Below are 72089 nucleotides of genomic sequence, written 5' to 3'. Positions count from 1 at the left end.
CAAGAACTATCAGAGGGAAGACACTAATCAAATCACAAGCTGACTCATCTCCCTTGCAGACATCTATATATGGATCCCTCATCCCAGAGATCCACAGGCTGAAATTTTGCATCTTGTAAGGAATTGATGTTGGCTTCTTGAGGCAACATCATAGTGTTGGGTGATCTAAGTTTTTCATGAGGTGAAGAAGGGCTTACTTGCTGAGAGGATGATGCTGGGTCAGAACAACTGGTTGTAACTCTCTTGGCTCTTTCTTGATTATCAATAAAGCTATTCAAGTTTTCCTCCATACTCTTGTGTGATTTATGTTTTATGCATTTGTATGGTCAATTTACATCTGATCCTAGATTGTTTATGATAATAGATCCATGTTCTCGTATAGTGTTATGCTGCTTTGATTCTACAGATACTTTGTGAAGCTGGGTATACAAGAAAGCAAGTAGCAAAGGACTATCAGAAGAGAGGGGAATCGAGCAAGGAACCAAGCGCAAGACAGAGGTTGGTCTCCTTTATTCTTCTCTCATCTATTTTTCATAAAGGAAAACAAAAGTAGTTTTACTTTGTTTGTTTCTAAGGTAGCTACCAACCTTAGTGGGATTAGTAGTTCTGCATAGACACTTTTCCCTGTAACAAAATGGCGACTCCACTGGGGAGCGAATAGATTGATTGTTTATCTACATTTATTTACTTTATAAACTTACAGACGGAGCCTGAAGTCAAGCCAGCTAGCCCTCAAAATGCATTTGCTATGCAAGTGCAAAGTAGATCAACACTGCTTCAGTCAATCTCCAGGTTTTGTTTATGAATTAAACAATTTATTTACAAGCTTTCTAATTGCCCTCGTGGTGGCTCTAGTAACCTCCTTGGATCTACCCCTGTGATTGATTTACTGATTACCACTTGCTCGGCCAAAATCCCTGAACTGAACTGCAAACTGTGACCCAGAACCCAAGCAAAGTATCGTCCCTGGTGCAGCGCACTGTTTGTTCTGTGAATCTCAAATTCAGTGCACTTCTCGAGTGTAGAAGGTGCGTTGCATTTCAGATTCACTGTGTTACAGGTGCGCTGATCAGACTAGGCATTGTTCCTAAATTTTGGTTTCTGTGTTCACTCTTTTCAGATCTATTCAAGAATTTTGCTGCCTGTAGTCAGTACACCTCTGTTTGAAACCCCTTTCCTTGTTGTTATTCCACCTCCATTGTGCAAATAACTGTAAATGTTTTTGTGTATTTGTTGAGTCATTTTCAGTTCTCCTTTGCAAAGAAGTAACGTAATTGTACTGTCGTTTCTTGATTTGAAAGTGTCGCAAGTGTCGTTTTTAGTCATAGAAGAGGACATGATTGTTCTTGATAGTCGATTACCCTGTTACTATTGTATTTGATCTGAATTAGTAGTTTTTCTAGTGTCGAAAGCAAGTTTTCATTTCCAAATCGCAAAGTGTTGTCGTTGTCTTCATTTTGATTTTGAAAAGAAACTTGTTAGTAATTTTCGCTTTGAAAAGTAATTCAGATTTGCGCATTAGCTTTCTTTTTATCATTCACATATTAAGAAGGCTGAAAACAAATACATGCACGTGCATTTGCATTTAGACTGTTTGATTGGTTTGATTTAGGACAATGCATATAGTGTGTGCTCTTTGCTCTTTGTTGAAAGAATACTATCTCTCTTTCCTTAGTAGCTAGGATTTTCATTGCACAAAGAAGATAAAACGACTGTTTATCATCTTAGATTGCATTTTAGGAATTGTACATATACATCACGCGGTGAACCTGAAAGGAAAATTTCTTAAGCAAGATCAACTATAAAATAAATTTAATGAATCTAACAACGCTTTGGAACCTAACGCACAACATCTAGAAGTCTAGGCTAGAGACGTATTCCGGCGTCGTAAAGCTTGGTAACTGTTGTTCTCACTGTTGGTTGGGTGATTCCTCCACTTTGAGATGATAAGTGCCAGTACGGACTTGTGCTCCCACGTACCGTCGAGTATATTTTGGGAGACCACAATAGGCTTAATCCTTTATCCATAGGAAGCCGTGTCTGCCGCCCTATCGATCGCAATGCACTGAACACAGCATTCGGGAAGATTGACTGCCGTACCGTAAAAAGTATTCTGCAATTTTGTGATTGGTTTGGTAATCCCTCTGCCTAGATTTCCAGAGCAGTCCCTTTCGTTCCTTTTCAGACTCCTTAATGGAAAAGGTCCATCTGAGCACTTGTCACTTCAGGCTCATTAAAAATCGAAGGCAACTAGAGTCATATTTTGTTTGTTCTCGACTCTTTAAAATTGAAAAAACAAGTTGTGTCAAAGTGTCTAAAATTTATTTTAAATGGAATAATCATCACCTTTCCTACGTTGGTCTTAGGTTGAGAGAATGGAGTCCACCAACCAAGGAGTTCCCCTTGGAGGAAATCCTAGTCCCTTCTCATCTTGGGGAGATGTTGGTGCACCCCATATGGCCACATTGTCGCTTCCAGGATTGACAATTGGCTTGCCCGTATGGCTTTTCTCAACCTCCGTCGTTCAGAACACCGCAATTCCTGAATAATCGAGTCAACAACTAGACAATTCTAGAGCTACCCCCCAACCCTCTACTTCGTCCAATTCTTCCTCTCCTCCTTCCTCTTCGCTTGATGAGGTTGGTAAATCCAAAAATCAAGTACCTGAGAAGAAGAAGGAAAAGAAGAAGAAAGAGAAGAAGAAGAAGGAACCAAAGGCGAAAAGGGGCAACCAAGTGTCGTCTAGCGAAAATCCACACACTGCACCGACCAGGCCTAAATCGCCATGTGTCATTTGCAAAGGAGACCACTATCATAGAGATTGTCCCTGCATCCCTCAGATCTTAAGGGACTGGTCTCCTCATTTGCACAACCCGGTGTCGACAACCTCTGATGATCATGTTGAAAGCACACCGTTGACTAGTGAAAGTGAAGCCCCTGGACAAAAAGGAAAGTGAAAATTTCCTTGTAAACTGTGTGAAGGTGATCACGCCATCCACCGTTGTCCCTTCTTAGATGAGGCTAAAAGAGTTTTGGACGATCGTCCGGTTTCACCGTTATGACTTCCTCCTGGATATAAGAAACTCTTGCCGAGTCCGTCGCTAGTTGCAAATCCGACTGACCCGCCTAGGTGGTCAGCCGAAGCATCTATCATTGAAGATAAACCATCTGAACCCATACCAGATGAAAGTCAAAAGGTCGAGGCAGCAGTTGACCCAGTCTTGCCTTCAGAGGTTCCATCTTCAGATGATACAGTCACCGGAGAGAACAAGGATGACACCGTCCAAATTCTTTTCATAAACACAGACTCCGATGAACATGGGGGCAATTTACCCATTCCTTTACCGAAGGAAGGAAGTTTGTTAGAGTCATACCCGGCCGTCTATTCGGTCCCATCTCCAAGCAGCCTAGTTGTTTCCTTCGACTGGAATCAGCTAGGCAGACCCCGTTTACCGGCTAGTGTACAATTCTAAATCATTTCTCAAGTATATAGAATGGTTATGGTCGGTGCCATCATAGATGAAGGGGCTTCTGTGAGTATCCTTTTCTCGACTGCTTGGAAAGCGCTTGGTTCGCCATCACTTTTTCCTGAGATGAGAAATCTAACAGGCTTCGACAAAGGAACCAGTCGACTGTTAGGGATCCTTCCCAATGTGCCCATAACATTGAGAAGGAAAACCATTCAAATGAATGTAATGGTAGTCCAAGGACCCCTGGATTATAATCTACTCCTTGGACGAGACTATATTTATTGCATGGGAGCCATTGTCTCATCACTCTTTAGAGTAATGTGTTTTCCGCACGAAGGAAGAGTGGTCAAGCTCGTAGACCAGCTTTCATTTCCCGGTTCACACATGGCAAATAGTCATATACCATCCCTAAATGGTCTTTTTACGCAAGGAATGTCTCATCAATCTCCAGTCCGTCCACCTGATGAGCGCGAGTAATTCGGGGACATGCCTGAAACCCAGGGGGCATGCACCCTGGTCTGCTTCGGCAGGAAAGCTTTAGGTATAGGATAGGTTTCCGCGAGAGATATATGACTAGTCTGACACTCCTGTCTGTGATTGGAAAAGGGGGTTAGACTGGAATAAGATTCCCTTGTCAAAGTTATGTGGGTGGAGGCGTCTGCACCACTCACCTTTGTCTATTTCGGTAGGCATCACTGAAGAAGTGTTTTGTTTGCGGTGCAGATAGAACAATCTTTGGTAACCTGAAAGAGGTAGGCCTTTCCCGATGAAACAAATGTTTTGTCGGTAGATTGAGAGGTGACCTTGAAATTCTATTTTATACCTAGGGGCATGCAAACCTTTTGGCGTGCAAGCGAAGAGCGACCATTTATTTTTTAAATTTATAGGTCCTCTAACCCTTTAAACTCGTAGGATTGGTCGTTTCCTAACTTGCATAAAGAAAGGATGTGGGGCAAAGATTTGAAAAATTGCCATTTTTATATATGAGACATCCTTATTATGCGACTGGATATATCGAGCAGTTTTAACGCGGACTTCATGCTCGTTAAAAAATAAACATAAGTAATGAGCAAATGTTTCCCCCAGCGTTTAAGCTCAATAAAAAATGAACCAATTTCTGGTAAATAACTGTCGTGAATGTAGTACTTCAGCCTTTAAAGCCTTGGTCGTGTTCTCATCATCACCTCCACTCCGTATTGGCCGATCATTCACCTCCATTTGATTGTTTACCCCTTTTGAGGAACAGATGCGAAGAGGGATCATGTTGGCCATCCTTGTAACACTGCCATGATTAGGAAATTCCAAACCTTACCTGGAATCAACTGCTACCCAAATTTATCACTCGTTCCTCAAAAACGAGTCTCCTTTAAGCTCTTTTCAACTGACTCATAAAATATGAAAAGATTGCCGAGCCATTGGCCTCTCCAGCTCGTTAAAGGGACCGGAAGTGCTATCCCTCCTTTAGATTTTAATCTTTTTGGACCTGAGGGATTATTAAACAAAAATATCGAGCGCTTGTTTTGTTCGGCTCGTTAAAAGTATCGAAAATTCATCCCTTCTGTATTGTTTTATACTTTTTCGGAATTAAGGGATTAGATGACGAAAAAGGATTTTTGGAGTTTCCTTTACATCCCTTTTTAGACTCTCTAAAATTGAAAAGGACTGAGTTATCTTTGTCGTTAAACTCGTTAAAACCTAATAGCGACAAACTTGTCCATAGCAGACAAGAACAAGTTTCACAATCGCTAGGCTCGTTAAAACATAGCGATGGGTTTGCCCGAAGGGCAAATTATAGAACAAGCATATGTTATCCTCCTCAAGCTTGACAAAAATAAAGAGGTACTGGTCAGCAATGACTGGGGAAAAATTGGGAAGAAAACTTGAAGAAACTTTGTTGGTAGCAAGTCGCTCTTGAACATGACACTTTCACTCCGCATCCAAGTCGGGTTGGGTTGTTTCATTCACCGGTCACATCACCATGGTCACATCACACCATCCACATTTGGGGTTAATGCTACCAATCCATCATGTCAGTGTCGCCGATATGTTCAAGAGAAGTCACTCAGAGAATTCACCTATGTCTCACCCACTGCAATACATTTACGCTCCATTCTTTCATGATCGCCACCCTGAACCTTATATCACCAGATCATTTTTACCTCCATTAAAATCATTTGCTCCATTCCGTGTCATTGATGTGGGATTCATTAAGGCCCTCCTATGACGGATCGGTTCTTGTCGACATCACCTCATTATCCAAGAAGTTGATCTAGGAACACCCCTTTCAGTACTTTGAAGCTTGCATGCCTCAATGGCAAGTTTCTCACTTCCAGCGACAGGTTTACATCAATGACCTTCGACTGAAAGATTTTGCGTGGTGTTCGACGCCAAGTCCCTTATTCACACCACGTGAATTGTACTGCAGTACCTTGAGGATCATTATCATTATCGATGATTCCTCTCACGCCTGTTAACAGCTTACATCATTGGCTGGTAATCAGGTGATGTCTTTCCATGTTTGACTCCAGAACATCTCTCACGTGGATCGACTTGTACTTTGAGTGAAGATCGAACGAGATTGAAGACCTCGGATCCAGTTTCATCCATCCAGGCTGCGATATATATTCAGGAAAATAAAGACATCAAATGTACATCGTTGCTGCACAAATAATCATCCAATCTAAGGGATGATGGCTCTACCAGAATCATCAGTCTACACTCAGACGATTGTCTGTCCTATGTACATGAAAATGAATTTATAAAGCTGAGCATGGGAATGCCCGACTCAGCTAGATCATGAAAATATTATGAAGATAATGTATTGTATTGTATCTTATTACAGGTCTCCTTCCAGCTTGAAAGAACTTCGGATCCTCATGATAAAGCATTTCACCCAACATCAAAAAAGATTAACGACCTCATGCTTTAGGGGGCAACTATTATAGACATTTTTGGGCACTACAACCCCAAGCATAAATGTCCATAAACCAAGGGCTCCTAAGTCCCTAAAAGTGTTGTTCCAACCCCTAAATGAACAAGGTCAATAGATTACAACTTCTCCCAGAAGTTCTCCATGAAAAACTACTCAGAACTGGTCAAAACTGGATCATTTCACCTGCTCCATAGGCAAAGTGCGTTTCATCTCACCTAAGTACACACAGTGGGTGCGTTGCATTTCAAAAATCCCTTCTATGGGGTGCGATGGGTGAGAAGAGACAAATGGCAGTGTCAATCCGCGAGGTGGAGAAGCATGGAATCTTCCAAAAACTTCTCCTGTGACACTTGCCTCTCTGAATTCGACCAAGGATGAGTAAGAGATCAGAAATATCCAAGTGGAAGCAAGAACTATCAGAGGGAATACACTAATCAAATCACAAGCTGACTCATCTCCCTTGCAGACATCTATATATGGATCCCTCATCCCAGAGATCCACAGGCTGGAATTTTGCATCTTGTAAGGAATTGCTGTTGGTTTCATGAGGCAACATCATAGTGTTGGGTGATCTAAGCTTTTCATGAGGTGAAGAAGGGCTTACTTGCTGAGAGGATGATGCTGGGTCAGAACAACTGGTTGTAACTATCTTGGCTCTTTCTTGATTATCAATAAAGCTACTCAAGTTTTCCTCCATACTCTTGTGTGATTTATGTTTTATGCATTTGTATGGTCAATTTACATCTGATCCTAGATTGTTTATGATAATAGATCCATGTTCTCGTATAGTGTTATGTTGCTTTGATTCTACAGATACTCTGTGAAGCTGGGTATACAAGAAAGCAAGTAGCAAAGGACTATCAGAAGAGAGGGGAATCGAGCAAGGAACCAAGCGCAAGACAGAGGTTGGTCTCCTTTATTCTTCTCTCATCTATTTTTCATAAAGGAAAATGAAAGTAGTTTTACTTTGTTTGTTTCTAAGGTAGCTACCAGCCTTAGTGGGATTAGCAGTTCTACATAGACACTTTTCCCTGTAACATCGAGCAATTTATTGTTCCTCCATTTGCAACCATCACTTGACACTCTGGTGCTGGATATAAGAAGCAATTCAATTCTCTTGCTACCTTACAATGAATAAAATTGTGGGTACTTCCTGAATCAATCAACACTATTACCTTTTTCTTCTTGATTTGTCCTTCTATCTTGATGGTTTGAGGAGTGGTAATTCCTGCCAATGCATTACAAGATATGGTCAGATTCATTTCTTCTTTATCTAGGCTTTGTTCCTGGAGTATATCCTCTTCTTTTGACCTTTCTTGCTCCTTTTCGTCTTCCTCTTCACAATCTATGTAGAATAATTTCTTCTCAGCACACTTATTACCTTTAGTGTATTTGCTATCACAACTGTAACAAAACCCTTTTACTCTTTTTTCTTCCAATTTTTGTGGTGTCAACCTTATAGGTTGTGGAAGACTAGCGGCAACAACACTTCCGTCTTTATAGTTGTGAGTGGTATGCTTCCTGGTTGCCATAATTTTGCTTTCCATTTTTCTTGCTAACCTGAATGCCTTCTCTAATGAATCAAGTTCCCAAAGGCGAACATCATGTTGGATATTATCCTTTAAAGACCCTATGAACACATCAATCCTATGCTCCTCTGGAATATATTTTACCCTTATGTTCAATTTTTGGAACTCCTCAATGTGCTCCATTATTGAACCCTTTTGTTTGAGACTTATCAATTGGCTAAAAAAAGTGTTGCTTTTTGTATCCTCATAATGTGCTATCAATTCTTCCGTAAAAATTGCCCCAGTGATAAATTGTTTACGAGAGAAAAACCATTGATACCATACAAACTGATTTGGTTCCAAATATAAAGTTGCAATACGTACCTTTTGTGTGTTTTTCACATTATTGAGATCGAAAAATTGCTCCATCTGTAATATCCATGTTGCGGGATCCTTGCCATCAAACTTCCTCATATCGATTTTTGGAATATGTTGGGTCTTTGATCCAACATTAAAGTCTATGGAATTATGATTAACATTTCTTTTGTTCTCATCATGAGTTTCCTTTACTACCCTTTCACCATTAGTGACCCTTTCTTGTAGCAACTTATTCATATTTATCTTCAATTCTTCCATGTCTGTCTTCAAATCTATCTTCAAATCATCCATCTTAGCTTCTACACCTTTCTTTAAACCATCCATCTTAGATTCTGTTCCTTTTTGTGCAAGGGACAGTTGTTGCACTTGGTCTTGTAATTTTGATATATCATGTTGCATTTCTTCCTCTTCTTCATGAGTCATAATAGAGCTTTCAGGTTCCTTACTAGGTGTTTGCATTTTATTTCCTCGGGGCATCAGTTACCGATAATAATGCTCTACTATGCCCTTTGAATTCCTTCAAAATAAATTTTCAAACCAAGCTTAAGCAAAAATTTAAGAAAATCTACACACCTTTTTTCACTTTGTAGGAGCTCGATATTGCCTCTGATGTATCTCTGTACTTTCCAATCATCTAGATCCAAATTTGTGACCTGCAGTAGCCCTCTGTGTTTTCTTTCCAATGCCACAAGTCTGACCCAAATTGGATTCTCCAAGGAAGAGTTATACGAAATCTCCCACAGTGACTTGATTATAGACTAGTTCAGTAGAGCGAACTTGTACAATGTGCCACGAGTCACTTTTTCGACCTTTGGATCTGAGAGATGCATACAAGAAACTACGGTCCATTCTCTTTCTGTACCTTCTACGCAATTTCAATCTGATCCCCAGAGATAAAGTTATGATGCTTTTCCCCAGGTCACCTGTTTGGAGTTTAATTCAAGAGTCTGCAAAAAGACCAACTTCCTCAGATCATATCTCCGCAAATATAGCGCGAAAAGCTCTGAAATTCGGACCCGAGGTTTAGAACGATTTCTTCTCAAATGGGTTTCTTTTGCAACTTTTGAAACGTTGCAGAAAAAAGGTTATAGCGAAAATTCCACGATGACCTGTTTGGAGCAGCGAAACCCTAGAATCCAAAGCTCTGATACCAAATGTTATGAAATCAGCTCAAGAAAAAGATAGAAAAGATATATCAACGCCTTAGAATTCAGCCTCTTCGAGGGGGCAACCTCCTTTACATTACCTAAATGAACAATTCTTCGATGATTCAAATGACAAAACCTCCTTTCTATATATAGGAGTCTAAGGAATCACAATATAACCCAGCTGACCTAACAATAATAATGTAAAGCCACAAAAATAACAATAGAGGGATTCTATGGGGCACAGTAATAACAATATGGGGATAATAGGGGCACAAAAATATTAATAAGGGGTAGAACTACAATAGTAATGGGGTAATCACTAGTATTATAGGGACCCAACATATAATTTATAGGATCTCAAGGTGATTGATTATTTCACAGTCTGCAGATTTCAAATTGTTCATAGATTCCAATATTCAATTGATTTCATAATAAAAAAGAGAAATGAAAAGAAATGAAAAGAGGGTATATAAAAAGAAGAAAAAGAACAAAAGAGAAAAAATAAGAAGAAAAAGAAAACCCCAAATGTTGTTCAAATCATATAGTCTAAGCATGATTGAACAAATTTCAATTTTTGTTGACAGGGTAGAAAATAAAAATCTACCAAACAGTTTAATCTTGGCAAATCAGTAGCTAGTTAGAAATAAAATTGGTTCAATTGTTTAATCTGGACCAACTGAAGAAATAAGTGATAGAGTAGGTTAGAAATAAAAGGAAAAAATGAAAATGTATGACAGTCCAAGTGCACCCTGCAAATGAAAAAGAAAAAAATGCTAGATTAGAAAAATAAGGGTAGGTAGATTGAGGAAAATACAAAGAAATAAATACATTAATTTTCTTTTAAGGTTGGAAGACATATCTTATTGTTTCTAAGGTCGGGAGAAGAAATTAAAAGGAGAAGGGGTCTTATATTGTTTATTAATATTATTTCCCCTAACCTTACTCCATACCCCTATTTTCCTATAGTGCACCCCCTATTTATTTCCCTACCCCACCACTCGCTTACCCATCACATCCCATCTTACATATCCCCCATCTCTCATCAAATCCCCACTCATCCCATATGATCCAATGACCCGTGTTCTTTTCCAGCCCCCCCTCACCCTCCTGAAAGTTAATCCTAGGGGGGTTCGAAATCAGTGGTTTCAAACCACTGAAGTGTTGCGCTCTCATGATTTCGCACCCCTGCCTCTCATATGGCTTACCACTCCCCTGGCCCCCTGAAAAATGGTTTATGTCGTTATTTAAACTTCTTTTCTATTGTGACCATTTGTTGCTCCCGCCACCTCATAACACCAACCCGTCCCATCCACCTCTGTTCTCGCCATTGTGCATTCAATTGGCTAGACCATTAGCCAACAGACCCACGCCAAGTCAGACCAACCCAACGGGAACACTCCAAAGCCATAAAAACACCATTTCACACCATTTTCAAATTTTAACTTGCTATCTCTACTATCAGGCGCAATTCAATTCCATTCAGTCATATGCAGAAAGTGCAGTAAGCTCACTCCAACAGCAGTACAGTTGCAGGAGAATTTATTTTTCTGCAGTGATCACATATTCCCTTTCTCGAATCCCACTTCTGGTTTATCCCTTTTCTTTCTCCCTCTCTGAATTCCCATTTCTTCTTATCCCCTTCTATTATAATTTCAACACAGGTCAGTTTTCAGAGGTTTCTGCAAAAGACAACCATGGCACCAAAGAAAAAGGAACAAGAAGTATTTAATCCAATGGTGCACCCACCATTGGATTTGGATCACATACCACTTGTAGATAGGGATTTTAAGATACATGAAACCCTCTCAGATTTCGATTTATTTGACATATATTGCTAGTGGGAGGATAAATTTGTGGAGGAGATGGATGACATAGGCCTCTGGGAGACTAATCTACCTTTTTACATTTTTCCTAAAACACATAGTTGCCTAGAACTGATGAGGAAATTCCACTCATGCTACAATCCACAGAAAAGGGCAGTGATGGCCCCAATAGGACATATATTGTTTACCATTGATGCCAAGTCCATTATGCAGATGATCCAGACCCTTATTATTGAAGGAACTACTCCCTTTTCCCATGAGATTCTCACTAAAATGTATCAGAAATTTGATTTGTGTAAGAGAAGCAAAACCTTATAACTTTTCATGACTGAGCACACACCTCTGCCAAACAAGAATCCTCCTTATTCCTCCTCTATTTTCCCTGATAGAACTAGACACATTGTCACTGTTCTTTCTTATTTACTTGGCTATTATTCAGATCAATGGCTTGATGAAGCTATCATATATTTCCTGTCTATTCTGTCAACAGAATCCAAGCCCTCTGTCCTCTTCAATTTCAACCAATTTTTAGCAGATGCCATTCATGAGTGGTTTTTCAATTTCTTCACAAAGGAGGTGTTTCAATACTCCTCAGTTTTGGTTTATATGCTTGTTTATTTTCAAGTGGATAGGTTCTAGTTTTCAATGAGCAAGTTGAATGAGGAAGATGAACCCCAATCTATTATTTTCTAGACAACATTAGTGATGAAGGACTCAAAATAATTCAACTATAAAACATTTGTAGAAATGTTTGTTCACCCAGCAATGGGCCTCCTCAGTGGGACTGTAGAACCCAATATTAGTGAAGAAATAAGAATAATTATGTAGTTAATAGACCAAGCAAGAATAGGTGATTGGTACTTGTACCAAAATTACACTGAATTAAGAGTATATGGCTATGAGTTGGACCCTTCTAAGCTTCCAAAGTTCCTCCCCATGAGGATATTTGCACTTGAATACATCAAACAAATGATTAATGCAGATGAAGTGCATTTTCTAGTAGCTAAGAAAAAGTCCTAGTTCAGGATCAAATCTCAGATTGGTCCCTTCATTTGTAACAGCAGAGCAACAGGGGAGGAGGTAGATAAAAGACTGAAAGAAATGAATTTCACCCATAGTTTTACATGGTCCTATGACCCATGGGGTATCATCTCCAAGAAGAGGGTGGAGAACAAGTCAACAACCTATATTCACACTCAAAGGCCTGAAATTGAAAAATACATGAACCAGATTGAGTGGATGCCTGACACATTGCAGGAGGTTGAGGAACAAGTGATTTCTTCTTCCAGTGCACAAACTCCAAGATAGTAGGAAAATCAAACCACTGTAGACAAAACAAAAAAGGGAAAATAGAAAGAACATGGAGTAACAGGGAAAAGGCCTAGAGAAGATTAGTCACCAAGGACTAATACTTCTATGAGGGAATTCAAGCTGAAATACAGGAAAAAAACCCAAAAAGCACATGGACATAGACAAAGGATCACCACAAAAAATAGTCACCAATATAATCGATATTCTAGATTCATCCCCAACTGGGGGGCAATCCTTTCCTACCACTCTGATTCCAGAAAGGAAACCGTCTCTTCAAGTGTCATCATCTACAAATGTGACTGGACAAAAGGAAGAGATAGTCTTTGACACATTCAGGGAGATCAAAATCAGGAATGAAATATTGAAAAAGAGCAATTATGCTCAATTTTGGAAATAGAGTGCAATTGTACAGGGCAAACTTCTCTCTGCCTTTGATTCAGAAAAGGGAAAAATGCATATGGAATTTTTAGAAGCATAGACATCAAAGCCTAAAACTCCAGCAAATTACAAGCAAACTTCTTTTGAGTTTGATGCAAGAAGTGTTCATCCAATTGATCAATTGGAAATGCACAAACAAACATGTGAAATGATTTCATCTACTCTAACCAATACTTCCATGATTTTTTTTAAAATGCAGGTAGCCCTATCAAATGCTCAATCCCAGTTAAAGATGGAAAGGATTTCATCACAATCAAAGGACACTAAAATTAAGTCTTTAGAAGACTTAGTAGTGAAGATTGGGTATGATCCCTCAGATGTGAAAGAAACTGAAGAAATAATAAAGAAAAATGAGATGGATATAGCAGCTTTGAAGAAGCAACTCAAGATGCTTTCTACACATGATCCACTGACCAAGGAGATAGAGGAAACAGAGAGACAAAAGGCTAATATGATGAAATTAATAGTGGAGTAGTCTCTCCAGATCAAACAAATGGAAATAGAGATGGAGAAGATGGTGCAACAGAAAGAAAAGGTAGCACAGATGGCCAACACAAAAATAGAGGCCCTTCCTCTAACAGCTCTTCCCATAACCACTCCATCAAGTGCTACCATAGGAGCAGGAAGCAGCACATAACAACTGGCCAGATTAATGGAAGGCATGAATCTGTAGATTGAAGAAATTAACATATTGGAAACTCAAGTTAATGTGCTACAAGATCAAATCAAAAAGGTTGAAAGTGACCACTCAATAGAGATGCAGAGGGTAAGGAACTTGATTGAAAGGCTGCAAAACTCAGAGAAAGAATCATCCATTGGGAACACTCTAGGAAGAGTTAAAGAGATTATTTGGAACAACATAATCAATGGTATGAATGAAATTTGGCTTAGCATTCAAATTATCTTTGAGTAGAAAGGATTAGTGGAGAAGGCTAGAGAAGTTATTTCAGCTACTAATGAAGAGTTGGGAGACATGTCAACAAAAACTAACAGGATAATAAAATTTTTAAACTCAAGAAACATGTATGAGCTGGAAGAGTTGGGAGGGGAAGACAGGACAAAGAATATACTTCAAGTCAAGAAGGTACTGACTAAGAAGATCTTAAATGTGCAGCTAGAAGAAAAATGTCAAAACCTAGAGCTGACAGTCAACAGGTTCTTCAAAGAATTCAGCCTTTAAATCAGAAAGGTCTCCCCTCTCTGTTTGTCATAAATGACAAACTCATGGCCAGAGAGGATTATGTCAAGGAACTCCAGGGTATAGACATGGATGCTGCAAATATTTCCAACATCAAAGGCATAATAATAGGAAAGGCATTGCTAGAAGCTATCAGTAATCAAATCTACATTGATCATGAGCTAAAACACTTTTTTGTGGTTAACCCACTTTTGCAAAATACACTGAAGCTGATGAAACATACAAGTGGCTAATGAAGATCAAGATTTCAAACGAAGAAGCATGGAGTGACTTGTGTGATTATCAGGAGGAACAAGACAAAGATGATTGAAGTGACAACACAAATCTGAGTCAGCACCAGCCATGTCAGTAGAGTCACTACAACAAAATTAATTTCTCAGCAACAACATCCCTAAAAAAGAGGACCAGGTGTCCTAGTTTTCTCAGCATGGCCACTTCGTGGTTACACTAGTCAATTTTCTTTTGTTGTAATTAATAACAGATTGCCAAGTGTATAAGGCAAATCATTGTAGGTTTTGAGTTAAATACTTCATGCATTGGAAGTATTAGGGGTTGGACCCAAGTCATTTGAACTATCCGTTTTCATTGGAGTATTGTAATCTTGAGCTGGAGAATCAATAAAAAAGGACCGTTTGCAAGATACTTGATCTGTTTTGACCTGGTGATGTCTTCCCTTTTGTGCTGAATATATCTATTTTTTATTAATTTATGAATCATTAAGTCTTATTGTAAAGCATAAATTATAGATTAAGATATGTTGTTGGAGCACCTTATTTCTATCTGTGTTTACAATCTAAATGTTGTTGGGTTGTGTTATATTCTTTCCACAACTAGCCCACGTAGTTAACTGGGGGGTTCATTCGTTGCACTGATTGATTAGTAGGGGGGTCACAGGGTGTTTGAGGGGTGTAGGTAACCCCACTCTATGGGGTCCGTGGTAGCACCCTGAAATTTTTTGGTTTTGGAACCTATGTTAGGTTGGGCAGACCCACCTATGGTTTTGTGCATGATTTTCGCACATGTTTTTGGATGCAATGGTTTTCGGTCCATGGTTTTGGACGTGATGGTTTTCGGTCCATGGTATTGGATGCTTCGGCATGTATAAATATGTATTATAACATTGAAAGGAACATAAATAAAAATCATGCTGGTAGTCCCAGTTTTGGGATCCAGGGGAAAATCTTTGTGTATATGTATTTTATGTGTTATACTCTCGCATTGTTTATTTTATGTGTTTTAGAATTCGTATGCAGGTAATTTCTGTACGAGGTTAAAACCTACATTTGGTATCAAAGTTGTTTTGGATTCAATGGGACGCCTTTGTTGCTGAGGGGTTTCGCTCGGGCCTATGGTACACCCTGTTCAGTGGGAGATCTGTGAGATCGATTCTGGTGGTGAAAGAAGATGGCAAGCAGTGGAAAGATAGAGATCTAGAAATTTAATGGTCAGAGTTTTGAGTTGTGGAAACTCAAGATGGAGGATCTGTTGGTGGATAAAGATCAGTGGATCATGGTAGATCCAGGTACTAAACCAGCGAGAGTGGCCGATGAAGAATGGAAGAAGTTGGATCGGAAGGCAAAGAGCACAATATGATTGTGTGTCTCAGTTTTAGTATTGGTGAATGTATCGGGGGAAGCTACGGCAAAGGATTTGTGGGACAATTTAGGGACTTTGTACCAATCTAAGTCTTTGGTGAATAAACTATTCCTATGGAAAAAGCTGTATAACTTGAGGATGAAAGATGGAGACTCGGTGACAGAGCATCTAAATGCATTTAATACTGTGGTAAGTCAGTTAGCATCTATTCATATTAAAATTTCAGATGAAGATAAGTGCATAAGTTTGTTGTGTTCTCTACCAGATTCGTGGGATATTCTAGTTATTGCAATAGGTAGCAATGCAACTGCCTTGCAGTTTGATGAAATAGTCTCATCCTTGCTGACAGAGGAGATGAGACGGAAAAATATGGAGAGCTAGAATGGTGATTCCTTTTTTGTACGCGGACGGTCCCAGAACATAATCAAAAATAAGTCATCGAGTGGGAGATCTAAATCTAGAGGGAGATCTAAATCTCTAGGAAAACCTGTAAAGGTGGTGTGATAGAAATGCGAAAAGGAAGGGAACTACAAAAGGGACTATAAATATAAAGCTCCTAATAAAGGAAAGGGATCTGATGATGCTCCTTATGCAGAGGTGAAAAACACCTCAGATGAAGGTGAGGATGTGTACTTGGCTTCTTCAGGTACACATGTAGATCATGAGACATGGTTGATTGACTCAAGTGCATCCTTTCACTTCACTCCCCATAGAGAGTGGTTTTGCGAGTATGAGAAATACAATGGTGGTGATGTCTTCTTAGGGGATGATAGGAAGGCTAGAATCGTTGGTCGTGGAAAAGTAAAGTTGAAGTTGCAAGGTGGAAGGGTTAGAACACTTCTGGGTGTTCTGCATATTCCTGCATTGGCCAAAAATCTTATTTCTGTAAGCAAGTTGGATGATGTAGGTGTAAAAACAATGTTCGAGAAGGATACCTGCAAGATGGTTCGGGGAGCACTGGTATTGATGTGGGGAGTTCGGATTGGAACTCTGTACAAGTTGCAAGGTAGCACGGTTGTTGATGGGTGTAATAGTTCTGTGGTTCCTGAAAGTGGAGCAGAAAATATAGTGGTCTCTAAAGAGAAGACCATGCTGTGGCATCAAAGGCTTGGACATATTGGAGAGAAGGGCCTTCGAATACTTCATGGTAAAGGTATGGTAGAAGGTATGAGTAATAGCTCTCTAGATTTTGATTTCTTTGAAAATTGTGTATATGGGAAGCAGAATCGAGTGAGTTTCCCCTCTTGTGGTAAGAGGGAAAAACATATATTAGAGCTTGTGCATAGTGATGTGTTTGGACCTGTGAAGGTTCCCTCACTGGGTAAGTTTGTGTACTATGTATCATTTATAGATGACTTCTCAAGGAATACATGGATATATTTCCTTAAGAAGAAATTTGAAGTCTTTGACAGGTTTAAAGAATTCAAGGCTCTGGTGGAAAAACAAACAAAGAAGAAGATAAAGGTGCTGAGAACAGATAACGGTGGAGAGTTTTGCAGTAAGGAATTTGAAGAATTCTGTAAGAAGTGTGGTATGGAATAGTAGAAGACTACTCCATATACACCTCAGCAAAATGGAGTTGCAGAAAGAATGAACAAGACATTGATGGAAAGGGCAAGAAGCATGCTCAGTGGTGTCGGGTTAGGATAGGAATTCTGGGCAGAGGTGGTGGAGACAACATGTTACCTGGTCAACAAATCACCTTCATCAGCATTGGAGGATAAAACTCCACAAGATGTATGGACTGGTAAGAAACCCTTTCTTTCACATCTAAGGGTATTTGGATGTGATGCATATGTACATGTTCCAAAGGAGAAACGAACCAAGTTGGATAGCAAATCTAAAAAGTGCATCTTTATTGGGTATAAGGATGGTTTAAAGGGTTATAAGCTTTGGAACCCAGTAACAAGGAAGGTTGTGTACAACCGAGATGTGGTGTTCAGAGAGGTGAAAGGTGTTATTAAACATGAAATCCAACCAAAGGAACCTGAGAAGATAGAGTTTGAGCTAAAGGAGGAAGAATCAGACTCTACAGTAGAGGAGGAATCAGAAGATGAAGAGCCACAAACTCCGAGTGTGAGAAGATCAGTTCGAGAAAGAAGGAAGCTAGAAAGGTATAGTCCATCTGCTTTCTCTTCAAATTTTGCTTTATCTATTACTGAGGATGATCCCAGAACTGTGAAGGAAGCAGTAGATTCAGAGGATGGAAAACTATGGAAAGAGGCCATGGTTGATGAAATGGCATCTTTACACAAAAATGAGGCTTGGGATTTGGTGGAGTTGCCGACTGGAAGGAAACCCATTGGCAACAAATGGGTGTTCAAGAAGAAGACAATTGCAGAAGGAAAGGTGGAGAAATACAAAGTTCGGTTGGTAGCAAAAGGTTATTCCCAGGTGTCGGGAATTGATTTTGGTGATATTTTTTTCTGCTGTTGCCAAGGTAATTTCTATTAGATTATTTTTATATGTTGCTGCTGCTTTTGATTTTGAGGTAGAATAGATGGATGTGAAGACAACATTTCTTCACGGGGACCTGGAAGAGGAAATTTACATGAAGCAACCTGAAGGCTTTGCGGTGAAGGGTAAGAAAGGATGGGTATGCAAGTTAAAGAAGTCTCTATATGGGTTAAAACAACCACCAAGAATGTGGTATCATAAATTTGATATATTTATATGGGGACTTGGCTTCACTAGAAGAAAAGAATATCACTGTGTGTATTTTAATTTAATTGGTGACCGTGTTATTTATTTGGTCTTGTATGTGGATGATATGTTGCTGGTTGGAAATGACAAAGAAATTATCTAGGATTTGAAGACCCAATTGTCCTACAAATTTGACATGAAAGATCTTGGTGCTGCAAACTATATTTTGGGCATGGAAATTAAAAGAGATAGGGAAAAGAGGAAGCTCTGGTTAAACCAGAGGAAGTATGTCGAGACAATATTGCAGAGATTTAATATGCAGGATAGTAAACCGGTGAAGGTTCCTATTCTTGTAGGTGTAAAGTTATCTACTGAATAGTGTCCCAAGACACAAGAAGAGGAAGAGGACATGTCCCGTGTTCCATATGTAAGTGCAATTGGTAACCTGATGTATGCAATGGTCTATACTAGACCAAACATTGCACATGCAGTGGGAGTATTGAGCAGGTTTATGTCAAAACCAGGAAAGGAGCATTGGATAGCAGTGAAGCGAGTTTTTAGGTATTTGCATGGCACCAGTTATTATGGTTTGTGCTACCAAGGAAGACCAGGATTGGACAGAGTGTTGGATATTTGTGGCTTTGTTGATGCAGATTGGGCTGGAGATATGGATCAGAGAAGATCTACAAGTGGGTATGTGTTTAACCTATTTGGAGTTGCAGTCAGTTGGATTAGTAAGAAAAAATCTGTAGTGGTACTATCAACTACAGAGACAGAATACATGGCAGCCACTCATGCAAGTAAGGAAGCAGTTTGGTTGCAGAGATTATGTTCAAGTATGGGCTTAGTACAGGGAGCTATAAGGATAGACTATGATAGCCAAAGTGCAATTTTCTTGGCAAAGAACCCTGCATATCATTCAAAAACAAAGCACATTGATGTTCAGTATCACTTTGAGGGATATGATAGAAGACAAAAAGGTGTTGCTGGTAAAGGTGGACACTTTGAAGAATACTATAGATGCATTGAAAAAATCTGTGAGATCTGAGAAGTTCTTTTGGTGTAGAGAAACAATGGGTGTTGCAGGGCTGGATAAATGATTAAGCTCTCTTGTGGCCCCCTGTGGAAGGAAAACAACATGTGGGAGAATGTTGGGTTGTGTTATATTCTTTCCACGCCTAGCCCACGTAGTTAACCATGGTGTTAGAGGGGGGGTAGAGACCCCCATTCGTTGCGTCGATTGCATAGCGGGGGGGTCACAGGGAGTTTGAGGGGTGCAGGTAACCCCACTCTATGGGGTCTAGGGCAACGCCCAGGAAAATTTTGGTTTTGGAACCTATGTTAGTTTTACCAGACACACCTATGGTTTTGTGCATGATTTTCGCACATGTTTTTGGACGCGATGGTTTTTGGTCCATGGTTTTGGACGCGATGATTTCGGGTCCATGGTATTGGATGCTTCGGCATGTATAAATATGTATTATAAAATTGAAAGGAACATAATGAAAAATCAATCTTGTAGTCCCGATTTTGGGATCCAGGGGAAAATCTCTGTGTATATGTATTTTATGTGTTATGCTCTCGCATTTTTTATTTTATGTGTTTTAGAATTCGTATGCAGGTAATTTCTGTATGGGGTTAAAACCTACAAATGTTTCCTTCTGATGTATGATTAAGAAATACTTAACTGCTTTTTAATCATTACTGATATCACTTTTCTGTCATCTCATTTCTCATTCTGCTTTTAGATCCAGTATAAATAGTTGTCTTTCCTTGTAAATGCTTTGGAGAATTGATGTTACCACCTAGCCTTTGACTCCATAGCCCAATGGAAAGGATTCATATACGATCTACCCCAACCAAACAAAAAAGAACAAGCAATTAATTATTAAATCTCCTTCATTTTTACATCTAGCCTAACACATTAGAACTCTAATAATAAAGTCAAATTATAAAAATACAGAGAGATCCCTCTCTGAGTCTAGGAAGGCTAGATCCTAGACTCCTAAGCGGTTTGATGTATCTTTTGTGAATTTTGTCTTGTCAATCTTTAAAATCATAGAACAATAACACCAACAAAGAAGAAGCTCCCATTGTTTGCTCAAATTATTTTAACCTATATCCAATAAGTAATATGGTAAATTATTTATTGGGGGCATTGGAACCTAATCTTCCTACCCCTATTGGGTCCCTAGATATGTATTCCTTCCAGATAATTGTTCTTCCATCCGATGAAAACCTCTTGGAAGCCATGATCAAACCCTTGACATGTATTCCTTCCAGATCCTTGGCCTATTGGGAGCCATGATCAAGGTAAATAATGCACGAACATAATTATTTTACTATGTGAAGCTCGTTAAAAATGAAACAGGTCACCATAAGCATAGTTTCTTCTACATTTCAAGTTCGGATAAAAATGAAACAAATCCCCCTCTAATTAATTCGATTCTTTCACTAGATCTCGTAAATGTTGAGTTGAGTCTCTCACCTAATATCATAAATGAACATTCATTTCAAGTGCCTATTAATAACTAGCAGTCTATCTAAGTCCATGAGGAGAGTTTGCGGACAAAAAAAAGTTGGGGGTACATGCCTCAACCTTTATGGTGAGGGAAATATACTTATCTCAAGCATAGCTTTTCTCTATGTATAGCTTTTGTAAAAATGAAACCTATTATGATCTTAGCCTTGGTTAGTCACCATTGTGCCTTCATTTGCCATCATTGTGCCTACATGATCATGGATTCCCTAGTATAGTAGCTTTTTTCCGTCTTGGTATCCATGCAATCAATTTTATTATCTTTTTGACATCCCTTCTTTTGACCTGCCATGACCTAGAATCTGAGCCCCTTGTCCTCTTTTTTATCTTGGAAGGATTCCACACTTTATCCCTTATGATTGCCACTTTTTATCAACCTATTTCTGCAAGATGAGCCTTGTTTTTATCATTCCATTGTCACCATTGTCTTTGTCTATCATTCACTTTCACGTGCTGTTTTATACTTCGCTGAAGGATCCACTACAGTGAGTGGCCTTATTATCCTAACTCTTGACCTCTGCAAGTTTTGAGTAGTTCCATCATGTCCGAAACCAGTTTCTACCCTTCATACAACTCATTCCTCCAAGAGCAGTCCTCTTTAAGCTCCTTTCAAACTCCCAAAGTAGGAAAATAATGTTGAGAACTTATCTCTTTCACACTCATTAAAGTAAATAAAAGGATGTCTACCTATTGTAAGTTTAACCCTTTTTTTTGGACAGTATGGAATATTTACAAAAAAAGGAATACTTTAGTCAAGCATGACTAAAAGGTTCTCCTGGGTATTGTTTTATGCCTTTTCAGATCTAAGGGACTAAATTTATGAAAATGAACCTCTCAGAGTTTTCTTTTTTGCCTCTTTTTCATACTCTCTAAGTAGGATAAATAAGTTGAGTTACCCCTTCGTTGGACTAGTAAAAACATAAACAGCATAGGACTCGTCAAGCATGGCGAGACCGAACCACTACTTCTCAAGGTTCGTTAAAAATACCCAGAAGGATTCATCTAAAGGACGAAATTACAAGTCAAGAATATTTTCCTCCCAGAAATGGTGGGGAAATTAGTGAAACGATACATGAAACTTGTTTATGGCAGTAAGTCACTCTTGAACATGACACTCTTTTAACTTTGTGACTATTTTGGGTTGGGGAATATGCTTTCCTCTCTACTGATCACACCTTATTGAAAACATTCATAATGGATCTTTGAATCAAATGCTTCCAATTCCATCGATTATCGTTAATATGTTCAAGAGAATTCCACCCTCAGTTAACATCTTCTACAATACCTTTAGTCTTCCTTCATGTCTGCAACCACTCAACTAGATCTGAGTCATCACATTCTGTCTCAAATCTTGGTATTCATTTTGTGTCGTTGATGGGGGATACATCAAGTCCTTCCTATGATAGGTTTCTTCCTATTGACTTCAACACATTATCTAGGAATTTTATATAGAAACTTCCTTCGGTGCCTTGGGACTTTCATACCATAATGGAAAGTTTCCTCTCTTTCAATGCTAGGTTCTTATCATTGGCCTTCAACATAAATATTTTGTGTAGTGTTCAACTTCATCTCATTTATTCACACCCTATAAATTTCAGTTAGTACCTTGAGGGCCATTGTTATTACCAGTGGTTCCTCTTGCATCTGTTAGCAGCTTTCATCATTGGCTAGTAATCAAATGGTGTCTACCATGTTAGACTCCAGCACATCTATTCACATGGTTAGACTCGTACTATCAAGTGATGAGGTAGAAGACCCCTGATCTAGTTTTATCCATCTGCACTGTGATTTTAAGATTCATACAAGATCTACAAAGTATGAATCATGGCTATGATTTTACAAAAGGTAATCCAAGAATGGGTCCAAAATGTGTAATTAGTGGACATGAATTTGATCATTGTACATGTAAACTAGCTTATATGTTGATTGTGGGTATTCCTACCTCAACAATGATATCATGATGATAATGTATTGTAACATTCAATTGGTGATCTCAACCAGTGGATTATTGATCCAAAATTTTCACGTGGTAAAGCACTTTAGTCCCTAGCCAAAACTTTTGACTTTGTACTTTAGGGGGGAATATATTACAGGTCATTTTGTCGTATTCAAACACATTTCCCTGAACCCATATCTAACATCATCCACTTAGACGTTGCAATCATCCCTACAAAGGCAAAAGCATTCTCTATTTAGAAGTTATAAGAATCCTGGATTACATTCAATGAAAACCCCGATTTAAGACCTCATCGCACTTACTCTCTTGAAAAACCAAGATGGTGAAAGCTACACACATGGAATTTTCACTGGTTAGCATAGATTGCTCTTACAGAAAGTGCGATGACACCTAGAAATGAGTAAAAATTAAAAATAATTTCAAAGTTTCTCTCCCTAGAAGCTTTGGGAGTGGGTTTAACCATTTACTATTGGATCTGACCTCGAAATCCTAATCATGAGGTCTTATCTCTTATCTCATAGAGCTTATCTCCTTTTAAAGTGGATCTAACCCCTAGTATGGTAAATCCAAAACTACCTCATTTACCCTATCAATGCAACACCTACCTTAGAGTCTCGTTTGGATTTTGGAGACACTGGTTATGCCTTTATGATGCCTATTTGTTTCTAGACATCCATAATCCATCCATGTGCTTTAGGTGTGATTGAAGGCTTACCATTATGGCAAAGGAAGGTCAAGAAAGGTGGGAGAGATTCACAAATTCAAGGACTACAAGGGTTGTAATATTTTTCTGCCATTATTAATACAAAAGTGCATTGTTTCTCCTATACATTATGTCTTGATTATGCATATGTAGAACATGAATCTTTGACTTCTTGTTTATAGTTGTTTGTATATGTCATCTTGTATATTTTGTTCTCTTGCTTGTTTTGGACGATTTGCAGATTCCACTTTTAGAAATTAGAGTTGGATTTGGAGCTAACAAGTAAGGAGAACAAGGAAACTTGCATTGGATTCCAAGTAGGTTTTCCTTTCATATTTCAAACATCTCTAAGGAAAAACATTGTAGTTTCGTCTTGGTTGTTTCTAGGCTAATCCACTAGGTCTAGGGAGATTACTTATGTCCATAGAAGGAATTTATCCACCAAAATACAACATCGCTTCCATACTAGGTTGGAGAGTGTCTCTCGATGCAAAAAATAAAATGAAAAATTGTTGTTATAAATTGGTGTCCATTGAAATTAAAATTTTCTAGTCATTTTTGTTTGTTTGTTTGTTTGTTAAGTTGTGAGTCTTGATATGACTGCATTCTTAACCTTTAGCTTGAGAAACTGTGACCCGAGGACATCTAAGTCATAAAAATCACCAGGGATCGCACCCAACGTAGGCCACACAAACCCTTAATATAAATGGATTTTTTCCCACAAAGTTTTGAATCGATGTCCTTCACATCACAAAGTGCCATAATGATACACCCCATCGCCATCTATTCTATGCCATGTGGGTAATTTTGTCAATCAAATTTAAAAAAATAAATGATAAATATAAATTAATTATGTTTAAAAAACATTAAGAGAAATATTCAAATCACCATAATATTAATTAAAATGTTGAAAAAGTTGGTAATGTGATAAACACTTTAAAAATAAGAATAATTTAAATATAAGATGGATATAAATCTCTAATCATAGTAAAAGTAATAAGTTATAGTATTTTGAGAATTAACCAATTTCTAATATTATAATAATTCCAATATTCCAATATTATAATAATATTATAATATTTCCAAAATTATAATAATATTATAATATTTCCAAAATTATAATATTTTATTTTAATAATGTTATACTGTTGGCTTGATGGGCCCTAACCTAGGTTCAACGTTAGTCAGCCAAGCAAATCCCTACACTACTGGCCCTTTCGGCATCAGCCCGTGGAGTGCGGACTGAAGTCTCACCCGAAGTAGTATGGGGGGATGCAGGAACCAAGTTTCTGCACCCTGAGATGGTTGTGATGTCAGTCTATACTTCCTGATCCTACCTATGTGCAGATTGATAATCATTTAGGGCTTATTGATGTTCCGACTCTTCCGTCCCTTAGTACCTCCGCGAAGGTACTCGACTGATATTCGCGTAGCCTTAACCTGAGGTCCAGGGACTTACGTGCCTCTGTGACTGTGTTACTATATAAGTTACCAAGTTATCTTAAGTGTTACCTAATCTACCATGCATTTATAGTTACCTTCGCGTAATCCTTTACTCTTGCTTGCATTCAATTAACAGATATAATCAAATAAATTCCTGCATAAAATAAGAATTATAATGTAAACCTAGATCATAAAATAATATAATCATATGCATTAAACAGAGACAAAATACACAGTGATTGTAGAATAATTCTCTTTATTGATATCTCGAGTTCAGTACAGACTCTATCCACCCTGTGCACACAAGTATAGGGGTCCGTGCACTGAGTTGTGGAATTCCACCCTAGGCCTCTATGCACTCAGCTGTAGAGCCTCTACCTATGCTAAGACTCGATAACACATAGAAATTCTTACCCAAAATCCCTCTTTCCATTACTACTCCTCCCTTAGACTCTTCTAAGCCGATATGATACTTCAAAAAACAAGGGCGGAAAACCCTTTGACCTCTTCGCTCTCCGTGACCACAAAATGTGGAGACTTTACATATTTATTACAAAATTTGGGCCTTCTGCCCCAAAACATGGGCTTTTAGTCCCAAAACCAGCTCTAGGGGGAACTTGTTCCCAACAAGCCCCCAACACAAAAATGGTGACTCGCCTTTGAGTCACTCTGCGGGCATAGAGATTTTGGCGCGAAGACCTCCTAGCTCATCCTGTGCGACTGCTACCTCAGTGTCATGACCACTTGCTTTATTTCCTCGACCAACTGCTCTATTGTTGGCCCTGCACTGTTAGCCTTAAGCTTCTACTGAGTCTCATACAGACTAGCTAGCTTGCCTTCAATGGAGGTCGTGATCAAGTAGGCCTCATCCAACCAAGGCTTCAAGCACACCTTCAGCACTGCCTCTTTGTGCTGAGATGCATCTACCTTCTCATTCAATGCCTTGGTCTCCTGTAGCTCTCGCGCCTTTGTTTCCATCCTCTGCACAATAGGGTCTTCTTGTATGTTGGTTAGTACTTCGAACTACTGTTCAAAAAGCATTGTGCAGTCCACCACTACACTTTATATTGCCATTATTGCCTCTATTATAGTAGTCGCACGTTGCTCCTTGACTTCTGGTGGGGTTGAGTGTTGGGCCCTCAAATACAAGTCTATAATTTGTAGGTTCAACTCCAACTTAACCTTTGCTAATTCTGCATGGGCTTTGTGCACCCCCGTCGTGAGTTTGCGAACACACACATCTACTGTCTCATCTACAAGAATGGCCAAATCCAAGACCATTCGGCATGCTTCCTCCATGACATTAATCATGCGCTGATTCGTGTCAGTGAGTTCCATCATGGATGCGAGGACAAAGTCTCGCTACACACCCATCTGAGTATTTTTGATCTTCTTCTCGCTAATAACCTGTAAAGCTTGTTGTTCGCAGGCCCTCAGCTCTGCGATCAACCCATCCTACAGCAAGTGGAGTGCCTCGCTCGGAAGCACAGCCAAGTTTAACCCTACTCCCTTGAGTGCACTGACAGTGGGCCTGTCAACTTCGGTCTCTATCATCAATGCTCCATCTAGTAGCACTATGGCTCGTGAGTCCTTCACACGCAGCATCTCAGTGACTTCTGAAGTACGAATGGCCAAACTGGTGGATGTCGTGCCAACTTATGTTGCTCGAATCTGCAGCTCTCGCAGATTCGCCTGAATGGCCCCCAATGCCTGCATACCACATTGTATCCCCAATGTCATTCAGATCCCCCTCTATTAGAGTGATCGGGTTCATGGATGTCTTTCTAGCCTTGGACTTCTTCCACGGCCCTACTTTTTCTTGTCCCCTTGGACACTTGATACAGAATGGAGGTGTCTGTAGGTCCGCTCCTCCCTGTTCTGTCAGATCGTCCTCTTCTTCCTCTTCTTCTGGGGAGGGTAACTTCTCTTTGTCGGAGCCATGCTCCTCTCCTCTTGTCTGTCCACTTGTCTCTTGTGTGGTAGCACGGTCTGCCCTAGCCTTATCCTCAACCTCCTTCCTCCTTTTCTCAGCCTGCTACTCCATCTTGAGCTTGGCTTCATCCTTCTTCCACTATGCGGCTGTCTTGCTGGATCCTGTCATTAAGTTTGAGGTAGTGTGCCATTCTGCTGACCATCTGTCAATAATTACTTGAATCGCATCGTCCATAGCTAAGTAGGGAAAGTCATGCCACTTCTGCTTAGGGTCCTTTCACGCCCTTATGGATACATGGTGGAAATCAGCCTTAAACTCTGCGTACGGCTGCAATTTATCAAAGACAGTAGGCGACAACCGTGGCTTGTGGTTGATGGTCATGTGCACGTTCATCTCCATCAACATCCAAAAGATCTTGTTGTCCTTGATTCGTTGAGGAACCTTAGTCGCTCATAGCGAAGCATACTTCGCGGCCTTAGGTAGGTCCGACGTGACTGAGGGAAATTGGCTGTCTTCGGGTAGTGCCCAGGCTACCAACACGATGGACAGCAAGAGCCATGAATAGTGGAAGGTCTTGCTGAGATCCTGCACCTCGCGGTAGTTCATGAGGAACTCACCATAGAGGTAGCACACCTAATTAAACTAAACCCCCTCCTTACATTGGGCCGCAAGAGCTACGACGGGTGTCGGTACTTCATCGAATCAACACTTCTGCATGACCTTCCCTATGAATATTTGTGTGGCCACTTTGACCACAGGGTTGGAAATACTTGTAATTGCATAGCTGCGCAGCTTCTTTACGAATTCGAACTTCTTCTTCATGGCCTCCATGAGGGCTAGTTCGCCTGTGTTTCCACCAAACATCATAGCCGGATTCTCCCTTGAATATGGCAACCTCAAGATTCTATGGATCAGCCTATCAGTGATTGGTATTGGCTCCTCCAGCCACAAACACCCATCATGTACCAAGCACAACAACTGCTTGATTACTAGCAAGGTAATGGGTGTGTGATTGTAGTGCGCACCCATAGCAGGTTGAGCAGGCCTGCCTTATCTACTCCTTTGAGCCACTTCCGTGGTTCCAACGCGGTCACCCTAGTGGTCTTATGGAGGACATGGTGCATCAGCTAGTCTGTTGCTAAGTGAGGGAATCACTCGGTATCAGCTAAGTCCTAGTCCTCTAATTTCAACATTAGAATTCATGCCAAGTGCGGTCCTTCAAAAACAATCTTGTTCGGCAGTAGAGGTGTGTACAAGGTGACCCTGCTCTCGTCAATGTCCTTAGGCACCTTGACCTTGCCCCTACGTGGAGGGACGTACTCAGGAAATTTAGTAATGGGGTCAGACCCCTCAACTTCAAAGTCCTTTGTGTTGATCCCAAGATCCTCATTGTCCATTGAGATATCCCCAATTTCTTCCTCCTCCGGGTCCAAGTTAATGGCTTTTCCCTTTTCCTGAGCAGTGGATTGTCCTCCAATGGGTTTCTCCTAGGTGACGTGTGCACTGGTGGTGTTATGACCTGCCTTCCTTTCTTGCCTTTTGCGCCTTCCTGGTCTGGGTAGGCATTGGTCTAGGCAACTGTGGTGACTTGGGTATCTCTGCAACCTCCAGAGCAGTTCCCTCTGCTTCCATAGCAACCTCTGGCACAACCCCTTTGGCTGTCACTGCTTCCCCAATATCTACGGTTTCTTCCGGTGCCGACATGATGCTATCCATCATTTCTTGGGTCTCATTTGATAATTGCTCAAACATTGAACTCACTATCAAAGCTTAAAAGAATTCACGGTTCATACACGTCTGAGAGTTCAACAACTCAATGCTCAAAATGCCAAGTGTTCTTCGTTGGGCAGCCACATGTAATTTATAGACCATTTTGAATTCAAATCAGACCATTCCCCCCAAAATTGATTCATTAATGCTAGATTGGCAGCAGATTTTCAAGGATCTCACCCATAAATTTCGTCTTAAATGCCACCCCCCCCGCTCCATTTGGCCATTTTTCCATCGTCAAATCATGAACAGTGACTTTAATGATCACTTTTTGGCTGACCTGCATGGTTTTATCCTAGGTAGTGTAGCCTTCTACGTGCTCGTGTGGTCTCTGTGACATCTCCTCATTCCGTGCAGTTCCTTCATCGCACAATTCCTTAACCCATGCAGTGTAGTTTATGGTCCCATGCCTCCTTTCAGCTGCCTGGAGCACTAAGACTCTCCTTCCTTCATATAGTCACCTAGCTGGGTCACCAATGTATGGCTTCAATCAACTACCATTCTCTTTTCTTGGGAAGGGCTCCTCATTTAACTTAACCAACGGAACTGCTCCACTGTCGGTAATCTCTTTGATGACATAAGGCCCCAGCCAGTGCATCCTAAATTTTCCTAGAAATTTATCAACTTGCTGTCATATAGAAAAACTAGATTATTTACCTGGAAGGTGTGCAGTTTAATGTGCCGATCATGCTATGCCTTTTTGCGCTCCTTTTGAACTTGTTGATGAAATCTAACTAGAAATCTGCCCTCTTTAAGCTCTGCTAGCTACGCGAGCCTCTCTTCCAAGGCTCTGCGGTCTATCATTCCTGCGAGTGCTGCAATGTGAAAACTAGGTACAATGTATTCCATTGGCATCACAACTTCTACGCCATACACAAATCTGAAAGCTGTTTTCCTAGTGAACTTCTTGCAAGTCATTTTGTAGACCCATAGCACCGCTGGTATGCACATATCCCAGTCACTTCTCTGAGCATTGTAGACCTTTGTCAATGCATTCTCCAGTATTTTATTGGATTCTTCCACTGTCCCATTGGCCAATGGGTGATAAGGCATGCTCTTCTGATGATACACCTGAAATTCTTCCGTCAACATGCTGATTGTTTCATTAAGGAAGTGCATACCACGATTGCTCATCAAAATCTTGGGACAACCAAATCTCGTCAATATGTATTCAAAAAGAAACATCACTGCTGTTGTGACGGTACAGTCCTTCACAGGCTACGCCTCTACCCATCTGGTCAAGTACTCTATCACGGTGATGATGTACCGTGCACCTATTTTCTTCCCCGGAGGCTAAATTGGTCCCACAAAGTCAATCGCCCATTTCTAGAATAGTTGTAATGTCACCTGTGGTGTCAACGATATTTCATCCCTTTGCGATGGCCTACTAGTCCTCTAACATGCGTCACAAGCCCTACAATATGCTTTCGCGTCCTTATGCAGAGTTGGCCACCACAATCCAGCACGCAGAACCTTCTGCGCTATCGCTTTTCCTGCATAATGTCCTCCTGCAGCTCCTCCATGAGCCTCCACGAGGATGCTGCTTTGCTCAAAGTCAGGTACATAGCATCACAATATTTCATCAGACCCCATTTTGTATAGATGTCCTACAATGACAGAAAAGTTTGTTGCGCGCACTACTAACTCCTTCTTCTGCTGGCTTGTATACCCTTCTGGAGCAGTCCCTGTTGTCAGGAATTGTATGATATCCTCAAAGTCTCTATCAGCGACACATATCGTAAAGAGTTGCGCATCAGGAAGTCCTTCCTCCAAATTAGTGGGCTCCTCTCCTGTTTCGATGCGCGATAGATGATCTAGTCCTGCGTTCAATCATCCAGGCTTCACAATAACTTCAAAATCATACTTCTGAAATAATAACAACCACCTATAGATCTTCCCCCCCAACACATGCTTATTATGTAGGTTTTAACCCCATACAGAAATTACCTTCTTACGAATTCTAAAACATAGAAAGTAAACAATGTGAGAGCATAACACATAAAACACATATACACAAAGATTTTCCCCTAGATCCCAAAACTGGGACTACCAGCTTGATTTTTCATTATGTTCCTTTCAATGTTATAATACATATTTATACATGCTAAAGCATCCAATACCATGGACCGAAAACCATCATGTCCAAAAAACATGTGCGAAAATCATGCACAAAACCATAGGTGGGTCCGCCCATCCTAACATAGGGTCCAAAACCAAAATTTTTCGGGGCGCTACCCTGGACCCCATAAAGTGGGGTTACGGGTACGCCTCAAACCCCCTATGACCCCCCTGCTACACAATCGGCGCAATGAAGGGGGGCTCCGCCCCCCCTCTAACCCCCGGTTAACCACGTGGGCTAGTCATGGAAAGAATATAACCCAACATATTAACTAGGTATTTTAACACAAAATGATCCATGTACATCTTAAAATGTCCACCCAGCGAATAGTTCCTGAACTTTTGGAGCACGTATACCATGGCTAGTCCTTCGCACTTTGTACTGGAATAGTTCTTCTCATCCTTGGACAAATTCCTGCTTGCGAATGCTATAGGATGGTCCAATTCCCCCTCGCCCACCTGTGTTAGCACGACCCCCAACACAATACACGAGGCGTCCATGTGCACATGAAATTCCTTCTTCCAATCCGAAAATACTAGGATCGGCACGGTGACCATTTTCTCTTTCAACATGTCTAAGCTCTTTTGGCATTCATCACTCCAACAGAACATAGCATCCATTTTCAACAACTACTCCATTGGCGCGGTGGTCTGGGCATAGATCTTGATGAACTTTCTATAGTATCTAGTATGCCCCAGGGTCACATGCAACTGTTTCACATTCCTTGGCACCTCCAAATTGATTATCACCACAATCTTCATGGGGTCTACCATCAATCCTGTTCTGCAGACCACATGCCCTAGCAGGATCCCAAAAGGGACACAAAACAGACACTTCTTTAGATTGAGCATGATCTGGTACCTTCGACACGTATCTAACATTAAGCGCAAACTTTCCACATGACGCTTGACCAATCCAAACACTATCCAATCATCAAAGTACACTTCCAGGAACTTATGAATGAAGTCTTTGAATGTTGCAATGACTACGCGCGAAAATATTACTGGTGCATTATTCAACCCAAAAGGCATTACAGTATACTGAAAACATCCCCATTCCGTCACAAAGGTCATCTTACTTCTATCTTCAAGCGCAATTTTGATCTGATGATACCTAGAGAACCCATCAGTGAAAGAGTATGCCTCTTGGCCACCTACATTATCTAGGACTTCATCAGTGAACGCGGTTGGGAAGGGATCATGCATGTAAGCATCATTCAGCTTCTGGATATCCACACATATCCTTATTTCTTCTTTCTATTTCTTTTCCTGAACCACTATTGGGCTTACCGAATCGAACTCTTCTACTATTTCAATAATTCCTGTTGTCAGCATCGTATCCAACTCAGTGTGAACCCTTGCCTTATACGTAGGATTAAGGTGGTAAGGTCTTTGTTTTATAGGCTTTGCATCTGGTTCAAGGTGATCTTCATGACACCCAGGTCTCCTATTATCCCTTTTAGATCAGAGAACTTTGTGGGGAACAAAACCTGATATTCACGGAGGAGCTCAGCGACCTTGTCTACTGTCGCATCATCCAAATAGGCCCCAATTTTTGCAAATTTTGGTTCCGCCTTTGTGCCAATGTTGACCTGCCTAGTATTCAGCAGTGTGGTTATGTCAGGATCCTCTATCTGTAGACCTTCAACCTCGCGGTGATCTTCAGTTTCCAGAATATTAAATTTTCGGGGATCCTCATCTTCTTATCCAACAGTCAGGTTATAGCATTCTAGTGCATGAATCAACTTGGTAGTCTAATCAGGTTGGATCAGGTCCAAAGGATCTTGTGGTATCCTAAAGATCGTTGCTTTAACCTCCTATAGCGCCACGTCAATACAGTCAAACCCATCCTCAAAGCTGAATGTCATTAAAAATTCCTGGCACAGGATGTCCCATTCCTCTGTGCCATGGTGGAGGTCAATTTCCAAGTACTAATTCATTGGTATGACGCCCAGGGTATGACAAAATAGATGCACCCACTCAAGTTGGGGCTCCTCACCATAAGCCTTATTCCATTTAGCTAGGTGATCGCGTGGGTTATCTCGTCCATCATACTTATCTATCATCCACATTTTTGGCTGCCCAAAATGTATTCTCATCATCCTCCTATAGTCACGCTAATCACTAAAACTATCCCTCGGCATACCCCACCATCTTGCAGGCATAGCGCCCAGTACCTAGTCCAAGGGCTGGAAGAGATGTTTCTCCAGGACTTCCCTTTCAAATGCATCCAAAAAGCAATCAACATCAGTTAGCCCATCATAATGAGGCAGATTCCTGACTTCGGATGACACACAACACAACGATTTGGTCATCATATTACAATGTAGCATCGAGACTTCATGCAGCCAGTTCTGCCAATGCTCCAATTCTTCATCCGAATCTGACGTGTAGGAGCTTTCGTGATCCCATGCAATGCATCTGTCTGCTGTTGGATTCACCCAATCCTGGTCTCGTGCTGTTATCTTGTAAATCTGGTCCAGATCGTCATCGCTTTCGTAATCTCAGACTGGTTCTGTATAGCACGGTCCCTCCACGAGATCCAGTGGCACCACTATGCGGAGCAACTTGTTTTCAAATATCATCTTCCGCTTCTTCAAGTTGATTACCCCATTCATGTCAGTGGCCCAATCGATTCCAAGGAGTGTAGGGTAGGGATTTCTATCATCCACAATCTCTATTACCTCAAAATCACCAGCGCGCTTGCACCCTCAATGTCAACTGTGACCCCTTGCAGCCTCCCCATTGGGATAATTTTCTGTTGATTTGCCATCCTTAACTATATCGGAGACCACTGGAGCGTAGGTCTCCCCATTCTCTCCCAGGTCTGTTTGGCAAAACATTTGCATTGGACCCCAAATCTAGGATAACTTGGTCCATCTCGTATTCCCCTATCTGTGCGGAGAGTCTCATCTCCTGCCCGGTCCTTGCCTTATGCTTGCCAAGCTTCCTGACCACGCACAGTTCACTAGTAGCGCTATCCTTACCAGTGCACCAATTGATCAATTCTTGCAGGCCCTTCATAGCCTTACTATCACGGAGCAGCTTCATGCAGGTCTCCAAGAATGTGGTAAGCATGGACGGGTCCATTTCTTCAACTGGTTTCTCCTGACTTCCAGAGGTAGATGCCTCAGTGAAGCTTTTCTTTGCTTCCATAAATGTTTCTTTTGCGTGCTCCAAATCAAACCCAGTCTCCTTCTCTAGTTCTTTGCAGACCCATACACCTTCTGTAGGTTGCTTCCCTTTATCCTCCCCAGTCGTGGTTCCGCTCCACAACATAATGTTTACCTTAGGGTCTTCCTCGTGAGGCTCAACCCTCATCATCTAGAGGTTCTGCATCGATTGCAGAGGCTATGCCCCCTTTTCGTGAATCTTAGACAATAATATTGGGCAATCCTCAGTTGCATGGTCAAACTAAGTACAATAGTGGCATGAAAATCGTGTCGGATTCAAACAGTCCCTCGTGTAGTGTCCTCGGTCTCTACAATTGTAACAAATCAGTTGTCCTCGGCCTCTCCCAGGCCCTCCTCCACCTTGGCCGCGCCCTTGATATTCACCTCGCGTTCCCCCAACGCATTGGTCTAGAGGTCATGTTTCTGTTTGCATTATGTATGTGGGTGTCCTATCCATCATTAGTTCGTAACTTCGACAATTGTGCTTGTCATGACCTACTGATTGACAGAAATTGTATAACAGTTGTTGCGGTGTTTGTACAAATTTCTGTAGCAAATGGCAATTATCAGTCGTGTGCTTCCCTCCTACCTGACATGTACACACCAAAGCACACGCCCTGCATTTGGCCCTACTACGGCCTCAAGTCATAGAGGTATTGGTCCTCCTGCTACAACGTAGTTCACAAACACTGGGTAGTGATCCTTGTCATGCCCTTGACCCTTGCATTTTATGCACCAAACCTCTTTGCGCGCCTCTGGCCAAGCAGTTCCTGCTTCAGACTTTGCATTTCAAGACAAAGGTTTTGCAATTATGCATGAATCTGCTAAACCCCCAGATTCGGATCTTGCATCAGTGTTTCATACAGTCTCATTGCAATCTCCAAGGCTTCTGCCTGAGTCATAATCTTCGGTTGTGACAGCACAACCCTTAGGTGAGGCAAGAGTGAAGCCACAAACCACTCGCGGTGCTGCCCATCCATCAAATTCATATTGGCTTCACAGATTTTACACTTCAATCTCTGATCTAACTCCCAAGGGGTCTCACCTAGTTTCATTGCGATTTCCTTGAATCCCACAATTGACTGTGCTTCAGAATTAGGCCTACTAAATTCTTTATTCAGCGTGGTCTAGATCTCTACTAGCGTAGCTGCCTGGTTGTCATTAGAGTACTTGATGTACTAGGTTAGCGCGCGATCCTGCAAAGCACTAACCAACATCACCTTCTTCATGTGATCATCCGCAACACCCTGAGCTTCCCATACAACCTTTATGATGAACCAAAATTGGTCTAGGTCCTCATTCCCTATGCCCTTGAATATAGGTAGTTTTACAGAGTTCGCCATATTGAACAGTGGAGGTGGCAGTGGTGTGGGTGATGGGGTGAGCGGTGGAGGTGAGGATGGAGGTGGTGTGGATGGATGTGATGAGGGCAGAGGTGGTGTAGGTATTCACGGGAACCCTCATCTTATCAATTGACTAGCGCTCAGGGGAGAAATCTACAGTGTCCCTTCGTCGTCACTTAAAGGGAGTTCGATCAGTGGGCTATACTCAAGACCTTTTCTTCCTCCATCCCTGAAAGGTTTTTCACTTCGCGTAGCTCCAAACGTCAAGGTAACCGCATAGTCCTCTGTTCACACAAGAGCATCTTAATCCATGTATTCAGTGATTTTAAATACTTACCTCACGCTCCTTTGAAGAAGCGGCACAATGCTTCACTGTAACTGAAAAAGGTATCGACTGTGAACTCGGTCACAAATCATCCTATGATACGGTCGAGCCAATGGTCGATAGTGCACACGATCTTATCTTCAGAAGCTTCTAACCTCCTTACTAACTCCGGTGTCCAAACAATCAGCTTGTCAAGCCTCCACCTTCCTTGACCATCTGCCAACTTCGCGATCCACTCGTATAACTCAACCGGGAAGGAACAGAAGAAGATTTCGTGTATTTCTGTGTACAATTATTTTTCCAACCACTGTTCTTCCGTCAATCGTGGGTTCTTGTTTTCTTGTGCCGTGAATTTGTGGATATTTCTATCCAAACAGGTTTCAATTTTTTTCTTAGCTGGATTCCAGTGATATGACATCACACATCTCATTATGCAGATCCTGGTCCTGGCAATGGAACCATTTGTTGGCTTGATGGGCCTAACCCAAGTTCAACGTTAGTCAGCCAAGAAAATCCCTACAATACTAGCCCTTTTGGCATCATCCCGCAGAGCGTGGACCAAAGTGTCACCCAAAGCAGTATGGGGGGATGAAGGAACCAATTTTCTGCACCCTGAGATGGTCGTGATGTTGGTTTATACTTCTTGATCTGGCCTATGTGTAGATCGATAAGCCTTTAAGGCTTATTGATGTTCCTACTCTTCTATCCTTCAAGACCTTTATGAAGGTACTCAACAAATCTTTGTGCAGCCTTAACTCGAGGCCCAGGCACTTATGCGCCTCTGTGACTGTGTTACCGTATAAGTTCCCAAGTTATCTTAAGTTTTACCTAATCTACCATGCATTTACATTTACCTTCACATAATCCTTTACTCTTGCTTGCATTTAATTAACAGATATAATCAAATACATTCACACATCAAATAAGCATTATAATGTAGACCTAGATTGTAACATAATATAATCATATGCATTAAATAAAGACAAAATACACAGTGATTGTAGAATTATTCTCTTTATTGATATCTTGAGTTTAGTATAGACTCTATCCGCCTTACGCACATAGCTGCAGGGGTCCATGCACTCAGCTGCGAACTTCCACCCTAGGCCTTTGTACACTCAGCTGCAGAGCCTTTACCTATGCTAAGACTCAAGAACACTTAGAACTTCTTACCCAAAATCCCTCTTTCCATTACTACTCCTCCCTTAGACTCTTCTAAGACTCCCTTTTTATACAATCCCATGGTCCGCGGACCATGGGTAGATCTTTACAGCCAACATGATACTTCACAAAACAAGGGCAGATAACCCTTTGACCTCTTCATGCTCTGCGACCATAAAATGTGGAGACTTTACATATTTATTACAAAATTTGGGCCTTCTACCCCAAAACATGGGCTTTTAGCCCCAAAACTGGCTCTTGGGGGAACCTATTCCCAACATATACTATTTCTTATATTATTCAAAATGAAAAGACACAAATACTTTTAGTATTAAATGTTGATCAACTCTTTATAATATATTAATTATTAATTTTCTTTTCTCTTAACTTTTTAGAGCACCACAATATTTCCATAACTTTTACTATAATATATGTTAATATTATTTTTGTTTTACAATAAAATTAATTTTGTTGATAGAGGAGGAATGACCCGTTATAGAGTTTTGTGAACCCAATGTTTTGGACTACTAAGTGAGTCCATCATTAGGGGATGCATCAATAGATTTTAAGATATTAATGATGTATCCAGGACCTGTATTTTGTTTTTCAACAATTTATTTTAAATGGGACAATTTTATGACATTTACCGTTCCGTTTAAAAAAATAATAATAATTATTAATTTTTTAATGATATTTTTTTTGACTTTTTATAACCACAATATTTCCTTAACTTTTACTATAGTATATTTTAATATTATTTTTGTTTTCCAATAAAATCTATTTTTTTTTCAATAATTTATTTTAAATGGGACATCTTTATGACATTCAAACTGGAGTTTAAAAAAAAAATAAAAAATTAATTAATCATTTTTAACGAAATTTTTATTATTTATAATGTTTTCAAAGTAAAAAAAACAAAATTTATTTTTCCATATTCTTTATATATGAAAAATACATTTTTTAAAAAATTATTTATTTTATTTTATTTTTAATTGTTTTTTACCTTATTTAAATTTAACCAAAACAAAGTATTTAACAAAAAAAGAAAAGAAAAAAGAAAAAAGAAATATATATATAATTTAGAAAATAAGAACACAGAAAATTATAATGTTAATTTTCTGATTAAGTTGATAGGTTTTTTATCGTGAGGTTCCTCCTCACGACATTGTAGCAGATTCACCAACCTAAAACTAATATGCTTTTCGGACATGTGTAGGGCGATCAACGACTGCACTCATCGATTTTTGATAACTTCATCCACGACGTTCATCTTTTTCGTTTCAGGCAACCAACCGATGGCACCGTAGACAACGCTCTGAAACATAGTTTAGTTGTAGAATGAAATATCCAGGAAAAACCATGTATTCATACTACCAAATAGATGCAAACTGTGGCGCTTGAAAAACTCCCTCAAAAACAGATTGAATCACATATCCTCACCCAATGTAATGCTTGTTATGACGTTTTGATCTTCATGGATGCCCACTTGCAGTACCTTGTACATGTCAGTGGCGGCCTTCTCAGCATTTCTCTCAACTAGTGTAGTGAACTAAGTAGTCTCCGACATTTTCATCCACCAATAATATGTCAGTGTAGCAGGCACAACCCCGAACATAAAGGGTATTCTCCACACAAAATTCGCATGTGGATTTGTTGAATAATCTTGTTGGGTTTGTGAAATTGTATAAGTAGGTATTCATACCATTGTGTTGTTGACAATTTTTTCAGTATTTGTGATTGATATGGTTATGAAGGGTATTAGTGTGGTTATGAATGTTGGAATTTAAATGGTTCTTCTATTGATAAGATTTGCAACAGCGGGTCTAAGGTGGGTTTATGAAATTGTATGAATTGGCATTCCTAATGTTGCGTTGTTGACAAGATTTTCAATATTTGTTACTGGTTACTGATATGGTTATGATAGGTATTAATGTGATTATGAATGCTGGTATTCACATGATACTGATGTGGGTTTGTGAAATTGTATGAGTTAGTATTCATACCGTTGTGTTGTTGACAGGATTTTCAATATTTGTTGTCATGATGATTGAATATGTTTGGGATTTCTTCTTTTGGTTATGCCATTGATATGAATTTCATTATTGGCACTATCATGGTTATGAGACTGATATCCAGGACATCCACTTCTTATATGAATTTCAATATGGGTATTGATATGGTTCTGTTATTTGTATAACTTTCATTTCATTTTGTGTTTGCTAATGGGAATTGTTGGGGACCCAAAGGCAGGAGTTTGGTGCACCGATCACCAGCCCTAGCTGTTGACTATGGACAAACTACAAAAAATATTCCTCCACCATCTGCAGTTGCAAATTTGGTTCAACATACAACTATTTAAAAAGTGAAATTGTATGGAGCAAATCCTCTAATTATTCAAGCTTTTTCTAACACAGGAATTGGGTTAGTTGTAAGCATTGGTAATGACCAAATCCCATCCCTGAACCAACTGACTAAAGCACAGAATTGGATTAAGAACAATATCATTCCTTTTGTTAATGTCACTGATATCATTGGGATCTCAATACGAAATGAGGTTTTGTTCATCGAGGATAGAGCTTTGATTTCCCATCTTCTCCCTGCAATGTAGAACTTGCACATTGCCCTTGCTCGGGTTTCACTTGACATGCAAATTAAGGTCTCTATAGATTATTCTATGGCCATACTTTCTACATTTGTTCCCCCCTTTGCTGGTTGTTTCAATGAGATTTTTGACATGAAATCCCTTCTTAACTTCCTGTAGAAGATGGGGGCCCCTTTAATGATCAACTCATACCCCTTCTTTTCTTACAAGAGTAATCCCACCGATCAAACCCTAGCATATGCACTTTTCAAGACCAACTCTATTTTTTATGACTCAAACATTGGGTTCACTTATTAGAACATGTTTGATGATCATATTGATGCAATGTCCTCACCCATGAAATATCTGGGTTACCCTGGTGTTGATATAGTGGTGGCAGAAACGAGATGGCCATCTGTTGGGGATCCTACATAGGTAGGGGTGAGCTTGTAGAATCCAATTACTTACAATGGTAATCTAATCAAACATGTGACCTCCATGGTAGGGACCCCATTGAGACCAAATAGGTACATTCAAACCTATATTTTTGCGCTCTTCAATGAGGACCTGAAGGTAGGATCAAGATTAGAGCCCAATTATGGGTTGTTTAAACCCAATATGACAATATCGTATGATGTGGGCTTGCTTCTATTGCCTGTAAGGAAATTTATTCATATTTTCATATATTTTTTCTTCAGATAAGTGTATTTTATCCTGACTAGAAGCTTTTCCCTTCCTAGAATTGGTCCTGAAAGGCCTTACGGGGGGAGTCCTAATTGTAGCTTGTTTTGAAGGTTAAAAACTCTTACATAATTATCAGAATCATTTAGACTTTAACTGTTATTTCTAATTTAATTTGAAAATGAGTTAGAGTGTAGGTCCATTTCCTTCTGCTCCACGCACTGGTGGGCCTGTTACAACTCCTCCTACACGCACTGAGGGGCCTGTGACAACTCCTCCTATAGGGAAAGTTCATGATTCTACTTGCTAGAGGGTGGTAGGTGTTTTTTTGATGAGCATGGATGTGTAGTATTTGTGTCTACTTTGTCGCCTCTCTTTTCATCCCCTGATTCAACAAGCCCTGCAACTTTCAATTCTCCATTATCATCACCCCCAACATCTTTAGACATTTCAAAGAATTTGTGTGATTGCGGTGAGAAGAAAGAATTTGTAGTGGATTCTTCTCTACCTGACATCAAGAATAGAATCTAAAATTCTGATGAGTTTCATATGTATTCTTTTAAGGTAAGGCCTTGTTCCAAAGCTTATTCTCATGATTGAACTGAATGCCCTTTTGTGCACCTGGGTGAAAATGCTCAAAGAAGGGACCCTAGAAAGTATCATTATAGTTGTGTTCCTTGCCCTAATTTTCGTAAAGGGGCTTGTAGGAGGGGTGATGTTTGTGAGTATGCACATGGTGTTTCCGAATGCTCACTATACCATGCCCAATATCAAACCTACCTTTGCAAAGTTGGGACTAATTTCTCTTGCAGAGTGTACTTTTCTGCATAGACCATTGAAGAATTTCATCCGTTGTATCCACCTACTTGTTCATCAATTTTTTCTTAGAGAACCACAATGAATTCATCAAATAAGATGGCTGTCATGAATCCTCTTGCACCTAGATCTGCCTCTTATGTCTTAATGATGTCTTCCTCCAATTCTTGACAAAGTAGTTTCCCCAACTCTCCAATGTCACCATTGTCATCTGCAAATACATCTTCTCATTCTTCCTTTGGTGGTGGATCTTGGGCACATCCAAACTTACTAACTTTTCACCTTACTAATGGTGTTCTCCAAGCTAGTTGCATGCGAACAATAGTTAATGCTAGAGACATGCATCCATAGTGTTTGATTGAAAGTGGTGATTATGAAGGACAACTTCTAAATGAATTTGCTTGTCTCTCCACCCAAGCCAAAGGAAATGGTCCTATGGCTATTGTATCTAGTAGTGGAAATACCCCTTGCAGGCCTAGAAAATTCAAGACTCATAATGTTGTTCCAACTAACCTTGAAGATTTGTTTACATCTAAAGTATTCTTTCCTAAAATGACAACCTCTGAATCTGCCTTTCTATCAGAGGTTCAATCTCACAAATCAACCCTGTTATCCCCACAACTCCAAATTCAGACGTTGTCCTCTTTTAACACACAAGTATATTAAACTGATACAATATATAGAGATGAAAGAATACACAATTTGTTTGAAAACAGAACAAAGAAAATCAAGACAATAGTACCAAGATTAAGCCTGATATGCCTTCTCCAGAACTGTGTAATGGTTACATAAATATGAAAAGATTTCTTATAGACAATAGTGCACTAATAAGTGTATTTTGTGAACTAAATTTAGAACCCCACTCTCATAATTGAGATGGGTATTTATACATTTTGTAGTCATAACCATTTTCCCCAATCGCTTAACCAAAAATTACATTAAAATAAAATCGAACTATATATTAATCCTAATGGATATATCTAAACCTGACATTTACAAATTTTAGAAATCAAAACCGAATTCAGTCCAAAAAATTATGAGTCAGTCGAAGGGTTGTTTTAATAAATTCCCTGAAAACAATCTTTCAACTACCTTAGTCTTTCTTTGGAGTTGTAGTAGTTACATTGTTGAAACAAAATCACAACAGAATGCTTCTTCCAGAATTGGTCTTGAAATCCATAATCACTGATTCAATATGAAATTACCAAATACCTCGAATCATAACAAAAGATATTGAAAAACCAAACAAAACAGAGCCCGAGACCATAATGGTGGCTTATTTAGAATTGGGGCGAAAACCAAAACTAAACGTGACATATGGAATGCGAATGGCCTATTGGAGGAATTCGAATATCAGAGGATTTGGACTACTTTGTAACCAAAAATGACGATATCTAATGAAAATCTAAAAGAGGGAAGACTTGAAAGAATGATAAATTAGAGCTTTGAAACAAATAGGGTCCAGAAGCTGTATCGTAGTTTTTCAAGTGCATTTGTTACAAAAAGCCTGATAGTTGAATGGATCTAATATTAGGATTAATTGCAATGTATGGCATATCGAGTTTGGCGGTACTAGTTTATCACGATTTTGGGCATGGAAATATGTTTAAAAACTCCAATAGCTTATATGAAATGACACATGGCTTTGGAATGGTATATCGAAAAACTTAGGAATCATAAGCTTGGCTGCATTGTAAATACTCAGATAGACAAAAATCCCGATATGCTTTATTATAATATGGTTTGCGCTATTATTTGTGTTATATGTATTAAAATTTGGTTTACTACTTTTGAAAGTCTTCTGTACATCAAATTAGTCTGTTCAAAAGGGTCCCCAGAATTATCATTCACATCACTAGCCAATGAATATTTTTCAAGATTCCCAGCCAGCCTGTAGTAGTCTTTCTCAATAATTAGAGGAGAGGCGAAATATTTTCAGGTGAGGCAACTTCTCCTCTGAATTTTTGAATGCTCGGATGGTGAGGGATTTTATGCTAATGGTTGTGATTATTAAGTTGAATGATTATTCTCTATTTTGTGAAATTTAGATTTTGTATATAAAGCAAATTAGCCAAAATTAGTATATGTTATAATGCATTTGCCATTGTTTCTTCCATTTTTTTTAAGTCCCTTTTTTCTTATATCATAAGATGTGGTTAATAGAAGAATATATTAGATTCTTACTTAGAGAAATTCTTTAGGCACCATTATGTAATTGTTTTAAGGAGAATACACTTTAAAACGTTATGAAGACTTGGAAAAAACATGATTGTAAAAGAGGAAAGCATGCTGGAATTTTTAGATACGATTGTTTGATTAGAAATGTCGTACAAGGCACACATGCATCGTAGTCATACTTTAAATTGGGTGTCATCGATTATGAGTGCAGGTGCAGACTCTATGGCTGTTGCATTTTCCCAAAGAGACAAATGAAGTCGTAGGTCTGGAGACCTTGGAGGTGCTAAAACTTGGTTAGAATGGGGTTCTCCAACTGGTAAAGTAAATTGAGGAATTCAAGGGGAGGAGCTACAAAAATTCAGAAAATTAGCTTCTTTTGGTATCCGAAGTTCAGATGAACCAAATTTTTCTTGGGTTCATAAATTGTTTAAGGAAGCACCAATGGAATCAATGGAACGATGGACTATGGGTTGCTCTATGGATATAGCTAACATTGTACAGATGGAGGCCACTCGCCTAGGTGGTTGGATATCTCGGATAAATGTTGATCAAATTGCCCCTTTAACATTGTGAATAGTTGATGGTAGCATTTTTGGCGACAAGGAATGGTCTCACATGATGATGATGCATTATTTTCATTTTCTTATTTCTATATAGAGAGTCTACAGTTTCCTTCCTTTATCCATCCTTTCTGTACATGAAATCTAAGAAGTTGAAGATAAAGGAAGATTTGTTGATGTCAACATTTTTGTATAGTATTTGTATTGGAAGTGCCAGTGATGGGAATGACAAAAAAGATCAATGAAATAGGCAAAATGATGAATTGGTTTGTTAAAAATCCGACGTGGAACTTTTCGTTTTTTCTCATAAGTTTCTTTATATGTAGGTTCATACACTAAGTTTTGGAGGAAAGCATTCCTGAGTGGTGAAGTTGTGCCCTTGCAGGAAACTATTATTTGGGTTTGGTAGTGTCTAATGCTTTTAACATGTTATATGTTCCATATTTCAAGATTAGTTGAAACCCTTTATCAATGACATCCCCCCTCTATTTTTTGTCAATAATATATGGTTTATAGGTGGACCTTTGGGGTTAAATGAAAATATTTGGTCATCATGTTGATGTTGTTAGACTTTCTCATGCAGCTAGTCAGTAATTCAAGGCTTGCAGTAATTGGTATTTCTAGTGGGCCCTGCCTAAGATGATATGCATGCTAATACATTTGTTGATATATAAGGCATTTTTTATCCCTCCCTTCCTGGGTTTTCAATGACCTTATGGTCGGGATAAATCTTCTCAAACCAAATTGTGGTAGTGGTTTGGGTTAAGTGATGATGACTATATTGGTAGCTTCAATGTTAAACTCTATAGTAGCTTATTATTTAATATGTAAATAAGTTTGTTTTTTTGAAATTGCCAACAGTCTGATGTGTATTATCTTGACCATACCCACCGTAGACTCTTCCATTATTATTGTGGTTGTATCTTCATTTGACATGTAATTAAATAATTGTCTTGGGTTTTTCCATAACAATGCAACATCGCTTTGATTAATATCCTTGATAGTGAAAAATATTAAACTGATACAATATACAGAGATGAAAGAGTACACAATTTGTTTAAAAACCGAACAAAGAAAATTGAGATAATAGTACCAAGATTAAACCCAATATTCCTTCTCCATAACTATGTAATGGTTTCACATAAATATGAAAAGATCGCTTATAGTCAATAGTGCACTAATAAGTGTCTTTTGTGAATTGAATTTAGAACCCTGATCTCACAATCAAGATGGGTATTTATACATTTGACAGTCATAACCATTTTTCCCAATCGCTTAACCAAAAATTACATAAAAAGAAAATCAAACTGTATATTAATCCTAATGGATATATATGAGCCTAATATTTACAAATTTTAGAAATCAAAACTGAATTCGGTCTAACAAATTCTAAACCAGCCGAAGGGTTGTTTTAATAAATTCCCTGAATAGCAATCTGTTAACTGCCTCGGTTTTTCTTTGGAATAGTAGTTGTTACATTGTTGAAACAAAATCAGAGCAGAATGATTCTTCCAGAATCAGCCCTGCAATCCATAATCAGCAATTCAATCACTGATTATCAAATAACTCGAATCATAACAAAACATATTGACCAATCAAAATAGATCTTGGGACCATAACAAGTGGCTTATTTAGAATTGCGGCGAAAACCAAAACTGAATGTGACATATATGGAATGTGAATGGCCTATCAGAGGAATTCGACTATCAGAGGATTTGGACCAGTTCGCAACGAAAAACCATGATATCTTATGAACATCTGAAAGAGGGAAGACTAGAAACCATGATAAATTAGAGCTTTGAAACAAATTGGGTCCAAAAGTTGTATCAGATTTTTTCAAGCTCATTTGTTAGAAAATTCCTGATAGTTGAATGGATCCGATATTTGGATTAATTGGAATGTATGGCATATCAAGTCCGACAGTATCAGGTTATCGAGATTTTTGGCATGGAAATACGTTTAAAAACTCCTATAGTTGATATGAAATGACACGTGGCTTTGGAATGGTATATCGGAAAACTTAGGAATCGTAAGTTTGGCTGCGTTGTAAATCCTCAGATAGCCAAAAATCCTGATATGCTTTATTATATTATTTTATAATATTGTTTGTGCTATTATTTGTGTTATATGTAAAAATTTGGTTTACTCCTTTTTATAGCCTTCCGTACATCAAATTAGTCTGTTCAAAAAGGTCCCCATAATTATCATTCATGTCACCGGCCCATGAATAATTTTCAAGATTCCCAGCAAGCCTATACCAGTATTTCTCAATAATCAGAGGAGAGGCGAAATATTTTCAGGTGCATCCACTTCTCCTATGAATTTTTGAACGATTGGTTGGGATTTTATGCTAATGGTTTTGATTATTAAGTTGAATGATTCTTCTCTATTTTGTAAAACTTAAATTTTGTTTATAAAGGAAATTAGCCAAAATTATTGTATGTTATAATGGATTTGCCATTGTTTTTTGCATTTTATTAAATCCCTTTTTTATTATATCATAAGTGTTATAACATCAGTTACCACATTTGTATACTTGATGCTTTGAGTCATCGCCTTGGGTAGCCGTTTACCTTCAGACTTGGTCCAAATATTGAAAAATGCTATTTTAAATTCCATATGCAACACTACCTCGTAAAAATAGTGTGCACATGCGGGTTAAGATATACCCAACCCACATATATGATTTAAAATATGAAAAAATATAAAATCCCTATTTTTGGGGTGGGGTTTACTGGTTACACTGGAAGCCTACCTACAAGAGCTCGTGGCCTAACTGTTTCCCAACTGAAAAAACTGTTTTGAGGTCATATAAATACACCTCATGGGGAAGGCCTAAGGGGAGAGAAAGATAGCATATTGATATTATATCCAAATTTTCCATAATTAAGTCTGATTTTAACCCTGTGCCTCCTACATTCCCAGCCATAGGAAACCCCTATTTTGTCATTGTGATGTCCATCTCATTTATATGGCATCCATGTGTATGCGTTTGAAAGAGGATTGTTGAGGCTTGGGCTGGAGGGATCCAGACGAAGGTTTCACTTGGATTTGGAGAAGGATCAGGTTGTATTCTTCCATATTATCTTGTTTTAATCAATAAAGAAGCCATATCTTGTTCCTAATGATCAAATCATAATGATTTAATTCATGTTTTAATCTAACTGATGTATGATTTCATGTTTTATATGTATATTCTTATATGATATAACACTTATATCATGAACATGCTTTCAATCGCTGTTGTTGTATATGCTTTGATTGAATGAGTTGCAGTTTTTAAGGAATTGGAGGAAGAAAAGGGTTTGGACCCTATGAGAATGACCTCAAATGTAGGACCTTCGAGTATTATACTTCTTCTTCCTACTTCAATAGTTTAAGTATTAAGGCTACTTGTTTGTCTGCTTCATGTTGGTGTATGCCCTCTGTTCTATTGGGGTGTTCAACCCATACCCTAAGGTGTATTATTCCCATAATAGAACTGGTGACTCCACTGGGGAATACTTCTAGTTTTTCCTAGTTTGGGTTGTTTTATTGCTTGATATGGGCTTTCTTGTTTGGTTTCCTGTCTTTCTAGTATCTTTGACTTGTCTGTAACCTGGGCAAACAGTCTGATCTTCTGGATTAGACCTAATTTTTTTATTTTTCCTTACTGACTTTTCTATACGCCAGTTTCAACTTAGACGGTCGCGTATACATGTGTTTTTGTCCAAATAAATACGTGTATATGCATGTTTCTTTGAGAACAGTTGATATATGCATGGGTCTATCACTGCACAGTCACGTATGCCTAGTTTTATTTGAATTTTTCAAATGCTGAGTCCAGTAATTAGTTTTTTCTGATGTTTCTTGCTTCTATTTAGTCATTGATTGCCTTGGAAAGTCTTGCTTCTGGTAGATTATCAGTTTCTTGTCTCTCTTTGCGAAAAGACCTAGTCAAGCTAGGGTTTGATTTTTGGTAAGGTGTTGGTTTCTGTGTTTGGGTTCAAGGCTTCTCAGTGAAGTTATTGGATGTTTTGAGTCTTTGAAATAGAGAATTGGTTTCAATTTATTTATAACCCAGCCTTTGCATTACTTTGCCTTGCTTTCCTAAAAGTTGGTGTCCTTGGTTTTTTCTTGATTTTGGAGAAAGATTTTCTTGCTATCTTGCAAAGTTTCTTGGTTTTCTTGAATTCTTTATTGTTTGTTGGAGTTTGTATGCTGCTCTTCAGATCATTTCTTTTGATTTTGTATCCTCTTGACATTCTAAGTCTTATCATGCTTGTGATATCTATGGCTTGTGAAGTTTGAAGTTGTTTATGCTTGAATTTGATTTAGAAGCCTTTAGTAGTTTTTTCTTTCTCGAAAACTCTTTTGTGTCCTTAAAAATAAAAAGATAAAAACATTGTTTTGTTGCCTTTCTTTTTCCTTTTTGGTCTTTTTATCGTTTTGAGAAATTGTGAACTCTTTTGATTAGGTTGAATTCGCTTGATTTTGGGAAGATTTTGTGAGTGAATTTGTTCTTGATCTTGTCAAGTTTTGCCTCTTGTTTGTTTTAAGAAACACGTTTGCTTCTTTTTAGAGTAGTCTTTTGAATCTTGCATTAAAAATATAGTTTGCATTAACATAGTTGCACTATAATAATTTTAGTCCTTTTTTGTAGATTTTTAATGTGTGAGCATGTGTTTTGAGAAAAGAAAAATATTTTTTTTCTTTCATAGTTTGTTCGTAGAACCTTGTAGAAATCGCTTTTCATCGAAAGAAAAAAAGTTTCATGTGCATATAGCTAGGTTTTCTATAGATTCATTTTGTGTCCAGAAAACCATAAAGTTGCACTTCCACCTTACCCCTGACTTAAGAAAAAACCATTAAAATCAAGCACCTAATTTAAAATGAACTAGAATTTTTTGATTTTTCATTAATAACATCAACTAGTCTAGGTCATATTAAGGCCTTGGAATAGGCGAGTGGAGAGTTAACTCTCCCATTCCACTCTAAATTCAAAATGTAGAAATTAATTAAAAGAGTGAAATATAGTGTCATGAAGTTGTTTTGGAAAGATCTTCTCTTTTGGGAGTTAAGCACGAGGCCGAGTGAAGATAGGAAAGAGAGATACCCCCTCTCCGACTTGTTGGATCTCGACCAAAGATTGTTCCGCTCGGCTGCCAATATGAAATGGTGAACATATTTTCCTTTCCTAGGGATTGCATTGGTGACTGTGGGGGGGAATACCCATGGTACTTGAGGTAGACGTTGTATCACACTCATTAGTACTTCTGGAGGGTGCCCTTGCCAAGCTTGGGTACTTGCATCGGCAAAGGCTTTTGATTGGAGGTTAGTGTAACTATTTCTGTTACCTTCACTCGTAGGCTTGGGCCATCATTATCCCAAACTATGTTTGGAAGGTCATCTATATCACTTTCTTGTATTTTGGTGTCCAACCCTAATCACCTGGAGCAGAAATACCTGGAAGTAGCTTGATTGATTGTATCTTTAGGGATATTTCAGTGATTTCTCTTTGCTCCTAGATTTCCATAGCATTATAATTTTTGAGTATTTACAAGTTCTCATAATAATTAAAAGTGGTTGATCGCCCAATTCATCAGTCTAGGAGGCTTCGTGGGCTCTCACCTATGAGTGTCAAGCCTTATTCTAGAAGGCGTAGGAGCAATTCTACTGGTGATTTCCATTTAGTAGGAGCAAATGCATCAGAGATTGATCCTCTGCATTAGGTTATAGTTTCATAGGGTAGACCTAGTGCATGTTGTGATTTGGATAGGGATGTTGGTGCACTAAGATGTCTTATTACAAGAAATCTCAATACCTACATTCATTATCAACCCAGGGCAAGTCTTTTTATTTCAAGAGTCTCAGCACTATATATGCATTGAATTCAGATGTCAATCTATGTTGGAATCATTGCAATTTATAATGTCTATTTCTATAAATTCAATCCAAAAACTTCTAAAAGGAATTCATAACACACTTTCAAAGCTACTTAATCTATTCTGCAAGTAACTAAATCAGAATGCAAACAAAAAGAATCACACTTGACAATCTAACTAGTATCTAACATGAAGGAAAGCTATAATAATTGAATAGAAAATAACCATATAAACACCTCATGGAACACAATCACTCTAGCTTTGAAATCTATGATAACATTACCTTAGAATGAACAACAATCTAGAATGAACACAACCAATTCAATAAAGAGCATCACACATATGACATAACCATTTCAATAAAGAGCATCACGCATATATAATCACACAACTAAATCTAGAAGCTTGACTGAACAACAATGCAAATTAGAATCATCAATCCTCATAGTAATCAAAATGATACTAACTTTGCAAACTAATAATAATGAACAGTGAAGAATAAACAAAAATAATTATAACATAGTTGGAGCAGTAAATCTTCTATTGACTAGGCCCAAAGTCTCCAGAAGTCCCCACTATTAGACACTCAGAACACGATGATGAATTAAACGCAGACTTATTCATTAAAATCAATAATAGAGTTACAGCATCACCGAGATGAAAGTATTATATGTCCAAAAAGAAAAGTTAGAATCTGCGAATTCCTAAACTAGCTATTCAGCTTACCTTTTGGCTTTATATAACATTTATAAAAGTAAATAGATAAAAGCGAATCCTTAGGATCAGGGGTTCATGAGGATTTCACAATACTTGATCTGATTTCATCATAAAATAACATTGGTTCTCGTGGGCTTACACCTGCTTCCATGCTCAGGACGTTGTCTCTTTTCCTTTACTGGTTGCAGCTGTCTTGTCGATTGAACAACTATCGTCCAATCTGCATCCCTACATACAAAGATAGTGAAAGTCAGTTTTCAATGCCCACATTTATCTAATTTGTTACTATTCGATTTTACCCAATTTTTGATGTTGTTTCCTCTATTTTGATCCATAAAACGAAGATAAACATGTGACGACAAATGCTAAATTAGGCTATTTATGAGGAGAAATCATACCTTTTCCTCGTCCCAACATACTCCCCAGCTTACTTTATTGCATGTTCTTATGTAATCAGATGGTTAAGGTGTAGTTGAGTTAAGGAATAGGTTGGATATACTTCCTCCTTCCATAGCCTGAAACCGTTTTTCTTTTTAAGCACTGCGAAAGCCTGGTTGACTTGTTGTTATGTCAAGTTATAATAATTGTGGTACCCATCTGGGGGATACCAGATAAGTGGGCTTCTATATTAGCACCCTATCCACTTAGGGCCCATGCTCAAGACCACGTTACTGTATTTATGTAACCGAGTGGAGGAAACTTTAAAATTCCTGAATCCAAATGGTTCTTTGTTCCTGATAGTATTTCTGGAGGCTTCCCATCTCTATCTAGCTGTAGATAAAGCTTCTTCTTTTGTTTCCTGGAAGTACTCCTTCCCGGCCTATATAATGTCTGTGTGCAGTGGTCCTAATTTTTCCACAACACATGTTCGTTTCATAAACTATTTGTTATGGACAACGAGGTGCAAGGGTTTTATAGGCTCTCCCCTTACCCATAAGTCTATGCCATATTCTCATTTTCTAAAAGTATTATGGGCCTTAGCCCATTTGATTTGGTTAGTGGAAAAGGAAAGAAAAGCCTGTAATTGAATATCCCCTATGAAGGGGCAAAGATTTCTATCTAAGTCATCTTCTAAAAAGAAATTATGCATGTACAATTCACATAGGAGGCGACACACCTGTTCATTTTTCTCCTTGAAACACTTAACAAAATCTGGGGTGGTCCTAATTTCTACTGACTTTCCAGCTTTAACAACTTTTACCTTCAATAGGAGATATCTCTCTAGTAAGAACAATGCGTAGTTGGTAGTAGGATCTCGGCATGACAAGGCATTTGAATAAATAGAGTAAATAGTCTCCAATTTCTCTTTAGCTTTCTGCAACTTGACCTATGCTTTTTCAACTTTCCTTTGATAATGCTTATAATTTGAAAAAGTCTCATCCTCTGTGACTGTGAGTGCCTCAAGTTTCTTTCGTAATTCTTGGTGTACTCGTAGGGGCACTACTTCCTCTTTATGTCGAGTCAATTCCTTCTGAGTCTTGACTTGCTCATTCTACAATTTTCTAATGATCGCTTCCCTTACCAAGGGAATTTAGGGAGGCGTCTCCTCTGTTTGGACCTCATCGTCCTGTGTTTCCATTGGGTTAGTCTGAACAACAGCCTCGACCGCTTCTCGAATCATGAAACAATCAGCTTGGGTGTTTTCTTTAGTATAAGTTTGAATGACAACATCAACAGTAGGGAAGTCCGTTTGATTTTCCTGTGGGAAAACAAAAGGATCCTCTGTCTGCATTCCACTATCTTCTAGAATACATGGCTTTGTTTGGTTTTTTTTTTAATAAACGAACAAGGTCTCAGTCTAGGTTCCAACATCTTCCCTAGGGTAATATTTAGTTTGGGTCCCTGTGGTCTCCAATTCTGCTTTCACTTTCTTAACCCTGACTGCTTCCTTCAACCACTATCTTAGCTGCTTAATTATTTTCTTTTGCCTCCTATATTTCTTGAGCATTTTCCTGAGTCTTTCCTTGTATGTCTTGTTTGTTGTGAGGCTTTTGACCGACGGTGGCATGACTGTATTTACTTCAGGTCCCTGTCCAGGTGGAATTGTATCAACATCAGGATGGGTTCTAATGGGACTATGTCCCCTGATGGATTTTCACCTTCCAGGTCTCCATCTCCATGGGCTTCCTTCTCAGGAGACCCCAATGGAATAGTGTCCCCTAAGCAATTATAGTTTTCAAGGTCTACATCAAGGTGGGCCTTGTCCTCCGGGGAATTCATAAAACTGGTGCTCCCTAGTTGACTTTCATGTTCCAGGGTTTTTTGCAAGGTTTTCCTTATCTGGGGGGTCCAGTGGACCAATAGCTTCTACTTGATTTCCTTCCCTAATGATTTCCTCTGCATGCATGTCTGCTTCAAGGGGCTCCTTCGTAGGAAGAACTGGTTCCCTCTGTTCTTCCACATTATCAGTAAATGACAGGGTTTCATCATGACCAGGACTGCCAGTAAGGGAAAACTAGTTGGGGGCATAATTTTGCCCTTCAAAATTCCCAGATTTCTCCCTTCCTTCACCAAATATCCCCATATTTTCTAGCACTCGGGAAACCTCTTCCTCATAGTCCTGCAGAGAGAAATCTTATAGACTTGGAGGGGGCATGTGAGATGGCCTTGCCTCATCTATTTGAACTGGGGTGTGTTTCTGTGACTTTACCCTCATAGAGCATCTTCGCTTTGTTGGGCCCAAGGCCAAAGAGGGATTCTTCCTTTTCTGTGTCCTTTTCAGACCTGTCACTCTTGGCCCTTGTTGTTCAATTGTTGGGTTTTCTATAGGTGGGGCCAGAGTAGGATTCACAAGGTTATCCCAGGTTAGTTGCTGCTGGGCCAGTCCATGAGTGATGATTAGTTTGATCAGCCCATGATGGTTGATGACTGTATGTGGGTCCTTTGCTTTTCTAACCCAATAGGCAACATCATGCAATACAGAATTTAAATAAAATGGCAGGTTAACTGTAATTTTCTGTTTTAAAATGGCTAATAGTTTGAGTTGGCAAGGTTTTACCACGTCCTATTGTCTGTCGAACGTGATGTACCTCTGCACAATGGCTGCTAATTTCTGGCATGGCTGCCTCAAATCTGTAGGGTGAACGCCTTTCCCTTTTCACACCAATTTCTCATTTGGATCCTGAAAGATTGTGACGACTTCCTGCAAAAGAACATGTTTGTCTATCCATCTTGTTCCTTCTGTTGGTAGTCTAGTGACTTCATCTATGATTTCTTCGGAGACTATTATGTTCTTGCCTCTCACCATTGTGTGGCCATTCTGCAAATTCTGCAGAAATTCAAGTGTCACCTCCTCATGAAATCCCTGTAATCTGGTCAAATATTGTAACCAGCTGGTGCGCTCAAGAATTTCCCGAGCCTAGTCTGATACCCTGAGCATTGTGGGTTCATTTCGAATGGCCTTTCCTCCCATGGCTGTTGTTTTTCTGTGGCTGGTTCACTTGCATGCACTTCTCTCACTCTTTCATAGTTTGGAACAACAACAGAGAACGTTAAAGCTTTTGATAGGAGAATGACGTTGTTTTGAGAATTAATATCACAGACAATTAAGTCATTTGTCTTGTCAACAATATTTGACGTAGGATCATAATCAATTCACATGTTGTCCATAATGGTTTCCTTTTTTCCTCCAATCAGAAATGGTTTGATAATTATTACACATACACAATCATCATGCAGTCCTTTAACCAGAAATCAGTTTAATAATCATCACACGACTATCCATAAATTGTCACACATGTTGTTCATATGCATACCATCCCCCCTCCAATCAGAAAAGGGCATCCACGTCCGCCAAGCATGGGAAAAATAAGAGAAAGTGTCATTAAATCATAAATGCAGGCAACCAATCAATAAAAGCGGTGTAGTATATGACAACGACAATCAAAGTAGTACACATCAACAGATTTGAAATGCCCGTAAATTAAAACAGATATTTAAACCATTATGTCAAAATATTTTTACCTTAGGTGGAAAAGTATCAAACGCATGATCGACGGTAAGTATTAATGACTGTCATTAAAGTGATTGGACAAATATGATATAATGGATATAAGATATAAGTTACCATGCATGTTGGATTTTTAGGAATGTTGTTCAAATGGGAAATTTTCCTTTAGAAACGAATCCATGGGTGGTAATAGGATAGAGAGAATTTGGCAGTGTCACATAGTACTTCAATACCACAAGCAGAGCCACTGCTGCCAGCAGGTGTCCATAGCCTTGACAGGGTTTCTTTTTAACCCCACAAATGAGCCAGAGTCCTCCTTTTAGTATTTAGATGATTCTTTCTTTTCTTGCTATAAAGATACCATTATGCTGGCATGGCTACCAGATAATCATAGTGCCATTCACCAAGATATAACAAAGTGATCAGGTTGGCTCGTGATGAGACCCCCTATCATTCTGTCAGTTTTAATTATAAAGAAGGTCATTACCTTAGTTTGGTGGCCAAAATGGAATGTTACCCATTACATCCTTATGATCATGGTAGGTTGGCTCGTACTGAGACCCCCTATCCTCTTTAAGACAATGTTTGTTGCATTTTCATATTTCTATATTTTCATATTTTGATGCTTTTATTGTAAAAAGAGGGAGGCTCATTTACTCCTTAAGAGTCAGGGATGGCGTAAGAAGTAAAAAAAATGCCAATGAAAATTATACTTTTACCCCCATATCATCATATCAAAGGGATTTACCCATTTGAAAGATAAACCAGCATGGTATTAAAATAATAAATCATTTTATGATGTGTCCAAAGGGAAGATATTCAACCAGTCATTATAGAGATGCACCATGTCAGCTTTTGAATAAAGATAACCATCAAAAGGTTTCATAGGTCATAATGGTATTAACATTATTTTTTTTCTTTATCTTAGGCACAAATCCAACCAGATGGTTTTTATTCAAAACATAAAAGAGAAAGAAAATGGAAAAAAGAATGGCCAGTGATAAAATAGCAAAAATAAATCACAATTTATTCATTCTACCAATTTAGACAACAAACACACAAAAAGCAAAATCGGGGTTGTTCAATTGATTGAACAATAATCATTCAATCGATTGAACAACATACACTCAAAAAGTGTTGTTCAATTGATTGAACAACAATCGTTCAATCGATTGAACAACAATACAAAAATGCAAAAAGTTCTATTCAATTGATTGAACAACAATCGTTCAACTGATTGAACAGCAAAATCGTAAAAAGGCAAAAAAATGTTATTCAATTGATTGAACAGCAAAATTGTAAAAACGCAAAAGTGTTGTTCAATTGATTGAATAGAAATCGTCCAACCAATTGAATAACAAATTCGTAAAAATGCAAAAAGTGTTGTTCAATTGATTGAACAACAGAATCATAAAAATGCAAAAAGTGTTGTTCAATTGATTGAAGAGCAATCATTCAATCGATTGAACAACAAACACACAAAAAGAGTTGTTCAATTGATTGAACATCAATCGTTCAATTGATTTAACAACAAACAAAACACAGAAACAAATAAGTGATGTTTAATTGATTGAACATCAATCATTCGATCGATTGAATAGAAATGTGCACACAAAAATAAGTGTTGTTCAATTGATTGAACAAAAATCGTTCAATCAATTGAACAACAATACACACATGGAAAAAAGTGTTGTTCAATTGATTGAACAACAATCTTTCAATCAATTGAACAACAATACACACATGAAAATAAGTGTTGTTCAATTGATTGAACAACACTCGTTTAATCAATTGAACAACAATACACAAATTAAGATAAGTGTTGTTCAATTGATTGAACAACAATCGTTCAATCGATTGAACAACATTTATGAAACACACCCAAAAAAACAAGAGAAATATTTGTATTTACATGGTGATGCCTAACTAGATCGCAATCAACCGTAAAGGAATATATACATTATTTACAACTAAAGAAAGATTCAATTTTACGAGAGCAAAGCTGCTGGGTCATCATTCCTTGCAGCTAAAATTTTCATGGTGGGGTCATCACGTACTTGTTGGCAAAAATGCTCCTTGGTGAGTGGTTTGTGATAAAGACGCACCTGATGTCCATTCACCTTGAAAGAATGGTCAAACCCGTCAATGGTAGTTAAAGTGAGAGTACCATTGTTATGTACTTCTTGAATTTCATAAGGGCCAAGCCACCTTGTTTGTAACTTTCCCGGAAAGTCCTGGAATCTGGAGTCATAGAGGAGTGCCCAATCTCCTTTTTGAAACGTCTTCTTTTTTATAAGACTGTCGTGCCACTTTGCCCTTTGCTACTAAATAATTGCAGTACGTTGTAGAGAAAGTAGTCGAGCCTCGTCCAATTCATTTATTTGTTGAAGTCGCTTGGTTTGGGCTTTTGTTAGATCCAATCCCACTTCCTAAGCCGTTCTTAGAGTCTTTATTTCAAATTCAATAGGAAAAATAAGTTCTTTGCTAAACACAAGTTGGTACGGAGAATATCCAGTAGTATTTTTCCAAATTTTGCGATAGGCCCACAAGGGCTCTGGTAGCCTAGTAGCCTAGTCTTGTTGATGTGTTGAGACTGTCTTGGTCAGAATTTCTTTGATGACCTTATTAGTGCTTTAAACCTGCCCGTTCACCTGCGGGTGATATGGGGAAGTGATTCTATGTGTAATGTGGTGGTTTCTAAGAGTGGATGTAATGTTGTGTCCTACAAATTTCCCTCCCCCATTTGTTATCACTTCCCAAGGTAAACCATACTGCACAAATAGCCCAAAAATGAAATTAATTACAACTTCTTCTGTAGCTCTTGGAAAATCTATTGTTTCTACCCACTTCATCACATAAGCTGTGGCAACTAGTATGTAGGCCTTTTGGTTTGATGGTGGGTGAAATGGACCAAAAAAATCTAGTGACCATCATTCAAAGGGTTCTATCACCAATTGGAGCTGCAAAGGCATTTCATCAGATTGACTAGGTAGGTCCATCCTTTGGTAGCTATCACAAGCCTAGGAATATTTCCTAGGATCTTTAAAAATAGTGGGCCAATACTAGCCCATCTGTAGTATCTTATGCCCTGTCCTACGATTGCGAAGTATCCTCCGCAAGGCTTATCATGGCAAGCCTTCAGGATGTCATAAATCTCATCCTCACAAATGCATCTACATATACACATATCAGACCCTGTGTGAAAAGGGTATCCACTAATCCAAGAAAATTAGGCGTTACGCTGGACAATTTGTTTCCTTTCCCTTGCTATCAAGTGCCTGGGCAGCTTCCCTACTGCCAGATAATTTGCTACATCTGCATACCATGGCATTTTGACTGCTACAACAAACAAATATTCATCTAGAAATTGGTCGTCCACTGCCAATGGATCATTTTCCTTTGGAACTCGAGATAGAAAATCAGCGACTGGGTTTTCCTTCCTGGACGATCCTTAATGGTGATATCAAACTCCTACAAAATCAATAACCAACGAGTCACTTGACCATTGTAATAGGATTGTTGGCTAAGTACCTAATGGCAGAATAATCAATATACATAAAAACTTGATAGCCAGTTTATAATGAATAAATTTTTTTATGGCATAAATGACAACTAAGAATTACTTTTCTGTTATTGTATAATTAAGTTTAGCAGGAGTAAGATTTTTGCTGATATAATATATAGCATAAGGTTTTTTGTCCTCCTCTTGGCCGAGGACAGTGCCTATTGTTGCATCTGATGCGTCCGTGGAGATGTGAAAGGGCAGTTCCCATTTAGGTCCATGTAATATTGGTGCCATCAAAACTAGTTTCTTTAAATCTATAAAATATGTGTCACATTTTTTAGACCATTTAAAGTTAATATTTCTGGTTAAAGCATATAAAGGCACAAAAATTTGTGAAATTTTTTTATCAACCTGTGATAATAGCCTGTATATCCAAGGAAGCTATGTACCTCCATCTAAGTATAGGGTGTAGGTAGTAAAAGAATTACTTGTATCTTTGCTGGATCTACCTGTATCCCTGTTGCAGAAATGTAATGTCCTAGGATTACGCCTTTGGTCATCATCATGTGACACTTGACATTGCTTAAACACAACCTAGTAGCAATGCATCATTCCAAAACCTTCTCTAATGTTTGTAGCGCTTGATCAAAGTCATCCCCATATGGGGTAAATTCATCCATGTAAACTTCAAGCCCTTCATTTATCAGGTTAGCAAAAATGTTGAGTATGGCCCTTTGAAACGTAGCTGGGGCATTGCATAAGCCAAATGGTAATACTCTATAAGCGAATGTACCCCATGGATAGGTGAAGGTTGTTTTGTCTTGGTCTTTAGGGGTGATTTGAATCTGATTGTAGTCATTGAAGCCATCTAGAAAGGAAAAGAACTGCTTCCCTGCCAGAGTATCAAGGACTTGATCAATAAATGGAAGAGGGAAGTGATATTTCTGTGTTGCTTTGTTCAATTCCCGATAATACACATAGATACACCACTTCCCATTTTTCTGAGGGACAACTACCAATGGAGAGACCCATTTTCTATCTGAAATGGGATAAATGAAATTCACATCTAGCAGCTTCTGTAGCTCTTCTTTTCCAATATTCTTGAGATGCGGATTCAATCTCCGTTGAGGTTACTGGATAGGATGAGCATCCTTTTCGGTGTAGATATGATGTGTACATAGCTGTGCGTCTATTCCCTTCATGTCAGGATAGTCCCAGGAAAAATCCCCTTTATATTTTTGTAGGACCTAAATGAGTTTTTGTTGTTGGTCATTGTCCAGGCTATCATTAATGTTTAAAACCTTGCCTGGTTCAATTTCAACAGGTTTGGTGTTATGAACAGTTGTTGTCTAGATATGCTGATCATCAATATCTTTTAAAGGGTCTTCCAAGGCTTCATTATCAAGTATTGATTTTAACATTTGACATTTCACACTGTTCACATTAGTTGACTGATTGATAAAGTTGTTGATAACATCATCTTTAGTCTGATCCTTGAATTCTAGGTATACGGGTGTTTGTTTACATATTTTTACAATGGAAAACTTGGTTTGGCAGGAGGATATAAAGCAAGATTTTTTACAACATCCCCTTTAACAATAGTCATGCTGCGCTCTCAGCAGCCTATGTAAGCATCGACTATTGCCAGCCAAGGTTGGCCCAAAATCAGAGGGTGTCCATCTAATCGACTTTTTGGGTTTATAACAAGAAAATCTACTGAATACTCCCATGAATCAACATAAACCGTAATATCATGTAAAGTCCCCTCTAGCCTTACCATTGAATGATCATCGAGTTCTAGTAGGGTGGTGGTTGGTTCCAGAGCTGTAATACCGAGTCCCTGATAGGTTTCTGTTGTTAAGATGTTAATGGCTGCACCCTAGGTCAACAAGTGTGTTTGGAAAGGACCGGCCATATATTTGAACTGTAATAATGGGATTCCCAGGATATTCATATTTTACCAAATTTCCCCCTCCCAAGAGTAAATTAGATAAGGTCCCCACAACATGAATGGTGGGTGAAGTTTTTGCTTTCCTCACAAGCTTCTTTACACATAGCTCTTTAATCATTTTAGCATAAATAGGAATATCTTGGATGGCCTAGAAGAGAGGAATTTTAATACAAAGACTTTTTAGTTCCCCTACAAGATCAATATCTAGACAAATAATTGGTTTGGGTATTGTTAGCCTTTGGAGGAATGGGGGAGAAGTGACTATGAGTTTCTTAGGATCTTTATGTTGATTTGTATCTTCTCCTTGTTTTATTTTTGTATCATTTACAGTTGATGGTATATGTACAAGTGGGGTTTCCAACTCAATTGATGGTTGGTCTCTATTTTCCCCAGGGGTAATGATACGTCCTAACCTCAATCTAAGTTCATTACATTCTTTTTGTTCAATCTCATAGTCTAAGCTCTCAACAATTTGCACCAGCTGAACCGGTCTGTTATTGGGATTCAGATTTAGTTGAGATGGAAATTGAGGATGCAGAAGAGGATGAGGATTTTGTTGTAATGGATATGGGACTGATAATGCAGGTTGAGGTTGAGGACCTGTCCCCATAGGTGTATTGGATATCCCCAAATTCGCTGCCAATTCGAAGACCAGTTTGGATTTTGAGAAGTAGAGGCAAGCCACTGGGATGGATATGGATTACCTTGCTAAACAAGAGAAAAATGAGAATCTGGCCAGCCATTACTCAGAAAGGACTGAGTCAGCCAAGGTGTCATAGGGAATGGTTGGGATTGCCAATTCGAGTAAGGTGACTGGCCTTGCCATGCTACCCCTGGGTTCTATTGCTGATTAAATGGTGAAGAAGGAAAGAACTGGGATGCGTCTTGTGACATACCTGTAGGTTTGGCCTGCCACTGTCGACGTTGGTTCATTAAGTATACTGGCTCTGTCTCTTCTTCCGCTTCTTTGAAAACTTCTTTTAGCCCAAGAAGTGATGGACATTGTTCAGTGGTGTGATCCTTGGTGCAGATGGCGCATGTCTGGACCATGTCCAATGGACACTCCCGTTGGTTGTGCTTCTTCTGACAACGTGGGCAGAAAATGACCAAATTTTGTTATGCTAAAGCTTGTTTCTGTTTAGCCTGTAGGACGTTCAACTACGTTGTGAGGGTGCCTAGGATGTCCATCTTGAAGTCTTCCAAGAGGTTACCGACTTCCATCCTTGTTATGCCTCTGCTATGTGGTTTGCTTCCTTTGGTCATAGGATCTTAGCTTCCTATCCCTGTGCATTTGCTACCTCACGAACATCTGATACACAAGCAAACAATTTCATCATAATCTTCTTGAGAAATATCTCCTTTCCACATCAAATTTAGAGTTTCTATCCATTCTTCTTTCATTCCCTTAATTAAGATAGCTCTTAGGACTTCCTTTGGTAAAGTGGTTTGAGGGGATCTCTGCAAATTATAGTGAAATTGTTTGACATATTCTTCTAGACTTTCATTATCCTTTGCAGCCATCTTAAAGATTTCATCTTTTAATTCCCTAGTCTTGCAAAAGTCCTAGTATCTTGTGAGAAAATAAGTTTTCATGTCATCCCAAGAGTTAATAGTACGTCTTCCTATGTTAGATAATTAAATATTACAAAGCAATGGAACACATAAAATATTGCAAAAATATAAACACAGAAAACGTATAAAACAAGAGAGACACAGATATACGTGGTTCACCCAGTTTGGGCTACGTCCATGGAGAAACAACCAGACCCTCTTTTTATATTATCCAACAAATTGAAGAGATACAACCTACAACAGATCTGCCCTCTTCGCTCTCAATCTCCTCTCTCTTCCTCACTCAGAATATCGATCTACATAGATGCAATAGAATTCCCTCATATATAGCGAGGGGTTGCCTTCTAGGGTAGAAAAACCCTATATTAAACATAACTTCTATCGTCAGATCTCTGCCTAATGAACAGCCCAGATTGACTACAAAATTACAACATTTTACAAGGAAATTTTACATCTATTCTTAGCTTCGGGGGTGCTTCCCCTGATCCCCCCACCAAGGGGGGCTCCCAAAGGTCACAGCTGCCCTCCCTGGACCCCCCCCCTGCAGCGAATATTTTATGGGCGGCGTTGCCAGCCCATTACGAATTGGGGTCCAATGCCGCAATACCTTTGAATACATAAGATAATCAGGCTCTACACCCAACATCCTAGACCCATGAACCATCTCAAAGCCGCTCCTTTCAGAGTAGAAGGGAACAGTTTTAGTTTTTGAGGATCTGTGGTATAGTCATATCCTCTGCAGAGGACATCGAACTCGAATAAGAAGGCATCTAGATCCTCTATAATCATCCCATGAAAATTTGGGATGCTTTTTAAGGGAATAGTCTTCATCGGGGCATTGGCCACTTGATCGACTATGAGGTATTCCAATGTCAAGGTTTGACCTTGAGGTGGTAGATTTTCCATTTGGTCAAAAATGTGCCAATATCCTTCACGGATTTCACGGGGTGCTATTTGAGTAAGCAGAGGATTCACAATCTGAATTGGTTTTGCAACACTGCCTAGATCTGGGATCACAGGAGATCCTTGTTCAGACAACTGAGGTCCTGCCTTAGTAGTTCCACTGGTTTCTCCCTCTCCTTCTTTTAAGTTGCAAAATTTTCCCTCTTGTCAAGGATCAGAATGTAAATTTGTTGTAACATGAAAAATCTATTTAGATCCTCCAATTTGGCTATGAATCTCAGGGTAGGCCACAGATGGTGAACCCGCTGCCTAAGGGATTATAGTAGGGATTTTTCCAATGACAGTCCAGAATCCTACTGATGCCCGAGACTCTGCTTTTCTTATGATTTTGTCTATAAAATTTGTTCTCCCAAGGTTCACCGATCCCTTGGGTTTTGTGGATTTAGGTGGGGGGTTCTGATCTTTTTCTATCTTTTTATTCCTAGTCATTCATAAAAAAACTATTTCTATTTAACCTCTATGCTTTTGCTGAAAAGTGGGCTGATGAGCAAGCACTTTACTTGCTGGTCACGCAGGTTCTTACCTCTCATTTTTAAAACCCAATTCTCTTATAGCAAGATAAAAGGAAATCACTTTGAAACACTCTCCTTGGCAACGACGGCCAAAATGTTGGTGCACTAAGATGTCTTATTACAAGAAATCTCAATACCTACATTCATTATCAACCCAGGGCAAGTCTTTTTATTTCAAGAGTGTCAGCACTATATATGTAGTGAATTCAGAGGTCAATCTATGTTGGAATCGTTGCAATTTCTAATGTCTATTTCTCTAAATTCAATCCAAACACTTCTGAAAAGAATTCATAACACACTTTCAAAGCTACTTAATCTATTCTGTAAGCAACTGAATCAGAATGCAAATAGAAAGAATCACAATTGACAATCTAACTAATATTTAACATGAAAGAAAGCTATGATAATTCAACAACAAATAACCATATAAACACCTCATGGAATGCAATCACTCTAGCTTTGAAATCTATGATAACATTACCTTAGAATGAACAACAATCTGGAATGATCACAACCAATTTAATGAAGAGCATCATGCATATGACATAACCATTTCAATGAAGAGCATCACACATATATAATCACACAGCTAAATCTAGAATCTTCACTGAACAACGACGCAAATCAGAATCATCAATCCTCACAGTAATCAGAATGATACTAACTTTGTAAACTAATAATAATGAATAATGAAGAATAAATAGAAATAATTATAACATAGTTGGAGCAGTAGATCTTCTATTGACTGGGCCCAAAGTCTCTAGAAGTCCCCGCTGTTAGATACTCAGAATACGATTATGAATTAAACACAGTCTTCTTCATTAAAATCAATAATAGAGTTACAACATCGTTGGGATGAAAGTATTATATGTCCAAAAAGTATAGTTACAGTCTGTGAATTCCTAAACTAGTTGTTCAGCTCGCATTTCAGCTTTATATAACATTTAGAAAAGTAAATAGATAAAAGTGAATCCTTAGGATCAGGGGATCATGAGGATTTCACAATACTCGATCTGATTTCATCATAAAATAGCATTGGTCCTCCTGGTCTTCTGCTTTCTTCCATGCTCAGGATGTTGTCTCTTTTCCTTTACTGGTTGTTGTTGTCCTATTGATTGAACAACTATCGTCCAATCTGCATCCTTGCATACAAATATAGTGAAAGTCATTTTTATTTTCCTAGATTTATCTAATTCATTACTATTTGATTTTACCCAACATCTTCTATTGTTTCCTCTATTTTGATCCATAAAACGAAGATAAACATGTGATGACAAATGTTAAATTTGGCTATTTACGAGGAGAAATCATACCTTTTCCTCGTCCCAACAAGGGATACCCCTCTCCTTTCTAGGGTCCTCTTCCAGTCGGAAGATGAAGTTGAGGTTGAAGAGATTCCTGAGTCACCTATGACTCCTTCTTCACCTCTTCCTCCTAATTATCCAAATATTCTTTTGTATGTTGGGACCCCGACTCATAGGCCAGAAAGCCCTGGTTTTTATTTTCCTTTTCCTTTGATGGCCACTGCTGGGAGCACGAATCCAGCTGAGTGCTAGTAGCAAGCATACTCCTCTTTTAGTTCAAGGAGGAGGTAATATTGCTATATCTACTATCACTCCTAGTAATGCAATATTTGGCTCTTCCATTTCATCTTCGAGTGGGGCCAGCCAAGCTTCTGCTTCCCACACTAGTTCATTCCCCTTTGGGATGCATTATAGTGCAATTCCTTCAATTCCTCTATCCTTCCCATTTGTTGTTTCCACAACCATGACTTCTATGGCTAGTGGTTCGACCACTTTTCAGGTTTTTCCTTTTGGAAGTGGCCACATTCCTCATTCTAATCCTTATTTAGAATATTTTCCTTTTTCTACTCAAGGTCAAAGTTATAATCCTTTTTGAGGTGGACTAACCCTCCTTTCAGTGGTGTAGGAACTAGGAATCAATTTTGTTTTGGTCAACAGGGGAACATGCCTTAGTCCTCTGTAAGTTCCTTTCAAGATTTTTCTCCCTTCGCTAATACATGGAACCCTTATCAAGGGCTCTCCTCTCCTTTTAATACTTCGCTTGGGGGGTATATTCCTGGTTATGGTAACTTTACGACAGGAGTTAGTCAAACTCTAAATTTATTTGGACCACGACATTTCCCTTATAGTTCATTTTCTTCTACAAACAATCCTTGGCAACCTGGTACCTCTACAAATCCAAGATATTGTTTTCAAACTATTGGGAATCCATCTCATAGTGGGTGGAATTCTCAATATCCTCTGTGCTTACCATTCCTAACAACCCTAAATTTGTCAGATCTATGAAAATGTATGAATGATCCTATCCGATATAATCCAGCATGGCCTTCGGTTCCTACAAAAATCCCATTGGATATTCCAAAATTTGAAGGAAAGTCCGTGGAGGATCTGATTGACCATATAACAAAATTTCATTTATGGTGTTCATCTAGCTCCCTAATTGACGATTCAATCAGGTTGAGATTTTTTCAGTGCACCTTAACTGGAAATGCTATTAAATGGTATATAGAGCTTAATGGGGGTACCTTTGCTTCATTTGGTGAGTTGGATACTATGTTTTTGAACCATTTCCTGTTTCCCATTCGATATGAATCATGTTCGAACTGATATATTGCCTAGTTTCCAACAATATACGGAAACTCACATTTCAGACCATATTCAGGAATGGCAGAGAAGGAAGAGGCTCATCAAAGCCTATATTCCTAATGAATTGCTTCTTGAATGGTTTTTAAAATATTTACAACCATAAATTTCTAATGATCTATCGCTTTCTAGAGTGTTCACCGAAGAACGGGCTATATTTAGAGCCCAACAATTAGAACTTATACATTCTCAGTCTAGGATTCTTAAGAATATTTTTCCTAATTATACTCAGTCCAAGATCGATTTAGCTAAACCGAAGCCAGGTCCCCATGCTGAAGGAAGTGTTGGATCGATCGATAGTAGTATGGATAACCTGCTAATTCAATTGCAACAGTTGTCTTTACAAACTGCTTCTTCAATTCAGGCATCACCGTTAGTGTCTATGCCTTCCCAACCTTTAGCTATTAATGTTGTCCAATCTTCCAACCCCAAAGGAAATCAACAATACGATGGGAAGAAGAAGGGATGAGGTAAGAAGAAAGATAAGGATGGGAAGGGTAATGAAAACAAACCCAGTAATAATATTGGGGAGGGTAAAAAGGAGTCTAAAAAGAAAGTTAAGTTCCCTTGCAAATTGTGCAATGGAGACCATTTAACTCATCTTTGCCCTAATATTCAAGACGCTCAGCGTTTGTTAGTACAGTAGGGTTCTTCTAGCTCCTAGGTAGTTCTGTCTAACCCTTCTCCCCAAGGGTAACAAATGTTTGCTCGCACGAATGCTAGTACTGGAAACCCCACAGGGGGCAGCGAGGAAGGGGAATATCCATCAAATGTATATATGATGAGTACTCATGTCGATGTTGCTACAAGATCACATGATTATGGTGAACCAGAATCCTCTAGGTCTAAGGCCTCTCCTAATGTTTCAGAGTCGCTCCATATTGAGAGGCCCGCAGTTGAGTCTATACCTCAGATGCTAAAAGGCTCTGTAAAACATTCGACGATTAACCTTAATGCCAAGGCTACCTAGAACTACTCCATTTTTGAATATCTGGCCCAAATCCCTTGTGTGATGTTTGTGTTAGAGGTGCTCCAGTTGTGTTCGATGCAAAGGAGTGCATTACTCACTGAGATCGAGGCTATAGATCCGAAAAAACTCTCTTATTGTTATGTTTGACATGTCAAATATTAAGAAGAGACTACCTCATCACATGGATTTTCGAACTAAATCTACATATCGAAAGATAAATATATTTGAAACTGTAGTTGATGAGGGAGCTTCCACATGTGTCGTGTCTATCGCATGTTGCAAAGTTATCAGATCTCTTCAATTTTTTCCTTCACCTACTCTCTTGACTACATTTGATGGACATTCTCATAGGCCGCATGTAATTATTCTAGCCTTTCCTATTTGTGCTGGGGGAAAGGTGGTCAATATATAGGTGGAAATAGTCGATGCAAATTTGAATTATAATCTTCTATTGGGGCGGAATTGGATTTATGAAATGGATGTCATTGTATCATCATTATTTCACATCCTATGCCTTTCCCATGAAGGCATAATTTTTAATATTGATTAGATGGAGTCTTCTCTGAAAGAATCCAATGCATCCTCTGATTCCTCTCTTCCCTTGGTGAATAATCCCAAGAAACCTATTGAGAATTTAGTAGTTGGAATGTATTCCTCATTGATGGGTACTTTTGATCTTCCTTCTCCTGTTGCTCGAATAAATTCCATTTCATCGTCCAAGACTCCTCTCAAACAGAGTTTTTTAGAACTCATTATTTTTTGGATCCTTGGCCCTTACCCTCTTCTACCACCACATTAGAAGCAAGGAAAGTGGTGGAATGGCATATCATATATCTAAAATTGAAATTTCTTATCAATTTAATGTCAACACTGTAGATTCCGATCGTACTCATTTTTCACCAGAGGGATTGGATGGAGATGTGGCTCAGACTTGGACTCTTGACTCTACTTCTTCTATGGAATGCCTTGATGCTGTTTTACCATCTGAGGAAGTAATCCTAGAAGAAATGATGGGTATAGATAGACCGTGGGATGATTTTCATCATCAGTCATATTTTCTCTGAGACTTGCATGAAGTAGAATCAAGTTTTTCTAGTCCTTCATTGAATCATGATATTCACACAATTTTAAACCCTTTGGCTTCAACATAGGTTTTTACCGAAGGTAACATGTCTTTTATTTCAGAAACTATTCTGATGAACATCTCCGGGAATCCCAATATAATTGAGAATTTTTCATCAGAATCGAATGCTCCCCTGAAGAAATTCAAATCTATACTGATCTTTTTAAATAATTATGTGATGTGTTTGCTTGGTCTTATGAGGAAATTCCTAGAATTGATCCATCAATAGTCCAACATGAGATCAAGACTTACGTGAATGTGAAGCCTATAAGGCAAAAGCTTCGACCGATAAACCCTAGGAAAGTGACAGCTATCAAAGTCGAGGTTGAGAAGCTGCTCAAGGTGGGTTTTATATACCCCATTCCATTGACTAAGTGGGTCTCAAATCCAGTCCTGGTTGATAAGAAACAAGGAACGATCTGCGTATGCATAGACTTTAGGGATTTAAATAAGGCTTGTCCTAAAGATAATTTCCCCACACCGTTTATTGATCAGATTATCGATGAATGTGCGGGAAATGAGATTTTCTCCTTCATGGATGGTTTCTTAGGTTATAATCAGATTACTATCCATCCTGAAGATTAGCATAAGACAACTTTTATCTGCCCCTGGGGTACTTTTGCATACAAAAAGATGCCTTTTGGCCTTAAAAATGTTGGAGCTACTTTTTAGCGGGCCATGTCCTATGCTTTCCATGATATCAAACATATCATCGAAGATTATTTGGATGACCTAGTTGCTTGTTCTCGAAAGAGAATTGATCATCCTCATCATCTTCGATTGTTTTTTAGTGATGTCGTTTTTACAAAATCTGGTTGAATCCAAATAAATGCATGTTCATTGTCACATCTGGTCGATTATTGGGATTCATCGTATCTACTAAAGGAATTCGTGTAGATCATTTCAAGGTTGAGGAAATACTTTAGTTGCCTCCCCCGTTTACCATCCATCAACTTCAAAGTCTCCAAGGAAAAGCTAATTTCTTGAGGAGATTTATGGTCAATTACGCTGAGATTACAAAGGGATTTATGCGTTTACTGAAGAAAGGATTTTCGTTTCTATGGTACAATTTCACTCAACACTTGTTTGATGCTTTGATAAAAGCATTGACCTCTACTCCATTACTGAGTCCACCTGATTATAGCAAGGATTTTCTCTTATATCTTGTTGCGGCAGAATCTACCATTGGTATGGTTTTGGGTTAGGAAGATGATGCTCTCCACGAGCATATTATTTATTATCTGAGCCAAGGCTTATTAGGTCTTGAACTAGGATATTCTCCTATAGAGAAATTAGATTTGGCAGCTATTCATGCTGTCCAGTGACTTAGACACTACATTCTGCTTAGGAAATTTTTTGTCTTGGCAGCTGTCAATCCATTTCAGTTTGTTCTTAGTAGGCGGATGATTGGGAGAAAATATAACAGATGGATTATTATTTTACAAGAGTTTTATCTTGAGTTCTTGTCAAAAACATCTGAGAAATTGTTAGTATTTGCAGAATTAATCTTAGAGTTGCCTTGTGAAGAAGAAATAGTTTATGAGGAAGCATTCCCTAATGAGCATATTTTCGTTATTTCTTCACAAGATCCTTGGTATGGAGATATCATTATATATCTTCAGACTTTAAAGTTTCCCCTCTCTTTTTCAAAGGATGAGTGAAGAAAATTGCATCACTTAGCAAAAAAGTTATGTTATTATTGGTGACACTTTATATCATCGCGTGGTTGATTCAATCCTTAGATGTTGCTTAACCTTTGAAGAATTTGAGTTAGTGTTGAATGATTTCCATTGTGGATCTTGTTGTGGTCATCTATTGGGGCTTTCTATAACCAAAAAAATCTTATGTGTAGGGTATTTTTGGCCTTTGATTTTCAAAGGTTGTGTTGAAGTGGTCAAAATATACCATCCTTGTTAGGTTTATACTTGGAAAATTCATGCTCATCCAGCTCCACTTTTTCCTGTTATTATTGTTGGTTCATTCATGAAGTGGGGCATTGATTTTACAACTTGTAACCCGCCTTCAGCAAAGGGTCATAAGTATATTATTGTAGCAGTGGACTACTTTACCAAGTGGGCCGAAGCTATGCCTACTGTAGTGAATGATGGTGAAACAACAACCTATTTCTTTTCAACCAAGTAATTTATCATTTCGGTACTCCAAAGGAGATTGTCACTGACCATGGAAGCCATTTACAGAACAAGATTCTGGCTGAATTAGCTCTCAAGTTGGGTTTCCGGCAGGAACATTCGTCTCCTTACTATCATCAAGCCAATGGTTAGGTGGAAGCCGTGAATAAATCCCTAAAATTTACTCTACAAATGACAATTAATAAGGCTCGATCCAATTGGAATATCATGTTATAACCTATGCTTTGGGCATACCAGATGTTGGTTAAGACAACTATGGGTTTCACTCCTTTTCAACTAGTTTATGGTTTGGAGTCGATATTCCCCATGGAATGTGAAATTCCTTCTCTTAAATTACCCGTAGAACTTCTTCCAGACACTTCTAGTCTTGAATAATGCCTTGTTCATTTGGAACATCTTGATGAGAAGCGTCGAGATGTTGCAACAATAAATGCAGCTCATAAAAGACAAGTGAAAATCCAGTATGATAAGGTTGTGAGTCCTAGGGTTTTCTCTAAAGGTGACCTTGTCCTGGTCTATGACCAAGACAAATACACCTTGGGGGCAGGTAAGTTTAAACCCATGTGGTATGGTCCTTTTATCGTTAAAATGGTCTTAAAAAAGGGATTTTATGAATTGGCTGATTTTGACGGAAATGAGCTATCGGAGCCCAGAAATGGGCTCTATCTTAAAAATTAATATGCTTAGGTTTCTACCTAGCATGTTCTTCATTGTAGATATTGTATATATTTATGCATATTTGTCTATAGGTTTCATAATGATATCGATATTTTGATTTGCTTTGGCATTTATCGATGGATGACTTGGTATATCTAGGGTTCACGGATGGTGCTAGTCGACATACCCCGAATTTGGCTTCTGTAGCTTGGGTAATTTACTACCCATCCCGTCAGTTTTGGGCTTCAAGAGGGGTATGCATCGGCCCTCCTTCAAATAATGTTTTCGAATATACTACTGTGGTTAACCTACTATCTAAAGCAATGTCTCTTGGTATTGATTCATTAGTAGTATACTTGGATTCACAATTGGTGGTTTCTCAGTTAAACAACATCTATCGTGTGAGATATCCTTATTTATATCGCCAATTTATAAGAGTGTGTTTATTACAAAGATCATTTAATTTTATCACATTTATTCATATTCCACGATTAGAAAATTCATTTGTTGATTCCATAGATAATCAAGCATTAGATTGGCATATTAATCATTCATCACATTAAAAATAAAAAATAATCGAACATCATCTGTATATATGATCATCACATTATAAAACTGTCTGTATATAGATAAAGTTTTTTTTCAAAATGTCCTCTATTTATTGGTCCATTATTCAGTGACTTTTTTGTACATTTGATCCTGATGATGAACCACAGAGGTTGGTTCGAAATGTCGATACAATAAAATCATGAATGCGATAACTCCAGAAAATAACACTACACAAAATGAAGATTGCAGAAGCCTCAAATCTACAATGTTATACAAAATCAGGACAAAAATGTCCTACAAAATTAGGGCTTAAGCCCACTCATGCCTATCAAAATCTACACATCTCTAATCTATATCTAGGGTCCATCCTCGGATGTGCATCTCAAAAGAAGATGATGGCATTAGCCACCTGTCGGAAGAGCCACACCCAATCTCGTGGTACCCCTACCACACGTCTCTGCATAGCCTCCGGTAGATCCTCTATCACGACCATAGCTACTTGGTGAGTTAACCTTTCCAAGTTCCTCTGTATGGTATAGATGAGTCTCTCAGTCTGCATTGCAGCACTCTCTGTGTCTCTTCCACAATGCCTATGCCTCGGTAGACCCTCAGGTCTTACTGGTGCCACATCTGTATCATGATAAAATAATTTTGTAAGAATCTTTGTCTCATCAAAAATAATTTCAATTCATATTTGTTTTGAAATCCAAAAAAATCAAATAAATTTAAAACACTTAAAAATATTTTTACCTATGGAACCCCATGCAACATCTGGTGGAAGCACTAGATCTGGACCCCCTCTAAAGTCCATACATGCTTAGGGGTGGTCCTCGATGGCAATGAATTTTTGTTCCCACCAAAGGAAAAACTCGTCATCAAAAGTTGGTCTAGGGACCTTGCCACCCCCTAGCCTCTTCATCAAATCAGCCCATCTACCTATACATGGATCCCTTGGGTTGCTGATATTAGAGAGAACTTTGGGTCGAAGCCTTGGTATCCTCTCAAAGATGAAAGTGCGAAGGATGGTACCATACCCAAAATGTTTGGTATTACTCTTTTATAGAAGTGAGTTTCTTCTTCAGATTGATTAGGAGGGTTGTACACCAATCAAAGAATGTGGTGAGGCAATCCATTGCTAGGCTCATTGTAACACGCAATGCCTAGTGCAATGAAGCTAAACCTGCTACCCTCACAATAGTAAAAAGGAGAATTATG

General features: G+C 38.8%; 1 pseudogene; it reads left to right on the top strand.

The window, feature by feature from the left end:
* Positions 1-38821: 38821 nt before the first annotated feature.
* LOC149218487 (glucan endo-1,3-beta-glucosidase 14-like) lies at positions 38822-43739 on the top strand (annotated as a pseudogene).
* The last annotated feature ends 28350 nt before the right edge of the window (positions 43740-72089 follow it).

The sequence above is a fragment of the Pinus tabuliformis genome, chromosome Q (assembly GCF_031772625.1).
Source record: "Pinus tabuliformis cultivar Carrire ecotype Pingquan chromosome Q, CPIR1, whole genome shotgun sequence".
Classification (NCBI taxonomy): Eukaryota; Viridiplantae; Streptophyta; class Pinopsida; order Pinales; family Pinaceae; genus Pinus; species Pinus tabuliformis.
This window is presented reverse-complemented; position numbering and strand designations above follow the sequence as displayed.